We start from the raw sequence: 68,467 nt of genomic DNA, 5'->3' as shown, positions 1-68,467 counted from the left end.
TAAATATTACTAAATTATTGTGACTACTAGTTGCTACTTCTACAAGAATAGTTTTATGTGTAACTTCTCTAGAAGATAATGAATGTCCATCTGTTACTTCTACATGTACATAATTGATTTTCTTAACAAATGATATATCTTATTTTTTGACAAAGTCTTCATCTACAAAACAAGGTGAGGCTCCTGAATCCAACAAGGCTAAGACTTTGTGATTTTTTGATCCTAAATAGATTTCAATTGTAAAATAAGGTGAGGGATCAGAGAAGAGAATAAGACCTTTATTAGATGTTATATGTGATTCTAACTACATAGTTCCTATTGTAGCTGGAATAACTCGTTTTTTGACATATTATTTTTTTTTTGGCAATTGTATTACTCATTTTATAATTTTATTTTTTCTTTGGATAATATTGAGCAATATGTTTAGCTTCTCTACGATGTAAGTATAAGCTCTCTTCACATTGTCAACTCTTTTCTTCTTTTGTGAGAAATTTAAAACATATTGTATCAATTTGCATTGGTTGTGCCCTTAATAAATAAGTTTTTAAAAACTTAGGAGTTGTTGTTATTTTTTAATTTGTTCTTCTACAGCCATATCTTTATTCTTGACATCTTTCAAATAATTGATTGTCACATGCAATGGCTTGAGTAATGAATTGTGCTAAAGATTCTGTCTTTGGTATTGTCAGTAATAAATCTTTGATATTATCCTACAATCCATATCAAAATTGATTAATAAGGGCTTTGTCATTTCAGTCCATGTTGCAAGTCACATTTTGGAATTCAACAGCATATATGATAGCTGACTAAGATCCTTGCAATAAAGATAAGAGCTTGATCTCTACTACTTTTTTTCAATCATTTTCTTAGAATGTGGTCGTAAACACTTTTACAAGTGAATTCAAATCATAAAAGAGTCACAAATCTTTTTTCATTAAACTTGCAAACTAAGAAAGAACACTTCTTGATAGAAGTGCACCTATAAATTTGACTTAAGTGAATCTATTGGGATATTGAAAAGGATGCAACCTTAGATAGAGCTTTATTTGTTGCAAAAATCCTCAAAATTTTGATCTTGTTCCATCAATCTTCTCAAGCATACTAATCCTTATCTCCATCATACTTGTAGAAGCAAAACTTTTTAGATTTGATTATAAGGTCGACTTATTTACTTCCTTCAAGTACAAAACTTCTTGCCAAAGACTCTGAAATTTTTCCATAGGCATAAGTATAGTACCTCCATGATTCACATTGGAAATATATGAGATTTCTACTCTTAGAGTGTTAACAAGCTCATGAAGATTTGCAATAGTTGCAAATCTATTATCACTTTTGCTAAGAGTAGCATCCATAATCTTTCTTTCCATAGACAACTCAAAAAAATTTCAAAATTTAAATTAAAGGAGGATAAACTGCAACCTCTTATAAAAATTTCTACAAAGAGGAGTAATCCTTTCTCTTTAAGAAAAAATTCAATGTTAGAAAATAAGATTTTTTGTTTAAAAGTAGATAGTTTTTAACCTTTAAAATATAATAATAGAAGTAAAATAATCCATTCACTTCTAAAATAAGATAAAAAATAATATGTTAGTATTTTTGTCAAATTATCAAGGAGATGAATTTTAAAGAAAAAAAATCTTTAATACTTTCTTGTGTCAGTAAAGAGAACTAGAAAGTCACACAAAAGGTGATGTAATATTAAACTAGAATGGCTATTGCTAAAAACAAGAAGACTAAAAAGTCTTGAAACAAGACTAAGAACTAGAATGGCATTGACAAAAGTGAAGAAGACTTCACTCTTACCTCCATATATACTCTTAACTAGAAGCTACATGGCAATGTCTTATAGGACCTCTAAAACTTATTGACTTTGCAAGATATGTATGTTAACTTGCAAGACAAGTTATCTTGAAAGAAAAAAAGAAATATTTTAAACAATATTAGTTTAAAAGAGGATAATCCACAACCTTTAAAGTACTCAAATATCTTTAAGGAAAGAAATAATCTACTTTATACAAAGAAAGACTAAGCTCTAATATTAAAATGATGCAATCTTTACAAATTATCATGGATAAATTAAACAAAAGATCAAATAAGAAGTTAAACAAAATAATATTTATTTATTTATTAAAATCTTAATAAATTATATCCTTTATTAAAAAAAATATATATCCATAGATAGATCTAAAAGTATTTTTTATTATCATTCCAATTGGCATAAAAAAATCATTTAAAATATTATTATTCATTAATATTTTTTTTAATCAAAAATAAATTTTAAATAATAAAAGTCCATATTTATGGTACTATAGATAAGTATAAAACAAAGCTAGTATCAAGGACATGAATCTTGAAGAAAAAAAACCTCAATACATTCATAAGTCACTCAAAAAGACTAAAAAATCACTCAAAGATGATATATTATTAAATTAGAATGGTTGTTGCCAAAGACAAGAAAATTAGAAAGTCTCAAAATAAGACTAAAGAACAAAAAGGCATTGATAAGAATACACAAGGCTTTACTCTTGCCTCTATATATACTCTTAACTAGGAGCTACATAGTCATGTCTTATAAGACCTCCAAAATATGTTTACTTTATAAGACAAATATCTTAACTTGTAAGATAAGTTTTTTATATGCACTACATAGTTAATTTATTTTGCAAGCTATCAACTTATAATTAACTTATTGATTAAATTTCTAATCTACTAATTAACTAAAAATACATGTAAAGTTAAAATAATATCTGTAAAGCTTCAAAAAAGATTTTTTAGAAAATATAATAAAATAAACTTATTTTTATCTACTTCTATTTAATCATATAGATAAATATTAGAGTAATTTTTATATATTTATGACATTACTTTTGCTTCTAGGAATAAGTTTTATGAAAAGCAGTCATCATCTTTCAAAGATCTTGCTATCATTTATCTTGGTTTTGTTGGATGTTGTCAATAAATAGTCTCAACCTTCTTTATTACATTTATAAGTTTTTTTTATTCGCTTTCATGTGCATTTCCTAATATCATATTTGGAAGAATGAATAAAATCTTCTAATTTATTTTAGAATTTCCTTGAATCTAAGATTTTTTTTAACTCAAACTCTTGATTATTATATACTTTTATACAAAAAAGTGGCATCTTTTTCTTTTTAAAATATTCAATTTTTCATATGGCTTAAGAAGAGATATATAAAATATAAAATGAATCTTTATAGACTCCAATAGATATAATCAATAAGTAATAGGATTGACTTTTTTACAAATAAAAAAAGGTTTAAGCCTACGATAGTTCAATTTGTCACAAAAATGAATAATCTTCATATTGCGATGAAGTAGCTATACCTTATCATCTACATAGAATTATAATTGTTTCTTGTAATAAGCATCCATATTGATCTTTTGTCATACTTGAACTTTTTTTAACTATTCCTTTATTATTGTAATTAGTTTTAACAAATAATTTACTTAATCTTTTGCTACAAAATTATCAACTTTTGAAAAGTCAAAATTATCAAGTTGTGGATGAAAATTATAATTAAAATATATATATATATACATATATTATTAGTAGAAGAATTTATTAAATTATTATATATAAACTTTGTCAATGGAAAAAGAGTTGTCCAATCATTTTAATGATAATTGATAATACACTCCAAATACTACTCAAAAACTTCATTCATTTGTTTTGTTTGCTTATTAGTTTGAAGATAAAAAGCCAAAGAGAGTTTAATATCTACTTTTAGAATCTTGAAAAAAAATATTCAAAATCTTGATATAAATTAAATTTTCCTATCTAATATAATATTTTTGAGTAATCTATGATAATAATTGATATTGTCAAAAAAAATCTTAGCCATTTCTTCACTTGTGATAGATTTTATATATGGTACAAAATATGCTATCTTAATAAAAAAAAATCTATTATTACAAATATAGAATCATATAAACTTGAAATTGAAAGATTTATCATAAATCCATAGAAATTGAAGATAATAATTATTTTAAAATAGGTAATAGTTGAAAAAGTCCATAAGTTTGATGGTTAGGAGTTTTAGATCTTAAAAAAATATCATATGATTGTATAAAGTCTTTGATTGCCTTCCACATTTGTGATCACTAAAAATCTTTTAATATTAGCTCCAAATTCTTGTTGTGTCCAAAATATTTGATTGTTGGAAAGTCATGACAAGCTTGAAGAGCATGTAGTCATGCTTCACCTTTTAAAATGTATAATCGTTTCTCAAAATAGAGTAGGTTTTTCTTGAATTTGAACTTGGAAATATCATGAGATATAAAAGATGTATTCTTGATATCCTAAAGAAGAAGATCAAAGGACATATTTGATTTGATTTGATTTGCTTGACAAAGGTTGAATTAATAATTAATGTTGATTTTATTGCTCAAAGGTGAAAATGCTCTAGCTTTAAGATAATTATTCTTTATTGATTAAAAGATATATCTTCTTCTTTTAGTACAAGATAAAAACATGTAGAAATAATGTTCAACAAATGTTGTTGTTTTTTGGGTCAATAAGTGATCTTAAAATCAAATCTTAATAAAGATATGCTCCAATAAGCTTTAAAATAATTCAAAATACATGTTGACATGAAATACTTAAGTTTCTTATGATCTATATATATAATGATTGGATTCAAGGCACCTTCTAGATAATGATGATACTCTTGAAATGAATCCACAATTGCAAAGAGCTCTTTGTTATGAATCTCATAATTAATCTCAGCTATTAAAACTTTTGTAGAATAGAAAGCTATTGAATGGACTTTTTTTATCTACTTCTATTTTTCACAATACTGCATTCAAAGAAAAATTTGATGCATTTATTTCTATAAAAAAATTAACACAATATAAGATTGGTATAGAAATAAATTCTTTCTTTAAAGTATTAAACAATGCTTTGGCTTCTTTACTCCACTCAAGTTTGTCTTTAGAAGTCAAATATATAAGTGGAGCTATAATTTGAAAAAAAAAAAATCCTTAATGAAGATCCAATAGTAATTGGCAAAGCTCAAAAAGCATAGCACATCTCTTACTATTCTTTAAATCTTCCAATCTATGATAGTCTGGACTTTCTTCAGATCCATTATTAGTCTTTTGTTGGAAATGATATATCCTAAGAAGTCAACTTGAATAGTGTGGAATGCATACTTTTCTAACTTGACATATAATCGTCTATTTTAAAGTTTTTATAATATACAATAAACATGAATTTTATGCTCTTCAATATTTTTAGAGTAGTTTAAGATGTCCAAATAATAGATAATAAAAATTGTCAAGAAATTCATAAAAGATATCATTTATTAGATGTTGAAAAGTAGCTTATATATTTTTGAATCCAAAAGTCATGACATTATATTCAAAATATCCATACTTGGTTCAAAACGTAGTTTTTTATTCATCTCTTTTTTTTAATGCATATCATATTATAAACTTTTCATAGATCTATTTTTATATAAATCTTTGCTTGATCAATTGATTCAATTGATCAAAAAGTGCTGAAATCAAAGATAGAAGATACCTATTCTTGATGGTCATCTTTTTAAGTCCTCGATAGTCTATGCACATCTATAGAGATTTATCATTTTTTTTATAAATAAGATAGGAGCTTTTGCTAGAGATTTTGAATGGCATATGAAATTTTTAGCCAAGTTTTTATCAATGTATTCTTTTAATGCAACCAAGTCATTTTGTGATAACCTATAGATTGGTCCAAATGGTAGTTGAGTTCCTTCTTGCGAATCAATTGAACAATCATAAGGTTGATGCTCTAGAAGAATATCTATATTTTTCTTTTCAAAAATACTTTAGAAATTTCAATACTCACTAGGATTATTACTTGATATCTTTTCATTATTAAAAATAGGCATGGCATATATATCAAAAGATGATCTTTTTTTTTGCACCATGTATTAAAGTTCTCACTCCTATATCTGAGGATTTGGATATATTAAACTTATATATTTTTACTTGACTAATGGAATTTTGAATTAAATTATTAGAAAAATTAAAGTTATAAGAAATCTAATTTATTTGAAGGTTATATTTTTTTAACTATAATAATCTTAAAATAATAAAATTAAAAATAGATCTTATTACATTAAATATTACATGTTATTATGCTCTTTAATTAATTACTACATCGAAAAGAACAATTTGATGGATAAAATCTTTAGAAGACAAAAAATGACCATCTATGACTTTTATATGTATTAATTTAATTTTCTTGATTAAAGATATTTCTTATTTTTTGACAAAGTCTTCATCTATGAAACATGTTGAAGCTCTTGAATCTAATAATGCAAAGTCTTTGTGATTTTTAAGTCTTAAATACATATCTATTGTAAAGCAAGATAAAAAATCTTGAGAGAGAATAGAATCTTTATTTGGTATTACACATGATTCTACTTGTACAATCCTTATTGTAACTGGAAAAACTTATTTTTTGACATATTATCTTCTTTGGGAATCGTGCTTGTCAATTTGTAATTATATTATTTCTTTGGAAAATATTGAGTAGTATGTTAAGTTGTTTCCTACTTTTTGAGAGGTTTAAAATTCATCATATCAATTTTCATTGATTTTGGCCTTGATGAATAAGTTTCAAAAAATTAGGAAGCTGCCGCCTTTTACTTGACTTGTTTCTCTCCAACTAAGTTTTTATTCTTGATATCTTTCACATAATCAATAGTCACATGCAATGGCTTGAGCAATAAATTATTTCAAAGATTCTACTTTCAATATTATCAATAACAAATCTTTGATATTATCTATTAATCTATATTAAAATTGATTAATAATGACTTTATTATTCTAGTCCACATTATAAGTGAAGTTTTGGAATTCAAAAACATATATGATAGTTGATCATGAATCTTATTGTAAAGATAAGAGTTTGGTCTTTCTTACTCATTTTCAATCACTTTTTCTAAATATATCCATAAATACTTTTAAGAATAAGTTAAAATTATATAAGAGTCGCAAATCTTTTTCTATCAAAAGAACAAATCAAAAAAAGTATTTCCGGATAGAAGTGCACTTATGAACCCAACTTGAATAAATCCTTCAAAGTATTAGAAGAGATATAACCTTAGAGCCTTGATAATGATTTCAACTCTCAGAGCCTTGACAAGCTTATGAAGATCTACAATATTTACAAATCTATTTTCACTTTTATTGAGAGTAGCATCTATAATCTTTTCTTCAATAGACAACTCAAATAAATTCAAAAAGTTAAAGTAGAGGAAGATAATTTGCAACCTCTAATATAAAATGAAAATTTCCACAAAGAGGGATAAACTTCTTTCTTTAAGGAAAAAATTAGTATTAAAAAATAAGATTATTTTTTTAAAGGTGAATAATTTGTAATCTTTAAAATAAAATAATAGAAGTAAGGTGATCCACTTATTTCTAAAATAAGATAGGAATAGTAAATTAGTACTCTTGTCAAACTATCAAGGACATAAATTTCAAAGAAAAAAACCTCAATATACTCTTGTATCATTCAAAAAGACTAAAAAATCACTTAAAGATGATATATTATTAAACTAAAATGGCTATTGTCAAAGACAAGAAGATTAGAAAGTCTTGAAATAAGAATAAGGACTAAAAAAGCATTGAAAAAAGTGAAGGCTTCATTCTTGCCTCCACATATACTCTTAACTAGGAATTACATAGCAATGTCCTATAGGACCTCCAAAACATGTTGACTTTGCATAACACATATCTTAACTTACAACACAAGTTTTTTGTGTGTGTGCCATATAGTTAACTTATTCTATAAGCTATCAATATGTGATTAACTTATTCATCAAATTTCTAACCTATCAATCAACTAAAAATACATATAAAGTCAAAAAAAACATCTATAAAGCTTTTAGGAAGCTTTTCTAAAAAATATTATGAAATAAATCTACTTTTATCTACTTCTATTTAATTATGTAGCTAAATATTAAAGTAAGTATATATATCCATGATAGCTAGTTGCTAGAGATTTTATTCAAATTTAAAATATGAATCATGTATAAATATTTTTGTTTATTATTAAGTTGAATTCTATTAAAGTTCTTCTAGCTCTAATAGCTCAATAGAACTCGTAAGTCCATCAAATTAATATTAAAATAAATTTTTAAAATAATTATAACAATAAAAAATTTTATATGTGAATTCTAAAAGACTTACTTTTACCTAGTAATTTAATTTAATTTATTAACTTTTAAAATCGTCATATGGTTTGAAGCAATCTTGTTATGTATAGTATCTTAGATATAATAATATCTAGAGAAATAATTAATAAAAATGATGAAATTTATAGATCCAAAATAAATAGCAACTTATATAGGATTCTATGTATTAGATTTAGATAAAAGTCTAAAATTTGTATAGCTCTTTGTGCTACTTTTCTTAAAAATTTGATTTTATATTGTTTACCTTTAATACAAGGATAATAAAAAATGAGGTCTTACAAAACAAAACTATCCATGCCATTGGACATCAATAGAAGTTGTCTTAATCTATACTAACTAATATGGCCTAGTTGTAAAATCCATAAATCAACTTTGCTCAATTATATAGTTGCAAGTTTAGCCAATATTTTATAATTAGATATTAAAGTAACACCTAATTCATATAGATTGGGATCTAATTTTCAGATTGGGATCTAATTTTTACATAAAAATAATTTGGTATGATTTATTAAATAGTATCAAAATACCAAATTAAATTTAAATTTCTCTTTTACCTCTATCAGATCAAATTTGTAAAAAAAAAGTTCTTTAAAAGTCTTGGAACATGTAAAAGTTTAGATATGATTGTTTCTATACCATTTAAAATTTTGATAGTAACATTGCTATATCTTTTATATTTTAAGATATGATATCATTACCTAAATATATAATTTGTTAAGTATCATATTTTATATAGTCATAAAAAATACCATATTAATGACACATATGCTAGATTGCTTCAAAATCTCAATATTAAGCTAATATAGAGCCTTCTTGAGCTATCAAGGCAATTGTATAAAGCTTCTTTTGGTTTTGTAATTATATTTAATTGTATGCTTTTCTTTGCAAAAAATCTTATTTAATATTTTTAAGTTTAATGTCTAAGTTTTTTTTTTATAGTAGAAGCATTTTTTATCAAAAGTTTGATTGTTCTTTTCTAAAGTTTTAAAAGAGCTCTCTTTAATTTTTGAATTAAAAAAATTCTTAAATTTTTATTTAAAAAAGACTTTTTATTATTATAAGACTTTTTTACATAAAATATTAATATATTTTTAGAAGTTATATTAATATCTTTTATTAAAGATTCTTCTTCTATTAATTTGTTATAAATGATTAAAAAGTAATTACTAGTTGATGACTTAGAGAATTAATAAAAGACTTATATAATAGTAATAAACTTCTTATTAAAATTAAAATTGTTGGAATTAGAGACTCTAATATAGGAAATTGTTCAAGGTGTGATCTAAAGACATGAATATATTTTGTTATTCCTTCATTGTATTTAAGATACATTTTTATAATTTCATCTTATGCTTTTAAAACACTTTTTAGTTCTTTCTTTGTATCATTTGATGTCTTACATGATTATATTTTCAGATTTTGTGTGATTGTTAAAAATTAAACCATTGATAATTTAAAAAGATTTTATTTTAAATTGATGATTAATTTGATAATAATTGAGATTTTAAATCTATTATAGGATTTAATTATGAATTAATTAGAATATAATTAGAATTTACTTATGGTTTTTTTTAGGCTATTAGAAATTTATTAGGATTTCTTTAGGATCTTTTTATAATTTTTTAAATAATACTTAGAAGCTTAAACACCTAATGCATTGTTTTGGATTATAAATCCAACTTCAAGATAAGATTAATTTCTTCCACATCTTCAAGCTCAATGCATTTTTGGACTAATTTTTAAATAACTTAACAATGCAACTTGAAATATGCCTTTTTTGATATAAGAAGTAGGATAAGATATAAGATGTTGGGCCTTAACATCATATGAGTATTAATCCTATCTACTTTTGTTTTTTATCTCAATATTCTTAGTTTTTTTTCTACCATAGCTTCTAAGCCTTAGTGACAGTAGATGTTTATGCAATAAACTAATTTAGATATTTTTAAAAATAAATTAATTTTAAAACCAATTATTCTTTGTAAGAGATTAGAATTGATAATTTATTTTATTTTATTTTTACACCATAGGTTGAGAGGGTTTTATTTTTAATATCTTTAAAGATAAAAGTTCTAAACAACAAAATTATTTCATCAATTGTAAAATCTTTACAAAACCATGAGACCACAAATTTTAAAAGAGACTTTAAGAAATTAAAACTTTTAGAAACTTTAATTCAATTAATTAATTTAATTAAATATACCAATTAAGTTATTAAAAAGTACATAAATAAACAAAACCAAAACAATCCAAACAACCATTCAATAAAAATAAATAAAAAAGGACTTTACATAATAACTGCAATTTAATTACTTATAAAGCACTACAAAACCCTCGTTTATGGAGGGACAAGAGTTGCTGCATTCCCCAAGACCATGACCTCGTCAACTCACGATTTGGTTGAGCTTCGACACCCGAGGCGCGATCTTACGTGCTCTCGCTCCAATACCCAGGCTCGGTCTCACATGCTCACGGGGCTCGGTACAGGGCGGAGTTTAAGGGACGGATGACCGTGAGGCGCAAGGGGAAGTCACGGCGTCGACAGTCGAGCCGCGATGACCACCTTCTCGATGCTTCATGAAGCGTGATGTGAGCTGAAGATCGGCCACGCAGTGCCGTCTGCAGCACCACCGGAGATGATCGGGGCCTCGCAAGGCTGCACTGCTCTTGGATTGCCCATAAAAAGCAGCACGCACCCACAACTGGAGGTTATTTAGAGCGCCTGTAGTTGTTGCCACTTAGTTCCGATTCGAGCATAATTCGCCACCTTCATGTGTCGTCAGCCTCGAAACTCAGATCAAAGCCGAGCACAATTCCGGAATATATTTGCGTTGGGGTGGAGGAGCGATCGATTACGCCGGCAGGTTCTTCTGAGATTGTCCGAGCGCTTTCGGCTGAGGTTCCGACCTGAGAATCGGGGTACTTGGAGAGGACGTGGAGGCTGTGGGTCCGAGTGATCGTTGCGTCGTCGGATGCTCAGTGGCGAGAGGTGGTGCACGATGAATCGATACTTCGGAAGTCGGGTTGCGTAGTTTCGAGCTGGTAGGTGATGTGCTGATATTCGAGATTTTGAATTGTCAGCTGTTTGCTGTGCCATTTGGAGTCTGCATTTTCCATGTGAAGTGTTTTTCGTTTTATTCTTTTTCTTTATTTTTTGTTTTGGCCGCTGGAGTTCACAAGCTTGTCGGAATTATAATTCATGCTTCTTCAGGGCGTCATTGTCTGACAGCCTTGCTTTTCTCTTGATTTTGGTCTTTCTGCTTCCGCATCAATGTGCAATACTGAAATTAAATGGTGACTGCGAAATGTGTAGTGTAGATTCGATACGAGAACAGCGAGATTTGGGACTTGACTGATTGGTGAAGCAGCCGCCATGGGGACCATCACTCGGTTGAGCAAGATTTATGGAGGCTCGTTCTTGTCTTTGGTATCCTTATGTTACTTCTTGCAGTCCTTCAGAAGTTTTCCCTGGATGGCCATGACTTTCTGGTACAAGGACAACTTGAAGGTGCGTCGCTTATTTTCCTTGTTGCCCTCTGTTGCATAAGTATTGTGCTCTCCAAACCCCATTTCTATACTTAGAATGATTTTATATTTCTATTGGAAACAACCTAAAGGGCTACTGTTGTGATTTTTGGATGCAGGTCGACCCTGGTACAATGCAATTTTTGATGTCCACAACTATGCTTCCCATGGTTGCCAAGCCTGTCTATGGCATTATTTCCGATTCTGTGTATATTAAGGGCGCACATCGTATACCCTATCTAGTTCTTGCAGGTAAGGCCATGTTCGTTTGCGAAATTTGGGGACGTGAATATTTCCAACCATGGCATGTGGATTCACCAGTCCAGGAGTGTCGTGCATTTCATCTCTCCTAAATTGTGCAAGCCTTCGTATGTGCTTATTATCTTTCTGGTGGATAGGTTGTTGCAATTTACATAATTTGGTGCTAATACATAAGTGTTTTCCTTGTATATTTCATACAGGAGGGCTTCAATTGTTTGCTTGGACTGCAATAGCCTTGTTCTCGGGAGTGTCATCAGCAGCTAGTATGCTGACAGCATTTCTTACAATTACCAATTTAGGAGGTGCCATATCGGAGGTTGTGCAGGATGCAATGGTTGCTGAAGCTGGCAAGAACAAAGCGGGTGCTCAGCCAGGTAACTCCTCGGATTTTCTTTTCTTTTCTTTTCTTTTCTTTTCTTCTCCACTCTCTCCTAGAAGATCAATACTGCGACTTACAATTACTAGAACATTTTCTCTGTTGATTATTTTATTAATTGAAAAAGTGAAAATAAGAAAATATCTTGACATTGTTTAGGCTCTCAGATTTGATATCAGCATCAATGAGGACCACATTCTCATGCATGCTTATTTCATGTCAACCTCCCAGCAATGGCCTTGCGAAATGCTACAAAAATTTACTAATAATTCTTCACTTTCAATGCTTTTCCAATTTTTCATGCACCTGCCAATTTTTCGTGTGCTGAGATTGCAAGATTTTTGTTGCGTTGGATCAGGTGAATTGCAATCATTTGTTTGGTTAGCTATGGCATTTGGTGGAGTAGTGGGGAATCTAACAGCTGGGTACGCCATGAAAATACTCACCCCGAAAAACATGGTACAGATCTTTATTTCTCTTCTCACAATCCGATCCTTTTGACTCTCCATGTAAGCGAACGTTCCTTTGGCTTAGGATCTGTGAGAGACACTGACGACAATCCAGAACTTAAACAATTCCAAGGCCGGAAAGACGTAGGCTCAGCAATGTGGGATCAGATGGCCAAGCTGAAAGAGGCCCTCCAGAAGCCTGCTCTCCATAGACCCCTCCTCTGGTTCCTCTCATCTTTCGCTCTCATACCAGGCCTTGGAAGCTCAATGTTCTTCTTCCAAACCGAATATCTAGGTTTGAATGCTTCAGTTTTAGGGCTTGCCAGGCTGGTTGGTCAAGTGGGTTTAATCTTTGGCAGCATGCTTTACAACAAGGCTCTCAAGGGGGTGCCCGTTCGGCGACTGTTTGTATATGTTCAGATTCTACTTTCTCTTTGCATGCTCACCGATGTAGTCTTTGTGAAGCGGATCAATTTGGAACTGGGCATTCCGGATAAGTGGTTTGTACTCGGAGCGTCAGCATTTGTGGAAGCCATAGGACAGTTTAAGAGCCTTCCATTCATGGTGCTGTTGGCACAGCTCTGTCCTTCCGGCAGTGAAGCTTCTGTGTTTTCGTTTTTCTCCGCCGCATCGTGTTTGGCAGGACTCCTAAATGGATACCTCGGTGTTGTACTATCGTCACAGCTCAACATTTCTGCGAAGGATTTCTCGGGGTTGCCAACGGGTATCTTGATCAGTGCCTCCTGTGCCCTGCTGCCTATCCTCTGGATAGGATTGATACCTGAGGAGGGTAAATCCGCCAAGGAGACTCGGACAAATTCAGTCGAGGCAAAGAAAGCTCTTTAATCCCTTTACAGATTATGGCTGTGCTGCCTGGAAAGATATAAATTAGTGCTGCACCCATTGACGAGATCATGGTAGTTGCGAAGCCAAAACTTGAAGGTCCACTTTCGTATGTTTATGATGTGTTTTAGAATGCTGCCAATCAGGAGCTTTGGAGATTTTAGATTGCTTGCACTGAAGTAATTTTTTCTCTACACGTCTTGTGCACACACCAGCTCGACTCAACGATTACTATGTAAATAGGTGCTCTGGTGGATATTCTTGCTGATCATTGAGGAAACATGCCCAATGCATCTGTTCAGTAAAACTTGCTTTTGAACCTCTGTGTGGGTTCGATCCATGGATAGAATAGTTGTTCCGTGATTATATAAAGTTTGTACTCCAGTTTCTTTACTGTTACTTCCATCACATTCAACCTTCAGAAGGTCCATATCGACCGCCCGCAAGCTTGAGGCTTAGACCTATGCTTTCCTCTGAATCGGTGCAAGAAAACAACGCAAGTAGTGACGAGATTCATGCACAAATCATGTTGCTACTCACTGTTCAGGTAGCTGGGTCTGTGCTTCCTGCGACCGAGTCTTTCCCACCATTTCAACCAGCCATGTGGAATGAAGTGGTGTCCAGTATCTGGGCTCCGATTAAGGAACCCATCCTATATGTCAGTAACACGTCACTTCCTCCCCCATGACGGAAAACTGCATGTGGTAGCTTCAATCACGGGGAGATATTTCGACGTTGAAATAGCAGACGAGAGCAGTGATGTGCAGTAAGATAGTACCTGCAACGGTTAAGGTGGATAAATTAAAATATAAAATCCATTACTTTGATTGAAAATCTAAATCGAAGTCAAGTACGATCATCATTCGAGAATGTCAGTTTCCTTCAATCATATGTTAACAGACAAACTTATTCGAATCAAGATAACTTGGGCAAACCAGCAGCTGTGTTTATGTCCACAATCAGTAATAGTTGAAAATGATGAATTATGTTTTAAAATTTTCCACGTATATTCCGTTAGAGGTTTACCCCTACATTGATCGGAAGTCTAGGGAATCGAATAGGGGATCAATACGCCTAGAAATATAATAAGGGGCTTCATGGACCTTCCAATGTCTTTGGGTCACATTCATCCATAGATCAGTCTGTAGATCAACTATTCACAACCAATCAATTGTGAATAATTGAACGAAGCGAGTAGAAAAGTTCAGGCCGGATAGGGCCAGTTCTGAGTGGTTCTAGGTTGCAGCTCCGTAGTATCAATTATGCCGCATTGTAGCAGTATCTGTTCCAAAAAAAAGAAAAGGTGCTTGCAAACTACTTCTATGTGAGTTTTAGAAGTATGCCGCTGAAATATATTTACTTTCTAAAATTGACTTGGACGTCTCAGGGGAGTAACAAGAGAGTTGTATTTTGTTCTACTTGGAGTTGATGTGGATTTATTCACATGGGGTTTTGAGGTTCTACATATACACATATGATCCTTGTTTTGAACATTTCTTGGATGAGTAGGTGCATGTTAAATAAAATCTAAATTATGCTGTTAGGTGTGCTTGTTCCATGAAAAACACTGGCATCCGATCATATTAGGAATAATTCCGATTTTATGATACAACCTTAACATTTTGCCTGCGTTGATTAACAATGCTTGAGTTGCATTTCAGAATGCATGTTAGTAATTAAGACGACAAATATTAATCGTTGAAAAAAGGCAATATTAGGTTTTGAAGTGGCAAATTCCACATTAGATACAACGTGTTACGTTAAAACTTCTGAAATTTCAGTCTATTATAATGTGGTTTTAACTCCTTTTACTGCATGCTTAAATTAGTAATACGTTCTCTTTATATATTGTACTACAGATTTGTGCAATCATTTCAAAGGAACCGAATTCACCAGCCTTTTAACATGAAATCTACATATGGTATTTTCATGTACAAAATATTCTTGGTAGTGGTCAGCGTCATCTTTACATGTCTTCACCTCAAAAACCGCATATCTGAAAAGAGAAGTCCTACAAACACAATACAACACTCACAGCCAGATCCACCACTACTTCACACGATTACACAAATCATCCGATCCTACCGATTTAAAGTCCATCGCAACTGATAAAAATCTCTCCCCTCATACGCTTTCTACTTCTGCATGTTGTACAGAGCTGCAATGTGATAACACTGCCTCAACTAAACTAAGCTTGCTACCAGGTTTATATTCTCCTGAAACCCAGATGTTGATGATCCACGTCATGTTCACGCCCTGAAACTGTACATCGTTCGACATTTTATATGTGCATCAAGAACAGGAACCCTCTGATAACTAAGACGGGATTAGACAAAGAGGCCTAGTAATAAGGCGAACATTATAATGCTTGGACCGAGGCTGTGAAATTAGAAGCAAGTAGGGGGATCAATTCATACCTTAACAGCACAAGAGCTAGTAAAGGTCGCCAAGTTTTTTGTTCTTCTTCGTTGACTTCTTTGTTGTAGCAGACGATCCGGAAGGCATCTCGTGTACCTCTTCCTTCGTCTGTTCCTTTTTCGCCAAAACCTGTACAAGGAAAAAAATTAAAAAATTAAAAAATAATTTCAACATGCTGTTAAACGAATTCCACACCACATCATACAAAAGACACCCGTTCTTAAAAAAGATATTAATCCTAAATTTCAGTTTTGAGGGACCGTAGGCATTGATCAGTCTGCTAGGGCGTCCATGCTTGAGTGATGAATTAGAACAAGATTAAGTCTATGCAGTAGACGTCATACCCTCGGAGCCGGTTTAGCGCTCTCTGCAGAAAGGAGTAACCCACGAAGACCAGCAGTGACGCGTTTGGGCCTTTTCATTGCAGCTAGGGCAGGCTGAGATGGCTTCACGTTGTTTACCTCTGATAGAGGTTTAGTTGTTATTCTAGCTGGCTTCTCGTACTGTAATGCTTGCGCAAGGCCCCGGTCTCCAGCTGTTAACCTCCTGGGTCTCTTCTGGACTTTGTCTGTTCCAACCCACGGCGACCATGCCCACAGGAATCAACATCTTTTGAAAATCTCTCGATTTTAAACTTACAAAGCTTACAAAATGTTACAAAGAAAAGAAAGAGATTATCGATAGCTATGTACTCTTCAAGGCCTTACGTGCGATAATTTCAACTGAAGTTCTTAACCAGATGAGTTTTCGAGGGGAAAGGCTGTTGGTCATGCGGGGTGTTTGGGTCTAGGATTGGCAAATATGTGCTCGAAAGCAGCAGGAAATTCAAATAAAAATGATAAATTTTGCAGAGCTTATCAGGTACTGAATGATTGAGCTTACTTTCAACATGTTCAGCATCTATCACACCAGGGCTCTCTGGGCCAGTCGTGTCAGCACCAGCTTCCCCATCTTTGGACCTGTTTTCCACGTGGACAGTGCTGGCTCCATTTTCCTCTGGCACAGCCTCATCTGGTGACGAAGAGGTAACACCTCCTTGAGAGTTGATAGGCGAATTGGCCTCTGCCACCGAATCACGCGCGTGAGTGGATTGGACGTTGCGCTTGGGGCGCTTGCTTTGAGATGATCCATTAGACTGAGCAGAAGGCACAGCTTGCAGTGGGCTTGCTTCTTCAGCTGCTACAGTGCTCCTTGGACGCATTTCCTGGTGGAGGCAAAGAACAAGGATATCATGCACAAGAACGTTGGTGCGTAATTTTTTTTAAATGAAATATCTATTGAACAAAAAAGTGTCTCATTTTTAATAGGAAACATTCCTCTTGGGTTCTTCTTTCGCTCGTTACGGCACAATGTGACTACGGAGGGAACCTTGACGTCCCACATTGCATGGGGATTTCTAACATGAAAATGCAGATCATACCACAACCCTACCGATTCAAATAACCAACTGATGTATTAGGTATGTGGGTTTTGGATGCTATAATTGAATGTAGGAAATTGCGAATACTGCACACAATCTTGATGTACTTGAGGAAACTTAGTGCACAGTGAGAAGCTATAAATTATACGCAACTTTCCTATGGTCCACCTGCCACGTCTAGGAATTTCCTTATTAGAAACTACAATTTCGAGAGGTTGCAGCATAACCGCACTTCGGAACAGTATGCTCGAGCAAGTGTAAAAACGGGTTTACATGACCCTTCCTATAATAAGCTAACGTAATCACTTAACACGCAAGGAACAAGGAATTTCGCGCTGATTGGAGATTATTTCAAATTGATAAAAAGCTAACAAGAAGACAGCCCAAGATTGCATTAGTTACATAACCTCATCGACGGGTTGAATCGTTGCCGGAGATTCGATGCTGGGGAAGTCAAGCTTGGGTTCGTCGTGTCCATCGGCGTTGTTCAGTTCATCTACCTGGAAGGTCTGAAAAGAACCGTGGCGGATGAGTTTGGAGCAGCCCCAAGACCACAATGCACAAGCACCAACTGCCGATGCTTGGGGACCGCTCAATTTCATGACCTCAAACATCTCTCTCGTCTCCCACGCTTTGCACTCCTCGCAGTAATATTTTATCCACATCCGCTTCTGATTCGACGTTTTGACTTCCTCAGCCGCCATTACACCCTTCTCCCCACTTACAGACATTGCTTTCCAATTCTCAGAAACAGTAACTTCTCCAAGTAAATTGCGCGCCTTTCTCCACACCTCCTCGCACCCCGATTCTTGACGTTGCCCCCACCGTCGCAGTAGCAACAATTCTAAACCCCCGCACCAAAACCTGAGAAACCCCGCCGCAAAGTTCAGAATCGACCTAACGAATCACTGCGGCAACCAAGAAATCAACCCCAAGCATCGGAATTAGCCACAAGATAGGACACGAGAGACGTAATGATCAGAGCACCGAAGCGCCCACGAAACCAAAACCTACGCGCTACAAAGACAGCTTCTGAGCTCACCAATTCCCACGTTACCCCAACCTCGAAAGCACCCTCCACAACTTTCCTTCGAGAACTTCTGAACCTCATACATAAAAACGCCGCCTCACACCAAACACCCTCGACAACGATGAAAGTGATGTAAAAACTTACCACTAATTGGGAGACAGGGTAAAATTAGATGAGCAACGTTGGCAGCACTAGAGACTGGGTTATTAGCACGCCTCAGGCATGAGTGGCGTGCACGGAGAATACTATTCTGCTGCAGGAAAAGTGGAATGTTGGAGTTCACAGAAAGATTTTAAGTCCTTCCAACACCTGTCCCCGCAATTCTCCACAATCAAAGGAATACTCCGGCTGGTTTTCTTTCCAATTCCTTGACAACATCCGAGGTCACGTAGAAGCTAAACCCTCTCCGGCAGGTCTTCAACACTAATCAAGCCACTGACGAAGTTCAATGCAACCTTACGACACTCCGATACGCAACTAGAGCCATCACCGGTCGCGTTGCTGTTGCAAACTCGCATCAATCCAGAGCAGATGGCACGGCGTCACCATAACGTGCACGAAGACTGCGGGGATAAGAAAAGACATACCATAGTTTGGAACTCAGCGAGGCGGACCGACTTCACAGATTTTCATTTTTAAGTACGTGGGTGCGTCGTGATAATAGTCACCCATGCTCTGCTTTCATCCCCTCCCGCCTGTTCCTGCGATTCTACACCTAGACTACCAGTGATCCTCCACCGATCACGATTCCCTACCTCAACCAACACAGGTGGCGAAATTTATGTACTCGATAGGAAAATGAAAAATAGACTTCATGCTTCCTCAACATCCACAGTGCGATGCCAGTGCAGGTTGTCTGACAATTTTCGAGTCTAAATTAAATTAGATACCACGCTGTCTGCGGCTGCGCAGGGAACGAGCATCTTATACTGCGCCTGCTGGAAAAGAAAAAGTATCACAACCAACGTGCCTTACATGGTTTATTTACGAGCCTGCAATTTGGCAGTGAGTCATGAGCCGACGTTGACGACTTCGCTGTTCAATCTTAGTTCCTCAGCTCCAGAATTCTTTTCCAGATGACACATGATTCAAAATAGGGAGTACTGGCCTACCTTGGCTACAACTATTCAATAGGTCATCTGAAGCCTACTGTAGCATATCCAAAATTAGAAACTGTGACAGTGTCATCCTCGCAAATAGAATCAGTGGACCGACTCGTGCTGCCGAAGCATATGCTGCTTCAGATATCTGATTATTCCCATAAAAAATGACGCCAGTAGTTATACGTCATGATTGGGACAACTTGTTGTATTACTGACAGTTTGATTACTTTTAGGGTGCGCGAAACATTACTCTCGCGTCAGCTGAAGTGGCTCTAAGTTATTGTTCAATGCACTTGTGACATAACTAGCTCGGAGGGAGACAGAAGCAATGCCCCCTTGACAATGTTCGTCACAACCGCAGCAGTTATTGCACTTCCCATTTCTACTCTACAACTGCAGACAAGTTTGAAGGTGCTTTCGTTTGGGTTGATTAATATGTGCACATACTTCTGATGAACAAATTTGTCAACGCGCTAACTTAATACAAGGCAGTAAATATCATTCAGTCGATAAGGGGAAGTGCTTTTGTTTTTGATGGTATATTCAGGATTATACGGTTAAAAACGAGATTCCTTAGAAAATTACCCATGTCGCCTGCTCTATCGAAGTCCTGACAATTTTCCAGAGTACATGCCCATCAGAAATTTGTCCATTACGCTTCTTTGGAGTAGTATTATAGTACTGTAAGTTGGATGATGCGTACTTCCGGATTGCCAGCGATAGAATCTGTCGTAGCATCACGACACGTCATGTTGAGTAACTTTGCAATCATTGCAATCAACTTTGTGACAGAGGAATCATATGCTCACTCTTGCACATTCTTGTACTAGTCCTCACTGTTCGACGCATTCCGCACAACCTCATGAAACCACGGAGTGAGAGATCCAGGACAGAATTGTGGGCAGAAGACCATCGACCCTTTTGCATAGGGCTGGCCACACCTGGTGATGTTCCGGGCTCGAATATGAGATGTCGTATGTCTTCTGGGCATCCGAACCTTAGGGTTTGACACAAGTTTTTGTGCACGTTTGTTAGTTTTCTACCGAAATGCTGCGCTTCATGCATGTATAGTGTAGTGGAATCACTGAGGATTTCGGTGATTAAATCAGTGAATGACGCTCGAGGTCGCAAGTTTTGCAGGTTATTCGATTGGATCGTAGTAATTTGGCAATGAGCTGTTTCCTGGTGCCCCCTGTTGGTAGCTTGCAAGGTGATGCATAAGAGTTAATGAATGTCAGTTGCACATCGAATGTCTTGAATAATCCCGGGGTTTCCGTATGAAATCTTGTTCGATGCAGGTTCTAATGCCATTTGGACCTTTTAAATCCTGCTTAAGGTTCTTAAATTTTAGGTTTACGTCTGATATCCTGCGGGTTTTGAAGAACTGAGGAATTATTTCGGTGCCAATTTGATGTTTTAGGGTTGCAGCGCTTGTCAAATTGGCCAATTTCTGAGGAGCACTCTCCAAAGAGTTTAGGGCTTAGGGTTTAGGGCTTAGTCTGTGTGCGTCCTCTGCTCTGGATTTTTGTTAACCCACTGCTGATTTCTGAAGAATCTTAGTGTAAGACATCCTTCACCCTTAGATGAAACGTTTGGGCATTCTTATTTATCAGGGATGGAAATCCAAGAGCTTGAATAGAATCCTATTTGTTAGGTTGCAGAAAACAAGTTTGTTGTTGCTGGAACTGAATGAATGTACACTTTCAACTTTTACAGGCCGAGAGCAAGGTTGTGTACAGCCATGTTGGTTCGTAGAATGGTGCAGCTCCAAAAGCATTTAGCTCCTGTCATCTCCAACTCTTTTTGTCTGGTTGGTTGCACTCACTTTAAGCCATTTCATCAGTGCAACTTGAGTAGAACTGATCGAATAATCCTTTAAATTAATTTAACAAAGCCTGTAGTAGATGCATTGATGAGCGGATTACATTTATTCTTGCACATTAGAGCCGGCAATACAGCAGCGGACCGGACGTGCGAGAGTTCATGGGGAAAGGATTAACAGCACTGGGTGAAATTGAGCGTCTCTCGCCGTATACTGACTTCAATGATATTCGTCTAAGGCCTTTGCTTAAGGTATACACGTATGCACTCTAGGGTTTGATTTATTATTTTTTTTGAAAGCTATGACCATCAAGTGGAAGGACACAAGTTCCTTGGATACAATATGCCAATTATACAAATTTTGATTGTAGGCAATGTGGCTAGGTATTGCTTGCGTTCCTTTTCCCATGTTTTGTTGGCTGGGTGCCCAAGTACATGCTTCTTTGCGTTCTTTCTATTGCAAAGAGTTGGAATTATTTGTTACTGAAGTAGACTGAGCTATGTTGTTCCCTATCAGGTATTCAACCTATGTCGATTTTCTCTCCTTGGTGCATAGTGAAGTAGCTGGCTGAATGCATAATAAATGTGCTTATATTTGAACATATCTGTGGATATATACTGGTGCAGACAGCTAAGGAGAGCTTTGAGCTGGCTTTGGAGGTTGACAAAGATAATGTCGTAGCTATGTTGTGGCTGGCCCGGCTTCACCTCTATTACAATATTCCAGGAGCGTGCTTGAGGAGGTAGTTTTTGTGTTCATTGTCACCTATTTTCAATTGATGATTGAACAACTATTGAAGATAAATTCAGTCCCACGCGCTCCTTCTCTTTATTCTTACTTCGTCTTGTGTGACTAGTTGTGCTCAATAAGTTAATTAATCTTTCGTAATGTCGATGCTCATGATGAATCTTGCAATGCAGTGGGGCGAACTTGTTGGAAACAGCTGCTGAATCCGGACTCGCTGATGCCCAATACGAGCTCGCATGCCGAATCCGCTCAGAGGTGCCGCATGTTTTCTTCGTAGCTTGTTTGAGTGGCAGTGTTGTTACTAACTATTGATGGAGTTCCACACTCATGTGTACACATCTTACTACAGCTGGCACCCCTTTCCTCAATTTGTATCATCCAAGTATCCTCAGTTCTTACGTTTTATGAACTTTCTATGTGCTCCATTATAATTCTAACCTTGTTCTGTTCATCTTAACTCTTTTAAATGCATCTAACTTCGCTTCATTTTTCGTTCCTGTTATGACGTTCAGGCTGCACTGTTGGGTGATGGCGATGCAATGGATGATAGAACATTTAAGTACTTAGAATCAGCAGCTTGCCAGGTAGCTGTTACACTCTCTCACTCTCTCTCTCGGTCATAAATTTGGATATTTGCAACATTCTGTTTTGTCTCAGCATGACTTCAGAAGAAAATTATGTAGATTGAGGAGCGTGATTTGATTGTGTATTTCTTTTGAGTGATCTAGAAACACGCTGGAGCCCTGTTTCTAGTTGGGACGATGTATCTATCTGGCAAACATGTGCGTCGAGATTCTAAAGCAGCCGCCTGGTGCTTCCGCAAAGCTGCAGAACAGGTGCGGAAACTCTATGTTGGGCTTTCAATTTCATCTTTGAAGAAGTTTGTCTTTGTTACATAATGGTTATCGTTTGTGTCGCAGACTCATATTACCATACCTTAATTTTCCATTTAATCAGTCTTTGATTAGAAGTTATGGTACTTGCACTTGCAACCGACCTTGAAGTTGGGAAGTTATGAACCATCACAAATGTTTTCTTGAACACTTTTTCCTGTTTACAGGGGTACATACCTGCATCTACGGTTTATGCATCGCTAGTTAGCAAAGGTATCAATCTCATCCATGCCCACGCGTACGATTGCTTGAATTTCAACCTCAACAGTAGCTTCCACGATTGCTACTAAGTAATTTGCCACTCGCCTTGCCTACTTACAATACTAACATATAAAAATTGGTTTGGAACCCCATTTAAATATAAGCTTGTTCTTGCATGTGGTTTGGTCTACAATGCTTCTAGGTGCAAATTGGGAAGAACAAAACACAGCGGGGGACCATGATGACAAGGATACTGAGCAGGGAATGGAGCTCAGAAAGAGCTCAGCACAGCAGGAAACGGAGAAGCCACTAGAGCTTAGTGCAGCTGCACAATTCCACTTTGACAAGGCAGCTGAAGCTGGTGATCCTCTGGCCTTGGAGTGGTTGAAAAGAGTGCCTCATGCGAAAGAACCCGAAAATCTTCGAGTTAGCTAAATGGATTGTGTACTCTTCCTATTGTTGAATAATTGCAAAAATGCTTAATCGTATGTAAAGGTGTAATTGTTGGTTGACAATTATTTTATCCTTTGATTATTTTTTGCTCGTTCTAAGAGTTACTGATGTGTGTTTTTGGCTTGTGATCATTCTAACAGAACTATCATTTTAGTGCAAGTTTGGTTAACGTTTGCCTGTTCTCGTTCTGAATGTCATGATGGTCATTGTATGGCTGTGTTTGGCTTCGGCATCCTGCTATTGAAACAACAATGCTTTAAATATTATCAAGGAATGTAACCACCACCCTTATTAGTCCCTTGGCACTCCCAATTTTGTTTGAAATTTCAATATCAAATGCCCTGTTTGTGTTAAAATTTTAGATTTGGCCACAATTGTCGTCGTCTGCAAGAAAACAGACATACTCGTCTAAATTTTGATGATAAGTTGACTTGATCGATGATAAAGAGACAAATGAAGTCCATATTTAAAGCAGTTTATTCACATTTTGTATGATAGATTTCCCAAATTGTCGAACAGAGCAGGAAATTTGAAAAAATCGAGTTGTGGAAGCTGCACACCTGAGGCATACAGAGATGACATGGCAGATCCACTTTTATCCGTCATTAAAAGTATGCAAAAACAACAAAATTAGATAAAACTTAAAAGAAACTTGAATAAAATATAAATATTTCAGGTTTTTACAAAATAAATATATCGATCAATCAATCAGTTGGCAATAAATTATCAGAACTTGACACAAAAATTTGTAGAAATGTGAGTAATATTTTTAAGAATTTCAATCATCAAGTATTAGAAAACCACTGACCTTGTTTAAAAAATCTTATTCAATTCCTTTAACACCTTATCGAAAGCATATTAATTCACTAGAATTCAATGCTGATAGACTTGACATTGCATTCCTAGTTGGTTCTATTTTTGCAGTTTTTTCAGTGTCAAATACACCTTCTGCACAATGAGAACTGTACAAATGGCATTCTCGCTTCACTTCCACTATGAAACTCATGGCAATATAGGGTGTCTATCCTCACAACCTTAAAAACTTTGTTCATACAGCGGGCACAACCACTCGTTCGCTTGTCACTGTTGAGTTTTCAGCACAGATAGGTTGCTTCTATTGTTTAAGAGATGGTGCGGGAACTGGTGTGCAAGAACAAAAAAAATTATGTTTGGCAAGCTTTTTCTTCCGTCTTTCTCTAGCTTGATTGGTATCATTTCGTGTCATCAGAATCAATCACAGCATGATAGTCTTTTCGAATTTTGTTTTCACTGCCCCGATATCATTTTTCCACGAAACGGACTGTTTCAGAGTATGCTTGAATGTCGAGCACACTGACTGTGCGGTAGACTCCATGAATCAAGGCAATAAGGAAGAAATGTAGTCATTTGTATGCTCCATGCTTGAATTTTGCGTGCTGAGTGGTAGTTTTGCAATTTCAGTCTTCGGGTTTTTTGACTTGTTCATGCAAGTTATGCCTAGCTTGGCATGTGGATGGGTCGCTTTTTGGCAGATCGTCACTGACATCTACTTCGAGCTTGAAACTCGCTAGTATTTGTGCATAGTCGTGAGGATGCCGTAACAGAGTTCTGTGTGCAAGTTTTCAAGGGATTGACAGTTTTACTGTTGAGGAAAGCTGGGGATGAATCTAGTAGAATGGTTGTTGAGGGACCATGCACCAGGGACACGTCTGGCACCTGTGGATGTACACGTTCCAGTTATGCTTGTTTGCGGGCATCTTGCAAGCTTTGCATGTGACACGGTCTTCGGATGCTACTGGATACCCTGTCACACAACACATATCGCTCTCCATCTGTACCCACAAGCGTATTAGTGCTATGCCTACAGTGTGCAAACGTGTAGATCGTGAGCACAACAGATGGAAATATATCTGAGTCTGACTTCCGACGTAGAGAAGAAGTTTATTCTTCCTAGCCTGCCAAATGTTAAGTTAATGGTGAGTTGCAAGAGCTTTGTGCCGGCGATACCTTGCATACAAAACAAACCAAGCTCGCCACGTAGATGCTTGAACCGCAATCTTCACAGGATCGTGTGGGCAATGCTCGCTCTATCTGTCTCAAGATCAAACAGACAAATCACGCGAAACATAAAAAATTAGTACGAATTTATTAGCTTATGTTCCTGGATATGACACCTTGCCATTGATGCAGTAGATAGTATTTTGCCTCTAATTAGCGCCACAGATACGGGATCCCATGATATGACTGTTTCACTGGCAGTGTAAATCCTTCAGCGTAAACGTCACAATTGACGAATTGCAGTGGGCAGTGGATTGACCAGTTGAACATCAATTCACATGATTCAAGTAAATTAAGTGATTATTTTGAACCAACCTGTTGATCCATACTCAATTGAATGACCCAATCACGGACCTCCTCTCTTTGCTTGTCTGCAGAACCACAAAATTCTGTCAACTTCTGCGTATAAGTGATGAAGCGCGCACTTTGAGGTGAAGAAACAAATGGCATCAACGAAAGCGACAGTAATGCTAGTACCTTCTAGGAAGTGCCTTTCTGGTATAGGGAAATCTTGCGGAATATCACTAATTTCAAAGTTCACATTGTCGATCGTTGACGTATCCTCACCATCAATAGCCTCGACGATGTCCAAATAGCGGTTTAGGAATACAAAAGCCATGTTTTGCCATCCTAGCTGCAAAGGTCACGACATCCACAATTAGCAAATCATAGGATGGGCGGGTTGCTCTGCAAGATCACTACAGTGACCAGTGGTCACATGTGCATGATTTACTCGAAGTAAATACCTGCTTGCATGCCATTCCAGCCTCATAGAACGCTCTATCTGCAGGAATCGTTCCTATGTACCGAAGCAAAGAAATACTGAGTTTTGCCTGCATCTCTTGCAGCTCCTGCAATACTCCGATCACACCTCATGTTTTTTGTCTTGGATGTTCGCTTAGTTTACTTCTGTATTTCTTATATCAATCATACTCATGAGCTATTGTGTTTGAAAACACACTTGCACTCGAATATAAATGCACTCGTACATTTTGTCCACCGTAGCCTCACAAACCAGACATCATGAATTTCCAGTACATGGCTTCAAATACACAATTCTGTAAAACATTAGATGGAATTCTCATTGACCTGAGCGACTGAGATGTAACGCAACGTGACGAAGTTCACAATGATCAGCAATCTTTTGAGCTCCGTCAGAACTGCAGCCAACGTAGATGAGGCAAAAAACCAAGTATGAAACCCAATTGATTTGTAGAGTCATTCAAATCAACCTTCATAACTGCAACCTCGAAATGTAAACAATTTCGTGCATGCCATATGGTTAAGAGAATTCAGGTAATTACCTTCTGGACATAGAGCTCTATTTAAGGTGAGGCTGCTAACAATCTGGAAGAGGATCTCCCGTAGCTTCTGCGACAACCCAAAGATTTGTGTAAGGAATATGAACAGGATATCTCATCTCTTTCCAAAATCTGCTTCCAGAAATGCTACAACCGATGTTTGTAGAAAGTATAAGCTCTCTTTTTATAAAATATATAAAATTCATCAATTTTTTAAAAAAAGAAGAAGAAAAAGAAAGATTAACCTGCATTGTAAATTGGATTTGGGGAATCGAATCAACAGCAGATATAATTTTACAAGCAGCAAAACTACAAAGTTCAAAAGCTGGGCAGTTTAAGGGTACTCCATGTTGCGAAAGAACGTCGATTGCTTCACCACACTGAGATAAAACATTCTCCACGTAAAATTGTTAGATTCTCGATTTTAGGACAAACATGGACATGTAACACAAATTAGTGATCACCCGATAACTCATGAGAATGAGACATCGTGCAACGGCCAGAGCAGATAAAAAGTTACCAAACCTTGCCATTCTGCAAGCATTCTTTTGCATGACGGAGAGAGTAGTTCTTCTCTTCGTCAGTTCCCAACAGAGCTGCTACCTCGTGCACCTGCAGCTCCCTTAAATAAGCATCCTCGAACAGACTCTAGTGCTCTGAACAGATTAATGTGTTCCTATTCATAGAGCTCGATGGCCTTACCTTCGGCCAGTCGCCTAATTGTACATAGATCTCCACTGCACCTGAAACATGACCTAGTTTGACAAGTTCAGCCGCATCCCCTTTCTCAATGAGGTGTTCCTTGTAGAGATCATCCACGTGCTGAAAATCATCATAATGCCTGGAGATGAGCCAAAGAAGAAAAAAACGACCACATTTGTGTTTCTAGCTACTGCTAACGTTCTCAATTATTACGTCGCATGCACTGCAACCAACAGAAATCCTGGACCTGTTGTAACGGCGCCCCAGAGCTTGCACCAATGGCTCTTGCTTTCTCCCACAGACCTGCTTCAATATACATGTTCGTGGCCTGCAAGTGCAATGATCCCTATTAATAGAGAATATGAGCTGTGGCAGCAGATTTAAGCATTGCGATTCAGAGTTTTGGAATCAAGCAACATTAGCAATGTAAAGACAGGAATACTTACCTCTTTCGTGGCATTGATGTCTTCATAAAGCTCACCAGCAACTTCATACAACTCCGCTTCTATCAAACGACCAGCAACTGTGCTGACGACCTCGAGGAGCCGTTCCGGAACATTTTCTTTTGACAAACTAATGGCCAAGCTCCACACCTGAAATTCCCGATCATTTCAGTGCCATGGACGTTAGTACATAACCCATTCAGATGAATTTTCAAAGTAGGTGAGTAAAGCAAACAAACAACCAATGAAGAATCAAGTTAACTTATTTGGCTAGGGTTGCGCAATTGACAGAAAACTACTTTTTCACTGTGATAGGATAATATACCTGTTGAAGCTTGTCAAAATCTGCTAGCAGGGAAGAGTCAAGCTGAAGGTAAACATCAATAGCCTCGGAGTGATTCTGACTGAGCTCCAATGCCCGTCCGCGAGCAAGAAGGCTCTCAACAGAATCCTCCCCTCCATTCTGGCTGCCCTTGTGGCAAAGAACACACAGGTTTCAAATCACACTTAACCTCTTCACAGGTCTCAAGATGTCCTCTAAAATTGGGCCAACTATCAATCACACTGCACAGATTGTAATAGATTAAAGCTTGACTCGTACCTTTGCATGTATTCCGCTAGATCACTGTGTATTTCGGCCACTTTAGAAGGCAGAAAATATTCAGCAACTCGAAGAGCGTCGTCCCATTGCATCTTATCGCGGTACATAATGATTGCGACATCAGGCCTTTTAGCCTGTTCACATCATTAGAAGTAAAATGAAATTCTCAATACGAAGCCAAAAATGGCCGACATGCCCTTCCCAATGCAGACACTCTTTCGTGCTTCAAAAAAATGAGAGCTCACCCTAATAAGAAGCGCTTCGGCTTTTTGCAATTCTTCCTTCTTCATCATGTCCTGCGCTTGCGCAACCTGCGTCCACATGACGACGAGTCATTCAATAAAAACTGGCCAATCGTCAACCCACTTAAGATCTATTTCATGCCCTGGATGGTCCACAATTCTTTTGAGAAGAGAACTGTTACCAAGACATCGGATATGGTAGCTGGATCACACAAATCTGCCACTCGCAGAGCTGCTGTCCAGTCCTGCTGGTGCATATACATATCAATAGCCTCGCGAGGCTTGCCCACTTTAATAAAAGCATCCTCAGCATCACGGAACCGCCCTTCATCTTCCAAAAACATGGCATACTTCAATTGCACCTGCAATCAGTTCATTAATGCATCACACAACTGCCTCGATCATCACTCTTAAAACTCGCGGACTAACTTCCTGCAGAAGTCTAATTTTTCAAGCACAGATTGTTTACTTGAGCACTATTATCATTGAAGAGTTCCATTCGCTTTTGTGCAGCTGTGAAATAGGACAATTCAGAGCTTTTGGTGTGGGAAATGGTATGCTCGTGGCTAAAAGGCTTTAAGTTGATTGACTGGGACGGAGTTGAAATGTAAGGTCTGAAAAGTGGCAGCTGTGTTAGTTTCCAGGTCGCAGCAGCAGGAGAAGAGCCCGTATTAATTTTTGGAGCCCCGCCCAGAGAGTAAAAAACTGCTGGTTATGGAGAAGATAATCTAGAACAAGCACACGTCCAATGTGCGAAGGTTCTGAGGTTCGGTTCTCATGTTCTGTTGGCATTAAGATGTGATAGTCAAGCAGTCAGGCCTGGGCACATATTAGTGCATACAGGAGGCATACTTTCCAAACACAGAGCTGCGAGTCTTTCAATGACTCGATTGACATGCGATGGCTTTAAAGCAAGAAAGAAGATCCGTCTAGGGCATTGCACCTCTGGAAGCTTGTGGTTCAATGAAACGCAGCAAAGGTCGAACGCATGTTCAAAAGCTCCGGCCTCCATAGCATATTCAATGGCTTGCTCCACTAGACCCAACTTCACCAGCAACTGTGCACCCGTATCTCCACCCAATGACACTGCCCATGCGTAGGCAACCTGGAAAAAACAAACAGCAATCCCTAAGAAAGGTTCTAGTATTCCATGGCAAGAGCTGGCTTGACTAACAGTGCAGTATTTGAGTATACTGCGGATGAGATTGCTTATTGCCGTCTGAGTGGTTCAATCTGATGACTGAGGAACTTTCTACAGACCTGTTTGGATCCAGGGACGCCACCAAAAAGCTTGGCCACGCGTAGAGCATCTTCCCACAACCCATTTGAAGTGTACATCTGCACGAATTCCACTTCACAATCAACTTCATCTAGTACAATCCAATAGTTTTTTATCGATACATGCTATTAATCAACCTCTTTCGCTGTCAAAGAACAACCAGGAGTTTCAGTGACCACTGAACGTTCAAAATTACCTTGACACTGCTCCTCCAATCTTGCGCACCCTGATAGTGCATCTCAGCACCTCTCAAACATCCTGCCAGCACAGCGTGTCTCAGATTTTTTAGATGTGGAAGAAGATGATGTGAATTAGATCTGACTTTGTAGAATAGGAAAATTCTGCTAGGAAGGCTGGGACTCTCTACCTTCTCTCTCAAGTTGTTGCGCTATGCGGAGATGTGTTTCTGCGAGAGCATCCTGGAAAACCGGCATGAGTTTGAGTAGCTGCCAGTATTGCAATAATTTAGGCAAGGTGTTGAAGTTCATGCAGAAAAGGGATAAAGGTGGGGAAGCAGATTTCAAACCTGGCGGTACTTGGAGACGAGCTGTATGACATGGTCAAATTTCCGTGCTTTATTGTACATATCAATTGCAAGGTCAGGCTCCTGGGCTTCAATATACAGCTTTTCCGCATCTGTGTAGTGCGTGACGGCCTCCAGTTGCCGTGCTCGTTGTAGGTACAGAGCAGCTGCGTCTGGTTCTGACAAGTGATGTGCTGCCACCTACACACCGATCTCGTCAAGAAATAATGACGGAAAGAGTACATCGCATTGAGCCCCACTATTCTCTTTAAAAAAAAAAGTGGTACTTGGTTTATGGAGTCTGCACCTATTTGTGTCTATTTAGTAATAAGTTTGCAACCTTCTTTGATCTTAATTGGTGTTGCCTTTCTACTTGTTTCTTCTTCTAATTTGGCTTATCCAGAGAAATTGTCAACTTACGAATGCGGCTTTGATCCTTTTGATGATGCCAGAAATCGTTTTGATATACGATTTTATCTCGCTGCTATTTTATTTATTATATTTGATTTGGAAGTCACCTTTTTATTTGCTTGGGCAGTTTCTCTTGACAAGATTGGTTTGTTTGGATTTTGGTCTATGATAGTATTTTTATTGATTTTGACGATTGGATTTTTATTCGAATGGAAAAAGGGCGCTTTAGATTGGGAGTAACCCGGGAATTTCTGAGCCAAAAAACGATAAAAGAAAAAAAAAAAAAAAAAAAAAAAAATGCATTTATCGTTTTTTGGGTTTTAGCATTCCTTCCATCGCAGCGCAAACAAAATGAGATAAACCTCGATAAGTAGGTATAATAAGTCATTCATTAACTTTATGGAGCTCATCTTCTTTAGCTGAGTCACTATAAACGATCAAGATACTTATATCAACAAAATAAATTACCTTGTGTGCAGCGTCCCACTTGTTAGCACGAATATACATCTCGACTGCCTCACTTGCCAACTTAGCACGCACAAAGAATATTTCTGCCTCCGCGTACTGCTTTGCGGCTTCGAAATGGCGTGCAATCCTTTCGCAAAATGGTATTGTAATCTGCACAATCGAATAACAAATTTCATATATTATTACAAAAGCTTGCTGGGATTACATTCAGCGCATGCTAGCATTACAAGTGGGGATTTATATCGAACCATAACAATGGTCATAAATTTATTTAAATCTAAATATTTTCCACTTGCTATAGTATTCATGTCTAAGAACGTCCCCCAACCTTTATGTCTTGAGCGTCAACGATCTGGACAGCCTTGGTCCATTGCCTCGATGCCATGGCGGATTCAATAGCCTTTTCGATGCAACCAGCTTCAATGAAGTGATTAATAGCAGCGTCAACCTGTTCACAGTGCTTAATCTACGTTTAGTGATTGGTGTAATATTAACATGAGTGAGGACATAAAGCTGGTCGTGAGAAGCTGAACGCTAAAGGGTTATTAAGTACAAAAGAACTAGATGCCATTGGAAACTGCACTTGTGATTGAGTTGCAATTGTGATGGGTTTTGATCTTATCTGATCGGATGGAACGATTTATGTAAGAACCTGATTCTGAGAGACCAACCAACCACCCCACTCCTCTTCCAGAGCAGCCACCTCCCCTGGAAATACTCGACGGGTTAGATCAATTGCTCTTCGGTACGCACGGCCCCGCTTGTAAGCCTCCTTGGCTCTTTCATATTTACCCAACATCTCTAGAAAATCTCCCGCCTGAAGCCAGGAAGAGAGATCCATTTCTGGTCATTCAACAGGTACTTTAGTTGGTCTAAAGAAACAAAAGTTTGTAGGTATAAAATATGGGGCTTACTTTCTCAAACTTATTTGCTCGCATGAGAGCATTCGCTATGGACTCCATAATATCATCCTGCATGCCAAGAGGTCCATTGCAAATCGGGTAACAATCCTCAGAAGTCGCTATGTAACTAATAGCTTGAGACCAGAATGTACTAAATACACATACAAATACCTCCAACTTCGGGATCTTTGCTCAATACGAGAAACGCATCCGACATGTTCTTACAAGGGAATGCTATTGTCAACACTACTACAGAAAAGAACTCTTGAAATCAGGACGACGTCAAGACACAAACCAGTTGGGCAATAATCCAGGTGGGCGTTTGACAACTGCAACTGAGGAAAAATTATGAACGATGATTTCAGCCTAAGGGTGCTTTTCCAATTAAAATTAACACGTGCCTGGCCAGGGTTTAATCAGAACTCACTGGAAATGTGTATAAAGTATGATTGCTGACACAATCGGCAGCATGTCCTGGAAGCCCGCCTTTCAAGAACAACGTGATGGCGCCAATTACATCACCATCCACTTCCTTCAGCTTTCCAGCCTCTTCTTCCTAAAATCAGTAAATTTGTGAATTGTTATTGCTGTTCCAAAATTTGAAACTAACTAAACTTCTGATAACCCAAAAGAATTCATGAAATGAAACTTCTATGTCAATGAGTGGCTGGAGAGGCGTAAATACCAAAAGTTTATGAAGGAAAAATCCATACCTGGGCAGTTTGCAGAAGCCATTCATAGTGGCCTTGTTTCAAGCTTGCATAATCTGGATGGTTTTGGCTTTCTGCAACACTTATGGCCTCTTCCCATCTGGGATCGCCAGAAAACTAATTCATATCATAAATCTCAAAGATGACAATAAGTTTCCTTGTCAAATGAGTATTCTAAGAATAGCCGCAAATGCATGTACGAAAAATGGAACCTGTGGCACTCTGTGTACATCTGAATCGCCTTGCCCACTTGCCCATGCTCTAGCAGGAGCGTCTCTGCTACCTGTAGTGAGTTTCTACAATAATTCTTACTCTGATATGCAGATTGGCTACCTTACAACTACTATACTGCTTTCAGAGGAGATTCAATGAACTTTCAGAACATTTGGCTTCAAATTATCTTAGCGATTTCATTAATCAGTTTGAAATGCTACCTTCCACTCATGTTGCAACAAAGCAAGCTTTGCACGCACAATGTAGTGATCCAGACCATCAATTCCAACTTCTTGAACAACCTCGTCTTTAGCTTGACTTACCTGTGCTGTAAAACGAAGTGTGCTTCACTAATGCAAAGCCACTACTGACAAATCTGGACCACTATTCAACGAATTCACACCAAACATTGAAAATTAAAAGTAAAATTCGAACAACATAAAGCCTTACAAAAAAATTGGGTTACCCACCACACAGATCAATCGGTTAACCTAAATTTAGTGTTCAATCTTGACAACATTAACAAGCTCCGTCAATTAGCCACACTCGATTGTAGGGACCAGGTGTTTGACCACAACCATTAGTTATCATGTCAGCTGCTCCTGCACCAAAGATGAAGCTAACAATGGACGTTCATTGTGGAACCGATATCTGTGAAACGAGGTTTTAGGGCACCTTGTGGACATAACGAGCCTTGGAAACATCTCCAAGAGCTGCATAACATCGCTCGGCAACTGCCAACTCCTTGTGATAGAGTGCTGCCTCAGCCAGCTGCATGCAAATCCTAATCATAACGTAAACTCGGCAGACAATAAAACGAAAAAATGTAAAAGAAAGTAAGTATTTGGACATTGCAAGCTTTATCTGAACCTGATTACCACCTGCTTCCACATTGCCTCGGTTTCTGGCGCAAGCTTGAGAGGCTCTAAAATTGCTATGGCGCGGTCATACGCAAGGGCCTCCAACGCCATACCGAATTCAATCAGTGCCTCGTCTAAGACATAGCCCACCTGTTTCCAGCTGACAAGTGTTGGGTGAGAGCTCAGGTAATTAATAGCTCCAGGATCCATCCTTCCTACATATCTTCCGTATCAAATTGAAAATGTGCAGGAAGGTTGGGAAGACGAGATTGGAATTGTACCGCACTGCTCCCTTCATCTACTAGTACTTCTGTGCGACCCTCTGCCCTTTCAATGCCTTCCACTTCTCCCTGCAGCAGTTCGCCCAACCGCATCACCAAATTCAAGATGCTGCGATGATCACTGTTTCCAAAACCTATGCTAATATAATGCTTCCCTCCTTCTCTCGATTACCGATCACTGCCATAAATAAAATACCTTAATCGGGAAAATGGTTGCCTGTTCGGGATTTTTGATGCTGTACCACACGTACAAGTTACCTCGATTCTGCCATCGACGGGAAACAGATTGGTATCATAACTAATGTGATGCCTCAAATCAACACGGACTAATTTGGACCCAGAAGAAACATATCAATATCGCACGTTAAAATAACACTTGAGAGCTCACCTGAGCGACAACAACATCACTGTCTGGCACCCACTGCACATAGCTACAAAAACACAATAGAGTGATTCGCTCCTGTAAGAATCAATCCAAGTCAACTCAGCCTAAAGTCCTGTAGTTGGAGGATTCCGAACTTGAAGATTATAATTGAAAATCGATATATATATAGTAAACTGAAAATGACCACTGTGGTGAGCATAAGAAACCATTCTAGCGTATATTCAGATGATCGATAGACCTGCGTAAGTAAATTGAAAAGATGAAGTTGCTGCTTTTTGTCTCGAAACAGCAAGTGGGTTGCATGAGGGTTAAGCTCCAGCCAATCGATCTTGCAATCATGATTGAGTGTACCCGCAGTCACACCGCTGGCAGAAGAACATTTCATTTCAGGACTATGCCGAACTCATTTGAGATGGAACTCAAATTTTTTAAGCTTAAACATAGAACTCAGATTAGAGAAACTTTCAAGCACTTCTGTATGGAGCTCATGGAAGAGAATTAATGTGAAGAAGTTATGCCTGACAAGGTCCAATATCCGAATGGTTTGAAGATCAATAAGGTATGCAATCTTCTTGTTATCTTCGTTGAAAGGATCTGACAAGCGACAGAGGTGATCGTTGAGGCGAACGCTTATCAAAAATGGGCTCAAATATTCTGTCCGACATGTGCCTAGCACCTTTCATTCAAGGCCACCACACAATCTCACGGTGCAATTCATTTCTTAGAACGACATCCATTCACAGCACTTCAAACAAGCATCCAGCATTCACATTGTAGAATCGATTCAAGGCATTAATGCTCACCTCGTTGCAGCCATATTCCACCAAGGAGAGTTCTCCGGCGTTGTGAATCATGCATACCGACGGATTGTCCACAAGAAATTTTTCGTTCCCACTGCCGCGCCACGACACCTGGGGCCATAAATTAAACTCCCGTGGATCAATCCCGGAAGCACGTACACTGGGATTTCCAGCAGGCAAAAAAAGAACAACAAATTCGTTAAGATCGTAGTAATTGACCGAGAACGAACCCACCTCGGACAACTTGAAAGTTTCCAGATTGCCAATGAGCAGCGATTCGGAAGTGTGAGCAATGAGGTACTGCACATGAAGGACGAAAATTCTTAAAACCTCATCATCCCTATTCCAAATCCCTCCTTACCCACACTCTGTTGAGAATTCACGAGGAAGTCCTCGCATTTTTGAACCGTATAATGAACTACGACAAGAGTAGGGTGCCTGCTGAATGACATACCTGAACATGGTAAACATTGATCCTGAGAATTTCCCAACCATATTGCGATCGGATAACAATGCGGGTTCCTGAGGACAGGTGCTTCACAATGACCTGGACACGACAAAACAATCGCTCCATTTAGTGAGACAAGGATCTACCTTCACCTTAAATTCCTCTTGAGATTGAATTCAATGCAACCTTACGGAATAGATGGTTGGACTGACCTGGCTCTTGGTGACATAAGTGAACTCAAACGTGCCTTTGTAACGCTCCTTCCGAACGCAAGCATCGAAAACGTCCACGTTGCCACACAACCCTCCCACAGCCAGCTGACTGAACGTCACGCACAGAATCAGAACTCTGTTTGAAATAATACAAGCCTTCCGTGTTCGCTGATAGTGAAGCAAGAGTAGAAGCTCAGGGAATTGGAGAGTCGCAAAGTAAATCCAAAAAAATAAGGGCTGCGCAGAGAGAAATTGCAAAACCTGCCGTCTGGTTTCCAAGCGAGGGCGGAGATGGAATAGGGATTGTCCACTTGTATTCTCCCCACATCCTCCCAGAATCCTTGCTGGTTTGTCAAACTGCCATTGCCAACCATAAATTTCAGTAACCAGTAGGTCATCGGTTCTACCATGTTCATAGCGATTCCCTCCCACTGACCCCTAAATCGTAATACATGACTTTCCGAAAAAAAAAACACTAGTTGACACCAGAATTCAGACCACCAAAGTCTCCCTGACATACAAGCATCTTTTTTGCAGATTCGCTATATACCCACCTGAAGACATGGAACCCATTGAAGCTCCCCAGAACCACCGTGTCTCCACTGGGGTTGAAACACGCCGTGCTAAACTCTTGCACCATCTGCCACAGCCACATCCGAAAAAATAAACGATCAATTAAATCTACAGTACCCTCACCATGCCTTCACCTCGAAACCTAATTTAGCATCATCATCAAAAACACACACCGGGAGAGTGCTGTAATCAAACTGCTGCAGGATGCCACCATTGCCATCGTGGAATTCCACCTGGTCAAAAACCCAGAAACTCCACCACCCAATAGTTAATAGGGCTCTTTTACATATCCCACTGTGAACTGATCCCATGTCAGTATAATATATGTATACAAAAGAAACTCAAAGAGGTATGGGTAATGCATGCAATACAAGTGTGTTTTTTTTACCTTACAGTCTGACCCAGAAACAACAATACTTTCACCCCAGACCAGCACACTTGGCACACCTCCTGGTAGAGAGAGCCATCAATGGTTAGAGAGGCCCTGGGGAAATCTGGTGATGTGATTCAGATTACTACCTAGGGTCAACTTGATCATAACCTCTGAGGAAAGTAACAGGGCCAACAGAACAGAGCCAAAGCTTCACGTACTGGTGGGGAATATTAACTGACTGTGCAGAGAGGCCTGGGGAGGTACACAGGCTGGAGAGAGTCCATGGGAGACAAGACCTTTAAAACCCCCTCTGCCATGGGGGGGTAGTTATAGTCAACACATGAAATCAACTGTATGTGTGGGGCAGTTCCACTTACAGTGACCACCTGCCCCACACATACAGGTATATACCTCACATCAAAAATATTTAAAACCTCTCTCTGCTTGGAGAGGGCCATTACCATATTGACATATCTTCATTGCTGATGCACCTGACAGCATGGCATCCACTGCAAACCTGGAGTTACATGCTCACATCTCACTATCAAAATCTCAAAACTTCAAAAAACTGCCATATAAAAAAAAACTAGACCAAGCTTTAACTCACACTGTGCACCCACATATAAAAATAAATAAAACCCCACACAAAGAACCACCATGAGCCTTTGTGTCCTCACTCTTGATATCTTTTGCATTTCTCTGTGGTTTTGAAACAGCCATGGAGATGTCTCTCTACACAAACATGTGGTGAAACTAGCCCCAGTTGAATGTGATTTTTGCAAGAGTTTTAGTGTGTACACATTGACACACATTTATTTATTTATTGTGTGTGTGTGTGTGTGTAAATTGAATGAATCAAACCCAACTTGTAGATGGAACCATCCAAGTGGGCAGCAATGCATGTGGACCCATCAGGGCTGCAAGCAAGGCTGACAACAGCTGCAGCACTCCCTCCTCCTCCAGTTGCTGTAGTAGTTCCTCCTCCAGTTCCCCCTCCATGGCTGTAAACTACTATGGCTCGGTTTGTTCGGAGCTGCCCAGCCTTCACTTTGCCATCCATGAGCCCAAACACGAGCTCATTCTGGTGCTGGTTGGGCCACACAATGCTTACTACTTGGGAGGTTTGCTGGAACTTGTTACAGATGGATTTCTTATCACCCCACTCCACCCTGCATTTTTTATCAACAGAATTCTCAACACTCACATGTTGAATCCTCTCCAAAAAGCAAATCAGTCATTCAATTCATGTAAATTCATGTCAATGTACAGGCTGCCAGGCTGTTGGAATGGTTTTGGTTACAAAGCAATCCATTTCAGGACTAATTTTATTTTTAGGTTTTTTTTGAAGGTCAAGTAAACAAACAAAGATACAAAAGAATGAGTTGTATGCAACTCACCCCAACTTATACACAAAAATGATGTCATCACTTTGCCCCACTGCAAGCTTAGTGCTGTCTGGAGAGAAAACCATTGCTGTCACAATGTACACTTTAGATCCCTACAATTTCCCACTGTGAGCTATTAGAACAAAAGAGGAAAAAGAAACACAACCAAACAAAAAAAAAATTGTGCGTTTCTATAGATGGATTCTTTCATTCAACTATGAAATTTTCATGTTCTTTAATTCTACACACTCAACCTTATAAAAGCTGCTTATTCACACCTTAGGGTCAGCTGGTTTGGTGGAGAACTTGTCTTTCAAGTTGCCATTCTCATCAAACAAATGGACTATCCGGTGCAGAGTGACTGCAGCAAGCTTTTGGCTTCACAACCACCACAAAAAATATATATATATATATATATATATATATAAACATAAAAAACATAAGATTAAATCAATGTGAAATTAGAGTCCCCACCACCACTACTGAATTGAATTAAATTGAGTCTGTGTGTCAAGCAGGGAGAGTTCATCTGTTTTAGAAGCAAGGGAGGAAGAAGGCATTAACTGCCTTTCCTCCACGGGCATGGCCACCAGGAGGAGTTGCTGGACCTCAGTTATTGAACCCAACTCCCCTCTCACAGTAAAATAGAAATACACAAAAATGAATAAAAATAATAAAACCCACTACAATTGATGAATGCCATGTGGGGTTCTGAGGCTCAGGCATTACTGACAACCTTCCATCATGAACCGTATTGCAGTAAAGTCCCTTGTGTTATTGCTCTTCAATTTCACTGATATTTTATTATTTTCTTCATTTTTCATGTACATTTTAATTGTAAAGTTATAGCTTCCAACCTTTGAATGTATGGGAGAGAGAGTTGAGAGGGTCTTGAGAAGGGGTGGGTGGTGGTGAGACCTGTTTGGAGCCCAGGCAAGGGCTGTGACTTTGGCAATAGTGTTGCATGATGGCAACAATGACTGCACATATTGCAGGTTCATCTTCACCTTCTTACACTTCCTTGCTTACAGAATAAGAATAAGAAAATTGAAGAAGAGAAGGACATAGAAGATACACAGAGAAAGAAGGAGAATTAATACAACTGCAACCTAACAATCAATTACCACCATGCTGGAAAACCAGCATTTGTGAGGTTTGTTTTTACAAATTTTGCCCAAGTTTTCTGAGCTTCTGTCAATCTGATTGCAGAGGACAAAAGTGTGAGCACACCACCTTTGAGTCCTCTACCAACAATGTTCTCCCTACATTTGTATTTGTATAAATAACATGGATTTTGTTCGTTTGTTTAATAGGGTAAGCATGTAATAGTTGTATGGATGGCTCAATCTTGTAGTGATCTAATGGCAACTTTCTATGTGCATGTACGATTGTCAAAATGTTTTTTCCAAGGTATATCTGATGGAACATATAAACAAAAATGAAAATCAAATTTAATCATGAGTCAATTGATGGATTTGACAGCATTTTGTAAGACCCTGTTCACATTTCTTTTGCTTTTTGCTTCATTTGCAGTTTCAATCCAATCCTCCAAACTATTCAAAATACATGTCATTCATTCTTCACTCATCCTTTCTTTCTTTCTTATTGAAGATTTTGGATTTATTTTTATTTTTATAAGGTTGTATTTTCCAATAGAAAACTGTATAGAAGGCTTGGTTTTTATAATTCCCATTAACAAAAAAAAAAAAAAAAAAAAATGTAAATTCTAAAAAGCGGAATTCCACTAATGATATTAAAATAAGTTCATTAAAATTTAATCAAAATTCTGTATTCCAATCATTTAAGCCAAACGTTTTACTTAAAACTGCTAATCTCAGAGCTTTTTTATTTTTAAAATCAAGGTAGAATACACCCACAGTGTTCATAATGTAATGACTTATAACAAATTTGGTTTCACAAAGAATTTGTGCCCAAAATTCACCTCATATGTAAAGTGACATGCACACACTTTTATTTATATATATATATATATATATATCCATAAACATGAAAGAAGTATTCAACTGAAAGATGAAGACATTGAGCTTGAAAAGTCATTGCAAATAAGATATCCTTTGTGGTAAAGATCTTGTCACAAATCTTATGACAAAACCCTCCCCCACTTCCTATTTAAAGTTCAATTTGTCAATCCAAATTGAGTCCAAGAACTGAAAACTCCACTCGCAGATGTGATATTCTGTTTGTCTTATTGAAGATTACATAGTACTGAGGCATTTTATTTATCCCTACTATGAATATTATTATTAGTTTTTCAAAAGGCCTGTGGGCTGTCTTCCCAAAGAAACCCAATTGGTCAAGCATGGTGATGGTGTGGATGCAAACCAGGGCCTATTTGGTCCCAGGCACTCAGCTCTGCTCCATTTCACAGCATTTCTATGTTCTTTCTCTATCTCCCTGCCACAGATTTTGTTGTGCAGAAAATTTGGGCTTTGCAGATTGCCCTCTTCAATTTCAACACATTCATGCAACTCATGCATTCGTTTTCTTCATGTGAGTGTGTGTGTATTGTAGTCTCCTTTGGTCTTCCTCTTGTTGTTTCTGCCTGTTTCTTCTCGCGCTGCTGTTTCCTGTTGTTGTTGGTGTTGGCAGCAGCTCCTCAGTTGGGTGGTGACCCTGTAGCCACTTACTCCCACACAAGCCCTAATTTGGTAAGGTTTGGCACATGGGGGCATTTATGGTTGCTCACTGGCCTTGCATCAGGATAGGAATATATAACTCTACATTTATGTATAATCGCCCTCCTCAATCTTCTGAAGAAATGGGTTTTAATTCTGCCATCAATGGTTGCAGATTTCTCCACTGCAATGTTTATGTAAGTTAGTGATGCAGATCAGCCCTTTGTCCATTCTGCGTGCTTGCTTGCTTGTTGCACATGTGCAGGAGTGAGATATGGAAATGTCAACTTGCCTTGTTTTTATGGGATACCAACAAAGAGAAAAAAACAAAATTCCAAAAAATTATGAAACAGTGCATTCATGGAGTCATTGACCAAAAAAAAGTTGACTTTGTCTCTCAAATTTTGTGCATGGTCAGGATTAAGTTCATGTGTGATTAAAAAAGTGCAAAACAATATCCCAACCCAATATGCTACTGGTATTCAAAATTCAAACTCAATGATTTTCTTACCACAATATAATACATTATCCAATACTGTGCAGTTATTTACTGATTCAATCAACACCAAATTGAAAAACTGTTTCTCTTCTTCCTCCTCTTCTATACCTCTATTTGATTTATGAGGCCATAATTGTTTCTTATTTTCTTCATTTTTTGTTGTTTTGATAGGAATTAAACTGTAAATGAAGGGCATGGGGTTGTGAGCATGAGGACAAATAGTAACTAAATAGGGATGAAACAAAGTCCAGGATCAGATAGGTCTGCAGTCCCTACTCTCTTCTTCTAATTCTTCTTCTTCTTCTTCTTCTTCTTCTTCTTTGACTTCATTTGTTTACTACTCATTGATTCACCCCATTTGCCTATTTATGTTTATTTCTGCATGGAGGAAGAAGGGGCTTGACTTTATGCTCTCTGTAATGGACTTCTTTTATCTTTTTTATCTTTTTCTTTTTTTTATCTTTTTCTCTTTTCATCTTTTCATCCCCCTTTTTTCTTTTATCTTTTTTTTTCCAGAACTGGTGCCTGACCTGCCCAGGTAGAAATGGGCAGAAACCTGCCTGCCCATAATCAAACATCTGATGAAGATGATGAAAACAATCCTCCTCCTCAGTTTTTTAATTGCCTGTCCCTAACTCCAAGGCCCATAATGGAAGGCATGAAAAGATGAGAATGGAGGCAGTTTATTATATTTTATTTTATTTTATTGTTTGGGGACAATCCAGTATACCCTTTGGGTGGTCAATGAATTCCTCCACATACTGATGTCCATGTGTTTCAGTTTCTGGGGGTTTGATTTTTTAAAATTAGGGCAAGCAGCTTTCCTAAATGTTCTCCCAATCACCACTTTGCCTCTGAAAACAATATGACTACATATTACAGGGTTTCAAACATGGCACATTTGCAAAACCAAATAATTGGGATCTAGCACATGATATTTCCAGGAGAGCTGAGGCAAGCAACAAGGTTATTCATATTTGACCTGCCCCTCATTTGATATTTTGATTTCAAAATCACCCACATTATAAGGTGGATGATTTGGTGAAGTACCAAGTGATGTTTTGAAATATCACAAGGTACTTTGAACTTGCATCATAGGTAGAATTTCACCCAAAAAAGGCCATGTGTTGAAACATTGTGTTGGGTGCATTGCTTTTATGTATTAGAACTTGGACATTAATTGTCAACTAATGAAGATTTGGTGATTCTTGTAGTAAGACATCTTTCCTTTCTTTCTTTGAGGAAATATCAGTGTAGAAGAGTTTCTTTGATTTAAGCCTCCTAGAATGAAAGTTTTTGTCTTCCTTTCATGTTCTGAAAAAAATGACACATTAACCTTTTTAATACTTATGGCTAATTTGAAAGCCAACTTGGCACAAAAAAAGTAACTCATATCACAGATGTAAATTCATCAAATATTTTGAAATATTAGTACATTCTTATTGTTTTATGCTTTTAAAAGTCTGAAAAATATGTTTATTTTTAAAAGCATGATCTACCCATCTGTGTTATCTAAGAATGGTTATTTTTAAGTTTTTTTTTGCCATACCTTTCTTGTCTTAGTTGTCCTCCTTTATATAACATACCAAATTAATTCAAATAATAACGATAATAATTTTTATTGAAATAATTTTATTAAACTTTTATAAAAATAATAATAGAAAAATAAATTCAATCTTAAGTTGGTGTGTATGTATATATATATATATATATAAACTGATAGCAATGTATAAGTTGAGAATTAACAGTTGAATAATGTTTACTTTTTTTACAAAATTAATTATACATGATAGTTCTGAGTAACAAAAATAGACGTAAACAAAATGTTTCATGTGTTTTTATTTTATTTTTTAATTGAATCACTCTGTCAAAGAAGATCATAAATCTGGTTTTATTTACTTTTTTTTTTTTTTTTATTACATTAAAACAATGACCAATATTCAAAACGTTTTCTCTTTGCTTTCATTATTATAAATTACATTGTTTACAGACCAAGAACTTACATTTTATTTTGTATAGTTTGAATGTTATGAGAAGATTTTGAAGGATCTTCATCTCACATGTGCAAGACTCATTTTTATATTGTTTTACCAGCATCACCTAGAAGAAAAATAAAAATTGAATGCAACACAGTACACTCAGCAATCATCCCACTCTGTAAATCAGTTATTTGCAATGGAGAACAGTAGCAGCTTCCATGTATGATGTAGAGAGAATGTAGACTTTGTAATAAGTAATACTATGGATTTTTGGTACTCCATTATTTCCCCAAATCATAACAATTCTCTGGTTGATTGATAGAAATCTATAAAATCTCAGACTGATGTTTCAGAAACCCAGACCACAAAAATGTATTTTTAATTATGTATGCATGTGGAATAAATTGTTTGATTGAGGGGCACTTTCTAGTTAAAAACACACAAGGTGAGAGGTATTCAAACACTTCGTGGTCTTTTTTCACTTTATACTGTATCCAAACAACAAGGCTTCCAAAAGATTGAACCATGGCTCTGAAAAATGGACTTTGAGGAATTAAGTGCTCTTATGTGCTTAAACTTTTTATGTTTTTTGAATAAAATGAAATTAATACTTATATCAAAAGACTAGCCATCTATACATTCAACATGTTTATGCATGCTATGATATGGTCTACAAGAATGATATGTTTCACATGCAATGAAATGAATCATACATTGTTGGCCATGTTTATATGCAAAACATTCAAGAAAACAAAAAATCAATGCAATCATCCACACGGAAGACGTTTTATCCACCTCCTGCTGTAAATTCACATCAACACAAATCCACAAGATCTGTGTGCATGTGCACAAACAAGCACATCAGGCCAATCCTAGAATAGCGTTGAAATGGAGTTGTTAAACATTAATAATTTGTCTACTATATCCAACAATATAGTAGCCATTCTTGTACAACTCATTTCTCACAAAAAAAAAATGTAACAACATGTGAGTCCCATAGAATTCCATGTACCAAAATTTATATATATATATATATATATATATATATATTCATAGTCTTTAAAAAACATTAAAATGTTCAATCTTGTTCTCTTTTGTCCTTGTTTTTGTTTGCCTGAAAGAGCTTAATGAAACTGCACTGGGTAGTTGTGATCTTAGGCATCTGAAACTGTTTTTCTCCAGAGTATTAAAAGCAATCCAATGATGGGCAATGTGTCCAGCACTTGGAAACTGGAAGGTGGAGGGGAAGTTATCTCCTTATCTGGCATGAATACCGTTGTCCCATGACAAAGAGCTTTACTGACACTGATATAGAGACACACACACACACACTCTCTCTCTCACTCTCACTCACACACTTACTTGCATACTTAATTCACTTCACTTTACTTTTGCTTTACTTACTTACATGCACTTGCATGTTTGGTTACTGTCCTTTGAGCAAACCCATTTGTGTGGTCTCCAAGTGTGGGAGCCAGTTGACAATTGAGAAACCCACTAGTGTGGGCAAAGACAACTGGAGGAGCAATAGAAAAAGAAAGAGAAGAACGTCACTTGTATGACAACAACTCCAGTGACTGCTCCTCTTTGTGGAAGAATGGTATATTTTTATTTAAGAAAAGAAATAAAAGCTGAATAGAATGAGAGCTGAATTGTAATGAGAGTAGAAATAAAACAGCGTTGTGATTTGGAAAGCAAGAAAGAAAAATAAATAAATAAATAAATAAAAATATACAAAACATGGTAATTAGCCACCAACCTTCTTTTGTAATTTTAAAAAAAAAATTATTTTAATGTACACTGTAAAACCAACAATCACAAGGACTAGCAAGGACTCCAAACCTGGGATTCTTGAACAGCACAAGTCTTGTTGATCTACACTCAAACAACTTGTCTTTCTACTCTGGCCAAATTGGTTTTTTTTGTATTATTAGAGTACTTTTGCCTTTAACTTGAAACCTTTTAGTTTACATAATTCAGTCAACCAAGACAAGATTTTCATGAAACCTTTAGCAACCAGTTTTTTTCAATTTATTTAACACTTATATATATTTTGAATTACCTTTCAAATGTATTTATTTTTGTGCCAAAATACTTATATGCAAATATATATATATATATATATATATATATGCAGTTCACGACATGTACAATATTGTCTTAATCATGAAATGCAGTTTTATTACAATAAAAAATTAAAACAGAAATGATGATGCAATCAGTGCTTTGCTCACTTTCCTAGAATTGTGTAGCCAAAATAAAGTAATCACATCACAACAGTTAATCAGAGCCCCCGTGGCTGCCACGCTGGACTGACTGGAGCCCCAGTGCTCCCATTGTTGGAACAAGCGTGCCACGTAGACTTCCACGTCGTCCTCCTGGGAGCCCAGCATTCATTCCCAAGGCCCGCCAATCATCATGATTGGCACTCCCACCATCGCACTCTCTGCCACTTCCGACGGATGACGGATGAATGCGTACCTACTTTCAAACATCGTTCCATCCTTCTCGAGGGAATGTTGAGAAGAAGGGGCGCAGTTTTAGGGGAGGAGCGGAGACGGATGCCCGAGGCCTTTGACTTTGGATTTGCGTGGGAGGAAGTGCCAATTATGACGAGGTGGGCTGCCCGCTACCCGAGACTGTTCCACCTACGGTGTGCTTTTTGAAATTCCACAACTTTCACTATTTCTCCTGCAATAGAATTTAAATTCTATTTGTGACAAAAAAGAAGAAAAAAAAGACTCCACAACTCTTCCTTCTGCTAATACCCCCACCTTGCTCACCATTAGGCTTTTGGATGGAGAATTTAAGTCCTTTCTCTGTTTCATTATTAGTTGCTCTGTTTTATATTACTATTTTCATGTTGTATGTGTATAATGTGCATGTTTTCATGATTTAGGAGCTTGTCAGGGTGGTTTATGACCTCCCCCTTGCATACTGCAAATGTGTCTTATATTTTGTGCAGAAATGGATGGATACATAAATAAAAAAAATGACTCGTTTGATAATTATAATATGAAGCTCAAGTTGGGAAAATTCCAAATTTTTATCCATCAGTGGAAAATAATAGGAATTGGTTTTGACACAATATTGTATATATTTTCCCTAATGAGAAAAAACATCTGTGTTCACATGGAGGTTTTTAACTGTTTTACTTGAATTGCAATTTTTTCATTTTAAAATTAAAAATAAAGCTGTAATGTTCCACAGTATGGAAACAGTGTGATGATTTTGGGGCACTGAGAAGGTAGAAGGAAAAAAAAAAAAAAAAAAAAAAAAAACAATGGCAAATAGTAGATATTGGATACAATTTGTGGTAGGAATTGACAAGTTTAACCTGTTCTGTTCACAAATGCATACACACAAACCAATTCGCTCATCTTCCATTGTCATGTGTGCACAATCTCTGTTTTGTTTTCCAGGTTGGTTGGTTGGTTACCTTTGGCAAGGGAATGGTGAAGGGCAGGGCCCCATGTGCAGTAATCAAGGGCAATTAGGAGTTCATCAGGGGATGATTGACAAAGTGGGGGATTAGAGGAGCATAAGGCATTGAATGGGCTACAACCGGATTCCATAATTTCCTGTCACCATAACTAAACTTGAATAACCAAACTTTGATAACTAACTTGAATTGATTTGAGGCTTGACAGCTTCAAATGGGATGGGGGGGGGGGTAGGGGTGTGTGTGATGGAGTCATTGCCCCTGGAGTTGATGAGGATGAGCTGTGGAATTGCAAGCATGACATGATGTTGATCAAACCCTGCAGCAGAGAGTCATGAGAAGAGAGTCAATGGGATGGGGACAGGCCCTAGTCCAAATCAGCGTTTAACCTCACTAGGCCCCGGTAACCGGGCTTAGGCACCCCAGTGGATGATGGCGTCTAACCACTCAATTAGCAGCAACGAGGGCCGCCGTTGCGAGGTCGCCCCTCGCGCCTCGAGCGACCAGATTAGACCGCGAGCACCTCGAGCCTTAATGCGCTGATCGAAGTCGTGGGCGCGTGGTCTAGGCGGACTCAGTGTTGCGCTAACTAAGATCACGTTAATCCGAGTGGTTTAGTCGCTAGTTAATGAAGATTTAGTTGTAGGAAACCCGATTCAGGTGGAGCTGGAAGCGGAGTGCGAGCGAGCGAGTGAGGACAGGGAAATCGTCGGGTGCGAGACCGACGAGGTATGAGAATCCGCGGGCGCTATGAGGCGCTCCCAGATGAAGCTGGGGGTGCTGGATGCGGCTGCCTTACCTTCTGTTTTGTTCTTGTCAGGTGGGCGCTGCAAAAGGTGACACTGCAGTACTCATCAGCCTGCAGTTGTAGTCGCGGTGAGCTCACAGTGGAAGGTTTAGACGTGGTCGCCTCCCGGGACTTGTGTGCTTTTGCTCAAGAAAGAGGCACGTTTGTGAAGGATTCGTTTATAGCGTGCAGGTGAGGTGGTAAAACAGGTCAGCTCTGGTGTATCGTTTGTCTGTTTCGGTTTTGGTCGATTTGGAGGGCGAAGTCTTCGGCGGACTCATTCCTCTTGATGGCGATGTCGCGTCCAGCAGAGTCATCTCGTTGGCCGGTTCATGTACAGAAGCACACAGAGAGGAGCAGAAGGGGACGAGGAATTTAGAGTGTGAGAGAAGAAGAGAGAGGGAGGAGAGCGGCACCTGATGTGTGTGCAGGACAGGATGTGACTTTCACCCGTGAGTGATTCAGTACAGCTCAAGGATCGGTAGGTCAGTGAATCAAGGCTGCTAGATTCAGGGGCGGGTATTTCAAGAGCATGTCTCCAGGGACTTTTCGCCCGTCCCTTGGCTACACACCTTATGTAACGCACCTTCCGCGCCTGGATTGCGACTCCTGCAGTGTTGAGGGATCATTTGCGACAGCAGTCAAGTGGGCAGTTGTTCAGCTCTGGAAAGGTATGAAGGCTTTGGGTTTTTACAGTTTTCTAGAAATATGAAGATATATAAATATATATAATGAATGCATCGTCTTCGGTAGCTCGTTAATTCGTTGATTCCAAGACCCAAGATTACTGAAGCTTAGAAGAGAGGGACTCGAATATGGAAGATAGAAACGAGATGAATCAGATGAAAAGAGACAGACAGTGAGCGCACTTGCTCTTTTTCACTCTTCCAAAACCCCTTAAACAATTTTGCTAATGATTGTTGATTGTGCTGACTGAGGGATCTTACAGTACTCATTGAGTTGTTATCGCTGTGTTCATCACAATTGCGGAACCGTAGCTTCCACGGCTCGATAGAGAAAGTAATCACAACTGAAATGCAATAGTCGCTAGAAGAATACAGTGCAGAGAAGCTATTTTTCTTATTTTATTTTCAATATTTAAAATTTGGCAAGCCATTCAGGCTTGTCGTGCATTTGCATTACTGGTGTGTGTGATGGAGAAACATTCACAACAAAATTGCTGTAATGCCATTAGAGCAGAAAGTAGCGTTCCGTTTCAACAGGAAACCTAAACCAAAGCAACAAAACAAACTGATCAGAAATTTTACCTGATATCTAGGCTCTACTATATGACATTTTATTTAAAGAAAAGCGTTCGTTTGTACGATGCTCATGTTCAGTTCAAGGACGCGGATTACAGATTTAACGACGAAAGTGGAACCTATGAGCAGCCTTCGCATCCATGAAAGAATCAAACTTAACTCCTGCTAGCATCACAACCTTCGGTCCGAAACCGCCCTTCTCTCATTTCCGCAGGGACAATTTTTTAATTGGTGTGCTAGAAGATAGGTTATCCTCATGAGTGATGCGGTGAGAAGCTAGTTTATAATCCATAGCCACGCTGCCCAATCCTGAAGTCCAGTTAAATGGGCAGAGTAGTAGCCGAAGTTTTAGGACGACGTTCATTGACAAGTCATGTTGTCGTTGTCTGCAGCCTTGGCGTAAACTAGCTGCAGGAATGGGGACGTCGGATGTGAACTCTAGAACACTCCGAACCAGACATTCGCAACCAAGTCTCTTGCTCATCTGTTTCTTCGTAACAATCGTCCTCAACAGTTCGGGTGTGTCCTGCGCCAAGTTCTCCAATGCGGTGGGGCGAACGCCGCGGCACCGCTACTTGAAAGGAGTTCATGGAGCTTCAAAAATATCTCTGCAACCAGACCGTCACTACGAGAAAGGAGATCAGGAGAGACAGAAGTTGTTCGAGGTGTCGAAGCCGGTGGACATACCCCAGGGGTCGTGGGAGGTGTGCTCCCAAGTGCTGCTGGAGCACAGATTCGGAAATACGATCAACGACCCGCCGACACTGCACCAGTACACACCCAAGGCGACATGCGGCAACGGGGGGTGGACCCTGGTGCTGCTGAAATGGACCGCGACGTGTAGCGGCAGGCAGTTCGACCGAATCTCTGCAGTGTGGCTTAATGGGGTGGAAATTTTCCGGACCTGCACCGCGGAGCCGACGCCGAATGGGATCGTGTGGACCGTGGAGAAGGACGTTACGCGATTTTCGGCTCTCTTTAAGAAGCCACAGATGCTCGCACTGGAGCTAGCGAATGTAGTGGACGAGACCTACACGGGGATCTACAATGTGACTCTCTCGGCTCATTTCTACGTCGGCGGGAAGGCGAAGTCTTCCAAGGAGAGCTACGGGGGCGTCGCGGATGTGATCCTTCCCTTCGCCGAAGTGTCTCCTCTTAAAGGGGGGCACTGGTTCCAGCTACAGAACGAGAGTGACGTGCAGAGCCGAGAGATTCAGATCCCTCGGAATGCCTACAAGGCGGTGCTTGAGATCTGCATCTCCTTTCACGGGGACGATGAATTCTGGTATGCCAACCCGCCTAATGACTTCCTCTTGTCGAACAACATCAGCGATCAAGTTGCAGGAAATGGCACCTTCCGAGAGGTGCTTGTGTCGATTGACGGCCTCCTTGCGGGGGTAGTGTATCCGTTTCCTGTGTTCTACACCGGCGGTGCGGATCAACACTTCTGGCGGCCCATCTCTGGCATCGGATCCTTCGTCCTGCCCTCATACGACATTGAGATCACGCCATTCCTCGGCAGGCTCATCGACGACCGCAACCACTCGTTCAGTGCTACCGTAACGAATGCGCTACCCTTCTGGCTCATAAATGCGAATCTGCACCTCTGGGTGGACTCATCAGTGGACTCCACTAGAGGTAAACTGACGGAGCACTCCGCAGGTGCTCTTCAATCGCATATTACGTCCAGGTTCCGTGGTCTGGATGGGACGTTCCGCACAGAGTCCTCGAGGGCCTTGTCTTACAAAGGCTACCTAGAATCCTCGTTCGGTAATCTGACAACCATCGCTTCATACTCTTACCGCTTTTCGAATGAACTCATATACACCGACGGAGCCAGCTCCAGTGAGGTTCATCAGGAGAGTAACACGGAGGAGAAGGTGATGGTGAAGTCGGACTTTAAGGACCTTGTCTACAATCATAGAACTACGAAATTTCCCCTCAAGTTTTTCTACCGAGAGACGCAGCATCAAAATGGGACGCTATTGGTGAAAGCGGACATTGAGCATTCTTGGGACCAGGATCAGCAGACGCAGTCGGTGATCGGTGAGGGCGAGAGCTCCTTCAGCACGTTGAAAAACAAGCAACGTTCCAAGGGCGAGCTCGTGATTCCGCCCAAGGGAGCCATCACTCGTGGGGTGGCCACCACGAAGCAGAAATATGCGTATGAGAGCACGGAGGGGTGTTACTTCCGGTCGTTGGGGATCTCCAACTACACATTTCTATATGACACCTCTGATCGCCGATGTAGCATTTCTTCTCAGTAGATTGATCAATTATTGTAATTTGTAGGTTTCCATGCGCCAATTCATTGAAAATAATCTTGACTCAACACTAATTCATTTCGCAACTTCTTTGCAACTATCATCTTATCGTTCAACATGTGAAATTCAGTGCATATCAGCCTATCCTAGACGAATAAAACAGTGGAAGGTCAATTCGCTAAGAGTCATCGAAAAATTTGCACACGAATACTATAAACGACAGCACTCTTTTGACAAACCACTCTACTTCGTAGCAAATATACTTCAGATGATAATCCTCAAATCTTTAGATGACTCTAGTAGGAAGAACTGTTCAGAGTGTATTTCAGAGATATTACCACGACCTACATTTACAGTGCTCATATGGAACTATCATTCAACGTTCTGCTCTACTCCAGCAAACAGTCTTTTGTTTCACATTTAGTAAGTTGTTTAAACAAGGGGTCATCTGTGAGTATTGCAAGTTCATTTAGCACGATAGGGAAGTTTCAAGGCTAGAATGCAATCGGTTTGAAGAGAAGTGCCAGAGATCAGAATAATATGAATTTTAGTATCATTACAATTTGTCTGCTGGCAGCTCCTGATCACCCTCAAAATGTATGCTTTCCGTCCAGATAGGTCTTCACTCAGCAGAGAACACCATACATGAGATTAAATTTCGTCACTTTGATAGTCCTCTTCATCACCAAAAGTGAAAAGAGAAGCATCCGCAGAATTGGCAGCAGCCATCGCATGAAAATCGCTAGGAGGATCACTAGAAGTCAAACGCGCAATACCTTTACTTTGAAACGAAGACTCTGGATCTTCACTCATGAGGGAAGTTCCCTCAGATTCTCTGATGTCACGTTTCTCCGCAGAAGAGCGTGGCAAAACCCCTGGACTTTCTTCGTCTTCTCCTTCACTATCTGCAAGAGCACAATTCTTCCCATTGAAGCGCGGCAGGTGATCTAATTGTGACATTCAAACGTGTGAGGTGCTGGGACCAGATGCTCTATGAAACATGCATTTGGGCACAACATTACATCAATCAGAGGTCAGCTATAGGATTCAGCTCATGATTTTATCCCTTAACAGTTGATAGCTGTGCTAATGTCGGGGAAGCATGCTCGACAGCAAGGTGTGTGGAGGTACCATGCTGTCGGCATGTTGACTGTATTCTGATTTCATTGCATTAGAATGAAATGTGAGCCAATGATAACTCAGCCAAGGATTACATACCTGTGAAAATAGCTTCTCCATTTGTTGCTGTATTAGTGCATGGAAATTTTCTACCGAAGGTCATGTCTGAAGGCAGAGGTGGTCTGATACTTGCTGGAGCAGTTTCTGCTGTGCTAGTTGTTTTCATAACGGATATAAACGAATCCTGAAATTCCAATTCTACTTGAAATCCTGTTGCTTCGCTCAGCCCCTGTAAAGATAAGATTTTTTAGAGATGAACGCATATTACTAGGCGGCTATTCGCGAAAGCTAGTTCTGGTAATATTAAAGAATTGGGTGAACCGTTAGCTTCCTTTTACTCCCAGAAAAATGGCATACTTCAGAAAAATTTACCTCGTTTCCATCAAGATCATTTATTCGGAGAACAATACTTCTCCTCATCATATTCGTGTTTAACCAACTGTGATCAATTCAATCAATTTGGTCAACATATGAAATTTACTTAAAACACGACTAACAATCTCATACTGAAAACTTAAACTTGCTGCGACGCTGTAAACGGTGCCTGTTTCAGGTTGAAAGGCCAAGGATAATAGTGAAGAAAAAATCTTACCAGGAAAACTGAACTTCTCCATTCTGGAAGTGGATTCTGAAGTCCCCATCAACCGCAGCAGCATGCCCACCGTTAGGCAGCTCAAAAAGAAGAACTTTGCTGTTAAGAGCACTTATCCATAGGTCTTCTGCCTGCCCAAGGAACAACAGCCATTAAGATATAAAATTTCAAATGGGTAAAAAGAAATCATTTGCTCTATGCGTATAAAGAGGAAAAACCAAACTTCAGTGCATATAAATGCACTTAGAGCAGATCTAAGTTTCGTCTCTGAATATGATCATCGGTTCTGTCTCCAAAGAGTGAACCACCGAAGGTGTAAAAGAGCAGGAAAGAAACTCACCAGCATAAAGTTAGAATGCTTTATACTAGTGAATAACACACCTGGTCATTGTAACCATGCAACCCTAGTCAGTACGTAGAAACCAGAAAAAACTGTAGCAGATTGCGGCCACTTCCAAAATAGGACTTCACTCAAACAGATGAGCATTCGGGTCTTTAGTGAACATTGCGATGATAAAGTTCTCTGAAGATAAAAATCTCAGAAGGAACAGCATGTGTGGTACCGTCATGATCTGAAATCGTCACAGAAGGACGGATCCAAGATGGACAGTTGATCAGGCGTATACTCCTTAAGGTACATCTGCAATGAAAACAAACACCGTGTCAACAAGCAAAGGACAACAATAGAATGTTACGGGAACACAAAATACATTCAAGCGGCATAAATAGTTACATGAAACTTGTACATGAGCAGGATATCCACATGTTCTTCGAGTGCATCAAAAGATGAAGTACGAATCACTTGCACAGACAATAAAGGATCTAGAACCATAAGCATGTAGACATTGGTATCACTGAGTAGTTCAGGGCTTTAGTACAAAGGGGTTGTTCAGGAGAAAACTAGCATGCAGATATAGCAAAGGCATTATAAGCATGCATACAAATTAACTGGTATGCATAATACCTTCGCCCACCTGGAGTAAATCCGTGGTGTTTTCTCAAGACCTCCTCATAGTATTTTACGTACCGCTGCCATATCAGAAACACCTACATGTAAGTCTAAATTGCATGAGGGTATGCCAATACTTCCGTTCAGTAAAAGATAAGAAGAAAACCCTCCAAGTTAATCATCTTAAAACGCAGGTCGAAATTACTGCACCTATATTATTTGTGTCTAGTTAGTAACAAGCTGCTTTACTAAGATTGTAAAATGAATATCACTGTTAACACACAGGATGAACACTCACAAGATGGCTGGGAAGTATTAAAGCGTTACTATTCACACATCGTTTCTCGTTGTAGTGGTGAACTGATTCCTCTGCAGTAGAAAAGAACTGGAAAAAAAAAAGAAAAAAAGAAAAGAAAAAGAAGATATGCTTAGTGGTAAAAGAGTAGTATTTCGTTGCCAAATTGCATGAGGAAATATTCACGCTAATGTGTAAGTGTTGAAATGTACGTGGCATGATGAAATTACAAACTAGTGTCGATGTCAAAAGTCCACACGAAATATTGCATTGGAGGTGGAATCCAAGTCACTTCGAGGAAGCGACGAGAGACGAACGTACATTGAGATGAAGAAGAAGACAGGATATCATGAGTCCAGTGCGCGCCATCCCTCCCTTACAGTGTACCACTACCACATTCTCAAGACCTGCTTTGAGCCATGTGTGTACAGCTTCGCAAAATGCTGACACGAGCTGCAAAGGAGGGCAATTATTGGTTTGAAAGGGGAAACATGCCACCTGCAAGGAGAGGTACATATTAGCAACAAAACTGAACAACACAGAATTCGTTGAAGATCGTTGAGCGCATGTTTGGTTAAGAGTTACTACACCCACATAAAAGGTGCTCATGTTCAGAAACGTTTGAGCTATCTGATATGGGGCACAACGTGTTGAAATAAAACCCTTCGTTGTCATTGATGTGATAAGTAATAAACGATAACACACCTTATCATAAAGAAGTGAAGTGTCATATAGCTCCTCCGAGCATAAATTGAAGATTTTGTACTTGCCCTGTTAAGAGGCACACAGAGAAGGATCTACCTATATAAATTAAAAATACGTTAAGGTAAACCTCCTTTTCGTCCAGTTCATTGTCGAGCAAGACAACGTGAATTGCAGGAAAAGTGACATGAACACTCAGGAAGACTTACCAAATGCTGCATCTCACAAAATGTGACGAGCTCCTCTATATAGTCTCGGTAATCAGCCTATAGGAAAATTTCCACCAGCAAGATAGCATAAACTTCCGTGAATAAGTTTTCTCATTACATATACATCAGCCAATACTGGGCATGTCGACTAGGCTATTACCTGCAAAAGGAGGACTTGCTTGTGGTCTTCATTATGTTAACATTTGAAGCAACTTAAGCTAACTCACCTCCATAAATCCTAGGATGTTACTTTCGATGACCGGAAACTCCACCGCAATAATATTCTTAGCAATGTACACCATATCCAGATGGGAAGTTCTATGCTGCATGCACATGAATCGATGACTGCTTTGAAGTGACCGCTGGCTCTTCCAGAAGCTCATATGCAAATCATACAACAATCAGGAAAACACCGATTTCATATGCAGAGATAATTCTCACATTAATTCTCACACTAATTGCAGAAATTCTTCCAGACACGAGAATTATACCCTTCATTGATGGCTCAAACATGCAAAGTATCGTGTGCATCTCAACATACCTGATACCATTTCTGGGAGACGAGATGTCGGGCCTTGTTCTGAACAGCCTTGACGGCAGATCTTGAAGAATCAAGCAACCCTTTGGTGAACACATCAAAAGAGTTTTCCACCTCCGCGATAGGAAGCACTCCTACTGACGATGTCCACTTGGCGGAAGACCCAGAGTGGAGACTGTATGGCGAGGATTCGTCAACCTCTATCACCTGATCTGCAGCAGGCTTAGTCACGATGCTCCGCGCCCATTTGGACAATCCAGATACAATTGGGTCCGCATTCTGCTCCTGCACAGATTCCCCGCCCTTGCTCGGCATGTGCTTAAAGGTGAATGACCTCCAAAAGGATTTGGAGGCAGAGGGGGGATCAGCAACGGTATACAGAGAGGATTCTTCAGGTAAAGGTGGAGTAGCATGTTTCCGAAGAGCAGAGAATGTGGAGGATCTAAAAAGTGATTTTACGAATATGTCTGGCCCACCTGCTAGAGTATCTTGCTGCGATGGAACTGGAATTATCATGTCTTTCTCCCGAGAGGTAACGACGTTGGGTTTTACGCAGGATTCTAAACATGGCATCCGGGCGTTGGGAAGGAGGTCGGAGTGTGTGGGGATCGTAATAGTTTTGGAGTGGGCGGTTTTGTCAGGCTCCGGCTCCAGGGGAAGGGATGTGAGGGATCTTGACAGATGCTTGGACTTCGCTGTGAGAAGAGGCGGGGGCAGCGAGGTCGATGGGGTGGTTGTTTTAAGGGGAAATAATGTACTAGAGGTTGAAAGTTGTTGAGTTCTAAGGTGTAACTCAGGGTTTTGCTCTAGAGACGCCTTTAAGAACTTTTGATGGGCCAACGATGAAGGAAATACTTCTGCCCCTCGAACAGGGATTGCTCGATTGGATGCAGACCTACGTAATGACTTGCTTAAAGGGCGTTTCGGGGATGAACTTGGTTGACCACCTGGCAAAGCATCGCAACCGGCACCCATCTCTGGCATTCCCCTTACAATATGCACATCAGAAATCCCCACAACCTTTTACACTCGGGAACAAGGTTCAATAAAATCGCTGACTGACCAGCTCCTCTTCCATTGCATCTAAATTTCTGACAACTGTGCTGGGACCTACGTGAATGCACAAGATCCGTAATTATAGTGAGACAATGCCAGAGGCACTGAATTCGATCACAGCAGACAGCGATGAACCTCCCTCCCACTTCGGATCTTCCATGAATAGTTTCGTAATTGCGATGTGAGGTCAACACAGAACGTACTTGCCGATACCTGCGAGGGCGTAATGAGCATTTCCCAAAGCACCCGCTACTCCCACTACCATCTCTCTCTTTTGTTGAATCCCGGTTCGCCACAGCCGGTCCGCATGGTCCTTCCTACAGACACGGGGTGCAATGCAGCCTTCACACATTCTCCCAGCTCTAAAAGAATGAAGACCCTTGTTTGAACTCTTTGCATGAAATCACTTCTTGAAAACAGAAATTCGCCAATTAAGATCTCCCAGATGAAGAAAAGAAGTCACGATGAAATGTCGGAAATCCCAAACTCAAATGCCACTGTCGGAATGCCATCCATAGCCAGAATCTAGCAGAAGCAATGCAGGGGACCAGAGGTTCTACAACTCATTCAGAACGTTGTGGCAGAGACTGCTTGATCCATACCAATCCTATGAAAACCTCGATCTTTCTCAGCAAACTAAGAATTGTACAAACAATGGTTTCTTCTCGTAAAATCCACCGATCTGCACAATGAATGAACCAGAATCCTTCTACGTGGAATACAACACAGCGAAGTAGTGAGCAGATCATCCAGATACAACTCGAACCAATCTGCATCAAATGCTAGAAGAAGAAATGTTTGACAACAAAGTAACCAAAAGTGGGCAACGCCAATAACAACGATCTCAAGAACATGTATCTAACAGCAGGGTCCCAAGATCCTCAAAACCTGTTGGCCGTGAAGAGTCACTCTACAACCGAAAAACCACCCAAAAACCTCAACGGAGGCCAACGTTGGATACATGAAAACTGCAGCTCAACCTACAACAACGAGCGATAGGCAGTGAGATTCCATCTATGCATCCGCCACAGCGCAGGGCACAAATAAAACACGCAGGAAACGCGAGACTCAGAGCCGTCAGAGCCGCAATCTGTCTTCGCCTGCCTCCCCACTGGGCCTTTTCGGAGTTCGTAAGGGGCTCCGAAACCGGGATTTAGGTCGCGTAATGCCCACCCGCAATTTAACTAGAACGGTTACTTCCACATCACGCCCACGTCATCTCGTTCTCTTGAGAGTAGAGGTTTTAATGTGATGGAGGGTGTGGAGTTTTCTCTGTAGTTAACACTGAGAATGGGTATTTTTTTTTTCTATAGTTGTTCTGGGGGATGTGTGTTTTTTCGGAACTTTTACTTCATTTGGTACTCCAGTTTCAACATGTAAAAGTGATAGCATATTCTGCACGTTAGATTCCATATGATTCCATCTCTTCATGATTGAAGATCGTGGTAAGTGGTATCATTTGTTTAATTAGATCGTGTGAATACCCTATTAATAAAACTTTGAGTATTCTCTATATATCCTCACACATGCATGTGTGTATGTGTGTAAAAATATAGGACAATATGTCGACTATCCAAAATAATCTGTATGTATGTATGGATGTGCAAAATGCTTTCCTCGGCTTTTGCAATTTTATATATAACACAGACACTTCAAAAAAAGAACTAAAAAATTGTAAACTTAAAAAACAAACCTGTGGATGTAACTAATAAATTGCAACAATTTTTTTGGACATATTTCAACTTATGTATACAAAAAAAAATAGATACAGACGAGAATTTTAATAAAAATTGCAATATCTTCTTTTGGTACAATAACTGTTTCTTACCAAAATAGAAATCGTAAGATGATATATATATATATATATATATATAGGATTTCTGGATTCTCATTTGCACGCAAAGCAAACCCATCATTTACAACTACATGAATAAATAAATAAATAATTTCGTGTAAATTTAAACTGATTAAAGACTTCAGTGTATTTATATTTGCAATAATGCTTCAATGAACATGATACTATGTTAAAAAATAAAATAAAAATACCATCCTGACATTTTCCATTGACTTATCGATCAATATTCACAATTAGCATCATGTATGATAGTATGACATTTATATGAATAGACCGAAGGACTCACACTTGTCCTCACATACTTCATAAACAGGAGGTTTCATAATTTTGCAATAGGTTTGCTTTTGCTTGAGCCTGCAAACCACATCAAGAAGATTGCGGGTGTTTGGGTAGCAACGGATAGATCGCAGTGTCGGTAACAGATTTGTTTGTCGGTCGTTTATCTCAATGTCGGTAGAGGTTGAGTTGGGTAGTCGACTGCACTCAAGCTGGATGAAAGCAGAAAAAACCAAGCAGCTCAGATTTCAGTAATCGTGGCCAGCACAGTGATAGTGACGCAGCTGCCATTGGGTAACAATAAGAACTTGCGAAGATCTGCGCTCTATGAAACTATTCGAAGGCTCGAGAGGATCTAGACACAGAACTACATATTTAAATAACGAGATATAAGGCCGTCAGCAGCTGAGATTTAAGTGAGGAAACAAGGTGATGTAGATTCTGAATACTTCAGAATGCGACTCATTCTAGACAGCGAGGGAGCGTTTATTCTAGGGGACCGGTATCTTGCTTGATCACCGCAAGAGAAGAACAAGCGTCGATGATTTCACATGAGGAGCAATTCGAATGTCAGCTCTTAGCACACATCAAAGTCAGTTCCAGTTTCACTAAGATGCGCTACCAGGCAGACCGAAGGTCTCGTGTGTCAAGAAGAGAAATTACAAAGATAAAAATGATGCAATAGAGAAAAGGAGAAGATAGTACTGAAACCGCCCTCGACATGTTTGACAATCCATCGCAATAGCCGACTCGAATTTACTCTACAATTCAAGTTTTCAGTATCGAAGGTCCATTTGAACTCCATATACAGCAGAGGCGTATCCGATTTCATTGCACACCACCATGTCTGAAGAGAACTTTTTAGAAATTGTTGGTCGACAGAACATAGACAATAATGCTGCAATAGCAGTTTCACTGATATTTAGGTGTTTCCACCTGCCAATGAAATAATGCACTATTCATTAATGGCACAACAGTACTTCCCGTGTTTCTAGGTTTTTGGCTGCTGTCGTGATTGCGCCTGTCTACCTTCTTGACTTATGGTCTTGTGCCAAAATCTTTCACTGGTTACTGAATCACTCAAGATGAGAACGGAAGCGATGAATGCACTTGTCCAGCTCCGCAATCACGTCTATCGAGACATGCCTAGTGATTCCTGGAAGTGAGCTCATGCAAGTAGTTGTCGTTGAGGGTTGTGGGAGTGACAGTAAAAGAGGCTCATCGATGAAATACTAGACAGCACTCATTTCACTTATGACAAAACTACCAGTGATATCTAGATCGATTACAACGCTGGTGAAAACATAGCGACTGGGTCTAGTAGTAATCTCGAGAAGTTGCTACTGGGTTGCAGGTTCCTTTAGTTTTTGGTTGAAATTTAGTACCACATTAACCGTGTTGAACAAAAAATGAAACAATCCGAAGCAGAGTCATGGTCAGGGTCTGTCATTGCCTTAAAAAGTGAAGGTAGGGGTCCCGTGTCTGCACACGCAGAGCCTTCAGAATTGCAAATTTAGCGGAGTTGGTCACCCTTCAACCAATGATAGTAGAGCTACACTTGTAGCATCCGTTGCTGTTGACGAGTCTAATAAATTTTAACTCTGACATAAAGTCCAGGTCTGAGCAGTGTACTAACCCTGCAGATATATTTTGCAATTCGAAGGCCTCAGAAACGGTCAACGTTATCGCAGATTGCTGCCATCACTCATTTCACCACAATTATTTGTTGCAAATCAGGAAACAAGCATCAAAAGTAGTAAACGAAACTTCGGGATTTGCAGAGGTTTTCCTGGCGTGAATCTCCTTGACCAAGAGCGTCAGCATCAACTCGATTTACCATCATGGCTCTCAAATTAGACTATAATGATGCTACAGTCTAGGATTACAGCATGGATGAATGCGCCTATGTTTCTAACATACTTAATACCTGGAGTTCATACGTTGACAGATAAGGGAAGCAATCTTTTTTTATTAAAAAACTTTTGTGATATTGTAGACTTCAGTTGAAATTCACTTATCGAAATGTACTATCGTAAAATGACTCTTGAGCACTAACCTAGATTTAACTAAATTTTCTCAGCTTCATTCAGGAAAACAATATGGATGGCAGACTACGGAGTTGACATCTCTACAATCCACAGTTTTGTGCCATGAATCGATGATTTGTGACATATCAGTCCCTGGAACTTCTAGGGCCAATTCCACTAAACTTCCAGTAATTAAAGAAGTAACAACTGTGCATAGTGATGCGCGGTGGTTGAGCAAAAGTGAACACCTAGATTCTGAGAACTTCATAGTTTCTTCGAAGCAATCAAGCAATGGTGATAGAGAATCTCTCGAACGGATCGATTTTGGGAATGTTTATTAGGGTAGAACGAATGCGAACGACGGACTACTAACGGGAAGTAGAAGCAATAGAACCACCACAGGAAGACAGTGGTGAAATGTTGTGTTTAATCAGCACCCCTTCTCAATGAGAAAAACGTCAATAAGAAACTACCCAAAGTACAATAATTCGTTTTCAACGCAGATTCCGTTGTGTCACGATGCAAGTTTTTGGCAGGGAGTGGGAGGTTATGAACCTGATATGTCAGATATAGAGAGTCGGAGCTGTGTAGAAAGATTGGTTAGAATGAGTTCATATGAACCTAGATATTTGGAGATTGGAAGGGTCCAAGCATTCACCGAGGATATGCATATGGATTTGGGAAGTTCAGGAAGAAAACGAGCAAGTTTGAGGTCTTCATCATCTGAGCATTAGTTTAAGGCTTCATGCGAAGGGCGATGGACGTACCCATCCCAACCATACCTTTCTCAAAAGTTTTCAATGTCTCCAGTTGCTTCAGAATTTGTAAGGTTACTTCACGACTTCAATTTGCACAATTACTGTAGCTTGAGGACAGTATTGCCATGTAAAGTAAGAGTAGATTCGAATCATAGATCATTTCTTAGATGCATATTGTCTCGTGCAGATCTTCTTTGTGAATGTATTGTCCTTTATTCGAAAACCTTCGAAGTAGCGTGCTATGTCCATTACTCACATTCAACTGCAGGCCTCAGCTGCAAGACTTCTAATGGTGTAGTAGTTGTTGAGGAGCGTGAAGAACTGGCTCTCCGACAACCAACGAAAAGATCCAATGTAAGGAGCAGGCTAGTGTAGGCTATAAATTGTGCATGAACAGCAGTTGTTTCCGAGTGTCAGTAACATGACTATAATTCTATCACAGGCTATGCATGAATGGGTCGGCGGCGACTGTAACACTTCCCCAATTGTGTGCTCTTGGTTTGGACGTCAAGAAAATTATGCTGCAAGCCCTACTACTTCTTCGATGTTAACCATGGTCAAATCCAGACTTCGCATAGGCTACAAACTGTGCACTTACGGCTGTTCCGGGCTTGTGCATCTACTTGTTTTGAATTTTTCTTTTCTGTGAATTTGTTCTAATGGTTAGATAAAAGACTATTAAATCCAACTGGGTTAGGTTTTGAAATTTGGATTTCAAGGATAAATAAGGGTTTCTTTAATCTTAAGCAATCTACCAATTGGGTTGAAGCAAATTTTTCTGAAGAAGTGATATAATCTTAGTTTTTTTTAAAAAAATCTTATTTTGAGTGCAAGTGAATTGTTCAACAAGCAGTTATTGCTGCTAGAAGATCAACATCAAGGTTGGAAAAGGGAGATGGCTAATATACAAGCAATTAAGGATTTTTTTACTTTCTGTTGGTAATTTGGATTCTTTTTTAATTTGTTGTGCTTATTTTTAACCATTAGATTGTAATGTGCATAAAAATTTAAGAATGATCAACATTTTAATCAAGAATTATTAAGGTTTTAAGATTGCCCTAGAATTTGTTAGGATTGTTTAGGTTTCAATTAGAGTTTGACTAGAATTTTTTTAGAATTGTATTAGGATTATTAGGATTTATTTAGGGTTGGATTAAGACATTTTTAAGGTTTGCTTAGGAATTCTTTAAGATTTTTTTGTAACATCTTTAGAATTTCTTTTAGGATTTCTTTAAGGATTCTTTACAATTTTTTTAAGATTTGTTTTATAAAGAAATCTCTATGATTGCTTTATGAATTATTTAGGATTTCTTTCGGATTTTTTTTAATATCCTTTATAATTTCTTTAATTTTTTTTAAAATTATCTAATGATTCATTTTAGGAATTTTTAAAGATCCTTTAAAATTTTATTAAGGTTTTGTTATAATTGTTAAGATTTGTTTAGAATTTTATTAGAATTGTTAAGATCTTTGTTTGTTGCAAATACAATTTACGTTCCAGTGTATTCGACGGTGTATACTGTCACAAAACTCATCAATTTGAAGACATCAGAAATCAACAAATTATTGAATAAGGATAACCTATTCGGAAGAAAAAACGAGGATGTTTTGAAAACCACCATATCCCACATTAAATGAGTGGGAACCTTAAGTTTCAAATTTCATTATCCACAGAAGACCAGGAAATTCGGTCTATACTTAATAAATACCAAAGTGATAGTTCAATTTGACTCAGGAAAAGAACTAACATGTGCGTCTCACTCCAATCACTCTAGGAGCGAGTACATTCAAGGCTAAGGGCCCGTGAATATCCAGCCAGTTCAAGACTATTTTTCACCCACTGGATTCAAGTCAAGCGGATCCTATTTTTATATAGCTAGTTATATGGATTTTAGCAAATTCAATTCATCATAAATGAGATCTTCATAATCTGACCGTCCTATGATGTACAGAGCACATCACACCCATTAAACAACAAGTAGAATTTTGCAAAATTCAAAAACCAATCTAAAGATAACGCTGAATTGGTAATGGTAGCATGCTTTACAAGTTTACATAAAGCGACAATGGTGCTTGAAAACTGACCACTGTCACCTGTTGTCACCTTGAGGTATAACCCTGTCGCCATGGCCAATGAACTAATATCAATGCCTACTGATCACGAGGAGGACCCTTTTTCGCTGCTTCGGCAGCAGCCTTCTCAGCTTCAATCGCAGCAACAATCCCCTCAACTTCTGCCTCATCTAGCAACCTTAAACCTTCATTCTTGGTCATTACTGCAATTTCAATGTTTTTCCCACCGCTCTCTACCACCTGTCGCAATGCAGCCACGAAGTGAGTTTCTTAAGTTTTGTAATGAACGAAAAAAACTATTATGACCATCAGTACCTATTGCAACCTTCAGTTTTCCGTGTAGGGATGAGACTTTAAAAAAGTAGAAAACATGACCAACAACGAACATAAAGATTGGCACTTACCTCTAGAAGCGCTCGCACAGCCAGCTTGACTGTCTCGGCACCTGAGGTCTCAGTATAATTCTTCTCCAGAAACTCACGCACTGAATTTGAGTTACGACCTGTAGCATTGGCTTTCCAAGCTGAGAAGGTTCCAGAGGGATCGGTCTGGTAAAGGGAAGGTACCCCTGTGTAAGGGTCGAATCCTACAATCAATGTAGAGATACCGAAAGGACGCACTCCACCACTCTGAGTGTACTTCTGCTGCAAGCCAGCAATAAAGCGAGTGATGTATTCCACCGTCACAGGATCTTCTACTGTAAGACGATGACTTTGGCATTCAATTCGAGCACGATTGACGAGCACGCGTGCGTCAGCAGTCAAGCCAGCGAAGGCAAGGGATACATGCTCGTCTAGCTTCAGAATCTTCCGGACGGTACTGCAAACAGATCAAAATTCATATAAATCAGTTCCTCAAATTAAAACATGCATCCATTCCTCAGCGTTGAAGGATACTGCTAACGACATCTAAAGCCAAACGCTGAAAAATCATCCTTGCAAAGTCCCGAACCCATCACTCCACCGCTATCGCATAACCTTTTCAAACCCTACACCGTATATGCTCACTGACATCAATGGAAAAACAAAACTAACTCTTTAATCCAGCCAGAAAACGTCACAACCCCACCAACTGAACAGAAGATCCTCTTGAACCAATAGATAGTCCATCCGAAATCAAATCACCCTACACCATGCCGAACCAATTTGAGCAAATCCGACGAATTACGACCGAGATGTAGCTCCAAACCCTAAATCAATACTTCGATTGTCTGAGACATATCAATACACCCAAAACGATCCGACTCCAGGAAGAAAGCATAGCAAAGCAAATAGTATTACCGAGCATCTTGTAACTTGGCTGTGGACTTCTTCTCCACGCCCAAGACAATCGTGTCGGTACCACGCACTCCGACTGCTGCGTTCCCCTTTCTGACAGCCTCTAGTGCATATTCAACTTGGAATAGATGTCCATCAGGTGAGAAGACAGTGATCGCTCTGTCGTAACGCGCCATCTCCCTCGTTCCCCTAAGTTCAAAACTGTTGTCTCGTGCTTGTGCGTTACCTCGAGGTCGTCGGAGATGAGGAAGCGCCTCCGAAAAACAGAACCCCGCCCTCAAAACCCTAATCGCTTCCTCTCTCTCACACACGCGCACACACAAAATCACACTCTAAAACAGCACTGTGCACAAGAGCTCCGTTCAAGCACACCGAGGATGAAGACTTAACCAAGACCCCATGAAGACCTCTGTCCCCTTCGGCTGTGTAGAGGCGGGGGGGATCTTCCCCGGGCTGTTTCCCAAGTCCTGACTTGGAATTCGGGATTCGAACCTCTTTAGGCTTAGATCTTCATTAGGAAATATTGCTGAAACAGTAATCTTCAAATCACAAGAGCGTACTATTGTACCAAGAGCAGACGTCAGGAAAGTTTTCACAAAAATTTTCCATTGAAATTTCAAAACTGAAATTTTATTTAATTAATTTTAAAAATAAATTTAAAAAATCCTCAACCAAAATTCATAATTATATATATATATATATATATATATACATATACATACACATACAAACACAAGTTACATGCATGATTTATTTATTTATTACAGATAAAAATAAATAAATAAATAAATAAATAAATCTAGCAGCTTGTATTTTAAACACACTATTTCGTTTTGTAAATATAAAAAACTAAATAAAATAATATTTTAACAAAAATATTTAAAAAGTAATCATGTTCATTGATTATTTGGGTTTCACTATTACAATATATTACAATATCATGAAATATTTTAACATTACAATTCTCTGTTTATGTTTTATCAATACAAACACATGTACATGTATATATTTGGATAATTATTATTATAAAAAGAGGCTTTTAGCAACATTATTTTGATGCTTTTTTATAAACACATCATAAATTTGATTAGTCATGTGCATATTTTTTTAATTAAAATCCCTAAAGGCAAAAATTGTTCAAATCCATTTTTGTGACCACCCTTTTATTTCCAATCTTTCCTTCTGCATCCTACCATAAAAATGACATTTATTGTGACAAGGAGCCAACAATCCAAACATATTTGTCTTAATACATTAATGAGGGGCCTTGGCACACAACTGAATTGGCAGCTAATTCCAAAGCCATAACTGGAAATTGGCAGTTCAAAATAACATGTTCTCACAAGGATGTAGTTTTTTTTATATAGGTACAATATATCATGTATCTGTAAAATTATGACATGCATATATGATTATTGTGTGCCTAAAAATTATTTAACTGTTATTGAATTTGACATGTAAAAACATTGGAGGAAATAAGCCACATTTAATTGGCTTCAGCTCATCTTCAAAGTTTTGTTTTGCTTCCAAGTGACTTGTTATTGATCAATAGATTATCATAATTTACTTCTTGGCAAATCTAAATATATTTATATTTCTGAATAAGAACATGAATATTTTTAATAATATATTCATGTTCTTATTCAGAAATATAAATACATTTAGATTTGTTTTAAATCGTTTATTATTAAAATACTACACACAAATGTTTTTGGCAAGCCATTCCAAAAATAAAAAGGTACTACATAAAATTGAGAGTTTTATATGAATTTTATTAAATTTTTACTGCGTTTGAATCTAGTTAGACCTTATGTACAAGTACAAATTACAAATTGCAGAGAATATATATATATATATATATATATAGTCAACATTAAACATTATATTTTCAACAGGTGTTTTTGATGTGTCATTGGACTTGTGTGTTTTTGTTGAAGAAGATGTAAATTAAATGATTAGATAATTTTAAATATAAACTTATATATATATATATATATATATATATATATATATTTTTATACAAATACTTCAAAAAAAAAATAGAGTGAAGATTTTTAATTTTATGTAAAGATTCTAAAATAATATTAAAAATTAAAATATGGAAGGACTATTTTTAAGTTTTAATTATTATTTGATTTGAAGACAATCTGTTTTATTTTGATTGCTCGTGTTTAATTGTAATTTTATGTTTTATTTATCTACATAAATTAATTACATGCATTTTATTTATTTATTTATTATTTTTTGTAGAATCAATATAATTTATTTGTAATATATACATATATTTGGACATAAATTCATATTTTAATTTAATTTAATTAAATTTAACCTCTTATATATATGATTAATAAAAAATCTAAAATTAATCTATTTATTCTATAATATCTTTGCACTTTTAGAATAATCTTTGTTTTTTAATGTAAGTGTAAAATTATTTAATATGTTAAGATCACTTATATATAGAATTTACAAAAAATAAAAAGATGAATTTTGAAGACTTTAATGGTGGTATTACTTTAGAAATTTTCTAATTTATTTGAAGATTCTAAAAATTGTAGGTCAAATAGAAATATTTAATTATTTATATTTTATATCATTCAAAAATACTTTGTAGTAGTTCTCTATATGTAAGTGTCAAAGAATTTTAGCAATAATTTATTTTAAAAATAAACAAAATATAAGTATAGTTGTTATGATAGATATACACATAAGTTTATATTAATTGTTTTGTCATAAAAAGATTTCAATTATAAGAATGTAAAAAAATTTGAATTAATATTAAAAATTGGTTTTTTTTACATAATTTTTATGTGGCATTTGTAACAATTAACATAAAGAAATAAAACATCTGAAAATAAATCAATATATGCTTATGTAGAAAGATTCTATCAAGGACATGAATCTCAAAGAAAGAG

At 38.2% G+C, this 68,467-nt stretch overlaps 8 protein-coding genes across 41 annotated transcripts; 4 read left to right on the top strand and 4 right to left on the bottom strand.

Moving 5' to 3' along the window:
- Window positions 1-10,818: 10,818 nt before the first annotated feature.
- LOC112274129 (putative folate-biopterin transporter 7) lies at window positions 10,819-14,060 on the top strand. The gene is given in 6 exon segments (XM_073529769.2): window positions 10,819-11,249; window positions 11,526-11,715; window positions 11,852-11,984; window positions 12,194-12,367; window positions 12,728-12,864; window positions 12,867-14,060. Coding segments are annotated over 5 exon segments (1,377 nt in total). The 5' UTR covers window positions 10,819-11,249; window positions 11,526-11,580; the 3' UTR covers window positions 13,665-14,060.
- Window positions 14,061-15,559: 1,499 nt separating this feature from the next.
- Window positions 15,560-19,571, bottom strand: LOC112274130 (uncharacterized). Of its 6 annotated transcripts, none has more exons than XM_024503337.3 (7): window positions 19,117-19,563; window positions 18,674-18,952; window positions 17,907-18,363; window positions 16,962-17,283; window positions 16,424-16,647; window positions 16,079-16,208; window positions 15,560-15,923 (listed from the first exon to the last, which is right to left on the bottom strand). In XM_024503337.3, exons 3-6 carry the CDS (start codon window positions 18,228-18,230, stop codon window positions 16,095-16,097), a joined length of 984 nt encoding a protein of 327 aa, XP_024359105.1. In that variant the 5' UTR covers window positions 18,231-18,363; window positions 18,674-18,952; window positions 19,117-19,563; the 3' UTR covers window positions 15,560-15,923; window positions 16,079-16,094. The 6 variants fall into 6 exon arrangements, with proteins under 6 accessions (XP_024359105.1, XP_090101944.1, XP_090101945.1 ...); XM_090245818.1 differs by having other exon boundaries at window positions 17,907-18,407; window positions 19,117-19,413; XM_090245819.1 differs by having other exon boundaries at window positions 16,541-16,647; window positions 19,117-19,413.
- A 156-nt stretch (window positions 19,572-19,727) lies between these two features.
- Window positions 19,728-23,783, top strand: LOC112274132 (uncharacterized). 11 transcript variants are annotated; one of them, XM_024503346.3, is made up of 11 exons: window positions 20,472-20,576; window positions 20,773-20,842; window positions 21,053-21,193; window positions 21,349-21,442; window positions 21,577-21,705; window positions 22,081-22,196; window positions 22,375-22,456; window positions 22,714-22,785; window positions 22,930-23,037; window positions 23,262-23,307; window positions 23,498-23,783. In XM_024503346.3, exons 4-11 carry the CDS (start codon window positions 21,374-21,376, stop codon window positions 23,728-23,730), a joined length of 855 nt encoding a protein of 284 aa, XP_024359114.1. In that variant the 5' UTR covers window positions 20,472-20,576; window positions 20,773-20,842; window positions 21,053-21,193; window positions 21,349-21,373; the 3' UTR covers window positions 23,731-23,783. The 11 variants fall into 11 exon arrangements, with proteins under 11 accessions (XP_024359120.1, XP_024359121.1, XP_024359114.1 ...); XM_024503345.3 differs by having other exon boundaries at window positions 20,472-20,606; XM_024503348.3 differs by lacking the exon at window positions 20,773-20,842.
- A 769-nt stretch (window positions 23,784-24,552) lies between these two features.
- On the bottom strand, window positions 24,553-40,033 carry LOC112274127 (intraflagellar transport protein 172). Of its 13 annotated transcripts, none has more exons than XR_016499796.1 (49): window positions 39,816-40,033; window positions 39,176-39,275; window positions 38,910-39,010; window positions 38,379-38,681; window positions 37,974-38,029; window positions 37,528-37,589; window positions 37,313-37,372; window positions 37,121-37,206; window positions 36,828-36,923; window positions 36,567-36,675; window positions 36,361-36,453; window positions 36,141-36,206; window positions 35,910-36,017; window positions 35,625-35,782; window positions 35,345-35,471; window positions 35,110-35,181; window positions 34,918-34,986; window positions 34,722-34,790; window positions 34,462-34,590; window positions 34,256-34,351; window positions 33,802-33,903; window positions 33,580-33,650; window positions 33,371-33,467; window positions 33,085-33,213; window positions 32,670-32,726; window positions 32,408-32,572; window positions 32,084-32,203; window positions 31,756-31,905; window positions 30,880-31,077; window positions 30,721-30,772; window positions 30,550-30,611; window positions 30,335-30,412; window positions 30,018-30,179; window positions 29,257-29,436; window positions 29,078-29,143; window positions 28,833-28,966; window positions 28,557-28,698; window positions 28,235-28,381; window positions 28,036-28,116; window positions 27,789-27,908; window positions 27,612-27,698; window positions 27,332-27,466; window positions 27,090-27,156; window positions 26,875-26,945; window positions 26,532-26,694; window positions 26,263-26,419; window positions 26,101-26,156; window positions 25,735-25,818; window positions 24,553-25,559 (listed from the first exon to the last, which is right to left on the bottom strand). XR_016499796.1 is itself a non-coding variant. In XM_024503325.3 (49 exons), the coding sequence occupies exons 1-49, from the start codon at window positions 39,896-39,898 to the stop codon at window positions 25,395-25,397; spliced, it is 5,283 nt and encodes a 1,760-aa protein (XP_024359093.2). In that variant the 5' UTR covers window positions 39,899-40,033; the 3' UTR covers window positions 24,553-25,394. The 13 variants fall into 13 exon arrangements, 10 of the variants coding, with proteins under 10 accessions (XP_024359093.2, XP_024359090.2, XP_024359092.2 ...); XR_012216320.2 differs by having other exon boundaries at window positions 27,789-27,841; XM_024503325.3 differs by having other exon boundaries at window positions 26,532-26,636.
- A 7,893-nt stretch (window positions 40,034-47,926) lies between these two features.
- Window positions 47,927-51,867, top strand: LOC112274421 (peptide-N4-(N-acetyl-beta-glucosaminyl)asparagine amidase A). 2 transcript variants are annotated; one of them, XM_024503917.3, is made up of 3 exons: window positions 47,927-48,911; window positions 49,581-49,685; window positions 49,895-51,867. In XM_024503917.3, exon 3 carries the CDS (start codon window positions 49,919-49,921, stop codon window positions 51,767-51,769), a length of 1,851 nt encoding a protein of 616 aa, XP_024359685.1. In that variant the 5' UTR covers window positions 47,927-48,911; window positions 49,581-49,685; window positions 49,895-49,918; the 3' UTR covers window positions 51,770-51,867. The 2 variants fall into 2 exon arrangements, with proteins under 2 accessions (XP_024359685.1, XP_024359684.1); XM_024503916.3 differs by lacking the exon at window positions 49,581-49,685 and having other exon boundaries at window positions 47,928-48,911.
- On the bottom strand, window positions 51,839-58,565 carry LOC112274420 (phosphatidylinositol 3,4,5-trisphosphate 3-phosphatase and protein-tyrosine-phosphatase PTEN2A). 6 transcript variants are annotated; one of them, XM_024503913.3, is made up of 14 exons: window positions 56,234-58,560; window positions 55,920-56,015; window positions 55,693-55,749; window positions 55,487-55,552; window positions 55,103-55,279; window positions 54,785-54,871; window positions 54,502-54,566; window positions 54,101-54,177; window positions 53,878-53,918; window positions 53,538-53,668; window positions 53,318-53,384; window positions 52,985-53,174; window positions 52,543-52,713; window positions 51,839-52,386 (listed from the first exon to the last, which is right to left on the bottom strand). In XM_024503913.3, the coding sequence occupies exons 1-14, from the start codon at window positions 57,212-57,214 to the stop codon at window positions 52,232-52,234; spliced, it is 2,361 nt and encodes a 786-aa protein (XP_024359681.1). In that variant the 5' UTR covers window positions 57,215-58,560; the 3' UTR covers window positions 51,839-52,231. The 6 variants fall into 6 exon arrangements, with proteins under 6 accessions (XP_024359681.1, XP_024359675.1, XP_024359680.1 ...); XM_024503907.3 differs by having other exon boundaries at window positions 55,920-56,060; window positions 56,234-58,545; XM_024503912.3 differs by having other exon boundaries at window positions 52,543-52,671; window positions 55,920-56,060; window positions 56,234-58,481.
- A 3,119-nt stretch (window positions 58,566-61,684) lies between these two features.
- LOC112274436 (uncharacterized) lies at window positions 61,685-63,507 on the top strand. Its single transcript, XM_073529954.2, has 3 exons — window positions 61,685-62,268; window positions 62,471-62,556; window positions 62,645-63,507. Exons 1-3 carry the CDS (start codon window positions 62,190-62,192, stop codon window positions 62,849-62,851), a joined length of 372 nt encoding a protein of 123 aa, XP_073386055.1. The 5' UTR covers window positions 61,685-62,189; the 3' UTR covers window positions 62,852-63,507.
- Window positions 63,508-64,210: 703 nt separating this feature from the next.
- LOC112273853 (proteasome subunit alpha type-7) lies at window positions 64,211-65,874 on the bottom strand. The gene is made up of 3 exons (XM_024502851.3): window positions 65,556-65,874; window positions 64,680-65,094; window positions 64,211-64,515 (listed from the first exon to the last, which is right to left on the bottom strand). Exons 1-3 carry the CDS (start codon window positions 65,726-65,728, stop codon window positions 64,354-64,356), a joined length of 750 nt encoding a protein of 249 aa, XP_024358619.1. The 5' UTR covers window positions 65,729-65,874; the 3' UTR covers window positions 64,211-64,353.
- Between the last annotated feature and the right edge of the window lie 2,593 nt (window positions 65,875-68,467).

The sequence above is a fragment of the Physcomitrium patens genome, chromosome 21 (assembly GCF_059467195.1).
Source record: "Physcomitrium patens ecotype Gransden chromosome 21, ASM5946719v1, whole genome shotgun sequence".
NCBI classification, from domain to species: Eukaryota; Viridiplantae; Streptophyta; class Bryopsida; order Funariales; family Funariaceae; genus Physcomitrium; species Physcomitrium patens.
The sequence above is the reverse complement of the archived record's forward strand: the minus strand, read 5'-3'. Positions and strand labels throughout refer to the sequence as shown.

What these genes read in the sequence shown, in the direction of transcription:
- LOC112274436 (XM_073529954.2), top strand. Translation starts at nt 62,190, where the DNA reads ATGCGAAGGGCGATGGACGTACCCATCCCAACCATACCTTTCTCAAAA. An exon ending in CTCCAGTTGCTTCAGAATTT is followed by an intron (nt 62,269 to 62,470) that starts GTAAGGTTACTT and finishes ATTCAACTGCAG; the next exon opens with GCCTCAGCTGCAAGACTTCT. An exon ending in AACCAACGAAAAGATCCAAT is followed by an intron (nt 62,557 to 62,644) that starts GTAAGGAGCAGG and finishes ATTCTATCACAG; the next exon opens with GCTATGCATGAATGGGTCGG.
- LOC112274132 (XM_024503340.3), top strand. An exon ending in GTCTAAGGCCTTTGCTTAAG is followed by an intron (nt 21,706 to 22,080) that starts GTATACACGTAT and finishes ATACTGGTGCAG; the next exon opens with ACAGCTAAGGAGAGCTTTGA. An exon ending in TAGAATCAGCAGCTTGCCAG is followed by an intron (nt 22,786 to 22,929) that starts GTAGCTGTTACA and finishes TGAGTGATCTAG; the next exon opens with AAACACGCTGGAGCCCTGTT.
- LOC112273853 (XM_024502851.3), bottom strand. Translation starts at nt 65,728, where the DNA reads ATGGCGCGTTACGACAGAGCGATCACTGTCTTCTCACCTGATGGACAT. An exon ending in GCCAAGTTACAAGATGCTCG is followed by an intron (nt 65,095 to 65,555) that starts GTAATACTATTT and finishes ATCTGTTTGCAG; the next exon opens with TACCGTCCGGAAGATTCTGA. An exon ending in CTGTGCGAGCGCTTCTAGAG is followed by an intron (nt 64,516 to 64,679) that starts GTAAGTGCCAAT and finishes GCATTGCGACAG; the next exon opens with GTGGTAGAGAGCGGTGGGAA.
- LOC112274127 (XM_024503325.3), bottom strand. Translation starts at nt 39,898, where the DNA reads ATGAACCTGCAATATGTGCAGTCATTGTTGCCATCATGCAACACTATT. An exon ending in ATACTTTATACACATTTCCA is followed by an intron (nt 32,727 to 33,084) that starts GTGAGTTCTGAT and finishes CTTGGCATGCAG; the next exon opens with GATGATATTATGGAGTCCAT. An exon ending in ATTTTGACAAGCTTCAACAG is followed by an intron (nt 28,382 to 28,556) that starts GTATATTATCCT and finishes CGGGAATTTCAG; the next exon opens with GTGTGGAGCTTGGCCATTAG.
- LOC112274130 (XM_073529765.2), bottom strand. Translation starts at nt 18,230, where the DNA reads ATGTCTGTAAGTGGGGAGAAGGGTGTAATGGCGGCTGAGGAAGTCAAA. An exon ending in CGATTCAACCCGTCGATGAG is followed by an intron (nt 17,284 to 17,906) that starts GTTATGTAACTA and finishes TGCCTCCACCAG; the next exon opens with GAAATGCGTCCAAGGAGCAC. An exon ending in AGATGCTGAACATGTTGAAA is followed by an intron (nt 16,648 to 16,961) that starts GTAAGCTCAATC and finishes GGGTTGGAACAG; the next exon opens with ACAAAGTCCAGAAGAGACCC.
- LOC112274421 (XM_024503917.3), top strand. Translation starts at nt 49,919, where the DNA reads ATGGGGACGTCGGATGTGAACTCTAGAACACTCCGAACCAGACATTCG.
- LOC112274420 (XM_024503907.3), bottom strand. Translation starts at nt 57,214, where the DNA reads ATGCCAGAGATGGGTGCCGGTTGCGATGCTTTGCCAGGTGGTCAACCA. An exon ending in GACGATTTCAGATCATGACG is followed by an intron (nt 53,919 to 54,100) that starts GTACCACACATG and finishes TACAATGACCAG; the next exon opens with GTGTGTTATTCACTAGTATA. An exon ending in GGAGAAGTTCAGTTTTCCTG is followed by an intron (nt 53,385 to 53,537) that starts GTAAGATTTTTT and finishes AATTGATCACAG; the next exon opens with TTGGTTAAACACGAATATGA.